Here is a 69022-nt window from a genome sequence, read left to right on the forward strand (position 1 = left end):
CTACAAGGGTGAAAAGGCCAAAACATAACTTGGGCACAAAAAGAAGGTTGAAATAATAGTCCAGACTAAAATAAAGGGATTCCTAAGGGCTCTGCAGGGCCAACAGAGGTGCACGTGGCACAGTAAAGCTCTGAAGAAGAATCCAGAGCACATTAAACATCTCTTATAGATACTAGAGAACAACTAAAAAAAAACCCCAAAAAGTCCAACCAAGGCCACCCAAAGAGTTCAGAGGAGAAAAGGGGGCTCAGGCAGCTGAATGAAAAAAAAGAAAAAAGGCATTAGGGCATAAGAAAAAGCTCAGGAACAGTTTTGAGAACACTGCAGAAATCCTAAAGAAGCTAGAGTGCCAAAAGACAGCTCTAGGGAGGATGGAAGGCCAAAAGACTCCACAGTGCACTAGAGAGCTCCTAACAGACCTGCATGGCTAAAAAATGACTCTGGGGCACAAGGAAGATAGCTGGAGGGCTACTGAGGAGACTAGACAGTTCCTAAGGTGGCTAGAGAGTCAGAGAGAATCTCTGGAGCACAGTAAGCTTCCCAGGAAGCGTCCAGAGCAGACCAGAGCTCGTAAGGGGACTAGATGGCCAAAAATTAAGAACTTGCTAACGAGAGAGACTTCTAGAGGTATTCTAAGGGCACAGAAGAGGTTTTATGAGATATATAGGGCCAAAGGCCTCAGGAGGCCATTTGAACAACTGGAGGGGTTTTAAGCAACTTTGAGGGCCAGAAGACAGCTCTGGGGCACGAAAAGGGCCTTTAAAGGGAAGAGTTTTTGAAGGGTTTCCAGGGGAGTAGCATGGTGCTAAGGGGGAGCCTACGCAGTCAACGCAGGTCTGCGGGCGGGAAACAAAAGGCCGAAAGAGGAGGCCGAAGCTGAGCGGTAGGCTGCTCAAAGAGCTGGAGTGCTAAGAGGGCTCTAGGGCGGCAGGAGCGCTCGAGAGGGATTCTGAGGGGACTGCGGGATCCGGGGAGGGGGAGGGCCAGACAACAGCTCTGGCAAACAATGAAGGGAAGCAACTAGTCTAAAGTGTACGACGACGGTTCAAAAGGGGCCTACATAGCCAAACAAATGACTCTAGGGAATAAAGAAGAAACCTGGATGGGCTATCAGAAAATTACATGCTTTCTAATGGGATTCCAGAGGGCCAGAAGACACATCAAGACCACAAGGAAGGCTGAGACATCCAGAGGAAACTAGGAGTGCTAAGCAATCTACATGGCAAAAAGAATTACTCTAGGGAGCAAGGAAGATAGCTGGAGGAGTTCTGAGGAGACTAGAGGGTTCCAAAGTGTTGGGGTGGGGCGGGGGAGAACTCTGGGGCACACAGAAAGCTGAAAGGGTAATCCAGAGTACACTAGAAGGATGCTAAGGGGTCTAGAGGGCCAACAGAGGTCTGCAGGTGTAAAATAAAAGGCCAAAAGAGGTCGCTAAACCGGAGGAGAGTGCTACTAAAGGGGCTGCGCTGGCAACCAGAGGGCTCCAAGGGGATTCTGAGGGGACTGCAAGGTGCTAATGGGTGTAAAGGACCAGAAGAGAACTCTAGGGTAGAAGAAAAGTTGAAAGAATAGTCCAGAGTGCACTATAGAGATCCTAAGCCATCCAGAGGGCCAAAACAGAGACTTTCAGGAACAAGGAGGGAATCTGAAGGGGTTTTGAGAAGACTAGGTGGTCCTGAAAGGGTCCAGAAAGGCAGAAGACTGCTCTTGAGCCCCATTCTGTCCAAAAGAGGTGTCCAGAGAGCACGAGAGGGGTCCTTGGGGCTCTACAGGGCCAAGAGAAGACTCTGGGGCACCACAGAGGCCAAAAGAGTGGTCCGGAGCAGAGCAGCGTCACACAGGGTTCTGGAGGACCAAAGGAGTGCTCTGGGTTGGAATAAAGGCCTTCAGAGAGGCTCTGAGGGGACTCAAGGTGTGCTAGAGAGGCTGGAGGAGGAAAAGACAGCTGTGGGGTACAAGGAAGGCTGCAAGAATAGTCCGGAGAGCACGAGAGGGATGCTAAGGGGTCTAGAAGGCCACAGAGGTCAGCAGATGGAAAGTAGAAGGCTTAACCGGGGCAGTAGGCTGCTAAAGGCTGCTGGAGCACCAACTGAGGGCTGCAGGGCAAGGAGGAGGGCACCTGGGGGATCCTAAAGGGACAAGAGGGGGGCTAATGGGTCTACAGGGTGCCAAAACAAACCTCTGGAGCAGAAGAAAAGCTAAAAGAGTATTCTGGAGTGTGCTACAGGATGCAAAGATGACTCTGGAGAAGAAGGAGGCTTTCTGAGACTAGAGAGTTCCTAAACTGCCTGGGCGGGGAGGCCAGAAGACAGCTCTGGGGCACGCCAAAGGCTGAAAGGATAGTCCAGGTGGACGAGAGCAGAGCTAAGGGGTCTAGAGGGCCAGCAGAGCTCAGGAGATGGAAAATAAAAGGCCGAAGGAGCAGGCAAAAGCAGAGCGGCGGGCCGCTAAAGGGACTGGACTGGCAACCAGAAAGCTCTAGGGCAGGAAGAAGATCTCTTGGGGGGTTCTGAAGCGACTGCAGGGGTGCTAATGGGTGTAGAGGGCCAGAAGAGAGGTCAGCGCCGGAAGAAAGGAGTGTCACACAGAGGTCTAGAGGATCAAAGGAGTGCTCTGGGGCAGAATAAAGGCCTGCAGAGGGACTCTGAAGGGAGTAGAGGGGTGCTAAAGCTGCTGGAGGGACAAAAGATAGCTGTGAGGCACAAGGAGGGCTGCGAGAGTAATGCAAAGTGCGCGAGAGGGGTGCTAAGGGGTCTGGAAGGCCAGCAGAGCTCAGCAGATGGAAAATAAAAGGCCAAAGGAGCAGGGCAAAGCAGAGAAGCGGGCTGCTAAAGCGGGGTGGAGCCCTTAATCATGTTATCTGGTATGCAAGGAACCGATAGACACACAGGATTGAAATATTTGTTTATTATATTTCTGTGCAGAGATAGGTGCTAAGTGGTAGATCCACAAAGCTAGCGCACCTTCTCCTTTCCTCATTCTTTATTTATATATACACTTTTCAGGGAGTACTTTACACATGTTTTTCTATTAGTTACAGTTTTATCATATCATGTGTTAACTCCATGCTTGCACTTTAACATTCCTATTAATTAGCACAAGAAGCTCAGAAGGTGGTAACATGATTACTATGTCATTATCATGTCATTCTGATCTCATTGATTTAGGGGAGTAATTTAATATGTTAATAAGTATTAATGAACTTATAGATTACTGGGTTATTCTACTGTCTTTGTTTTGCCAACTCTTCACATTGTTCAAAGTGTTGTTTCCTTGATGTTATTCAGCTGGAACTGTTTGTCCTTCACATTACTGTGGTACAATAGCCTCTCTCCCTTGTCCTTCAGTCTTGCAGGGTTTCCACAGCAGCGTTCCAGGAACAAGACTACAACTCCTAGCATGCGCTGCAGACAAAAATGGCCTCCCAAAAGCCCGGTACCGAAAGACTACACCTCCTACCATGCGCAGCATATGAAAACGCCCTTCCGGAAACCTGGTGCCGGAAGACTACAGATCCTGGCACGCGCGGCAGGCTAAAATGGCTCCCCGGAAACTCTCTGCCGGAAGACTACATCTACCGGCATGCAGAGCAAAACAATATGGCCGACAGGAAGCTTAGCTCTCCCGGCATCCGCTGCACACTGAAATGGCCGACCGGAAGTCAGATTCAGGTGGACTAGTGCTCCCGGCATACCGCGCGCGCAAAAAAAAAAAAAAAAAAAAAAAAAAAAAACTCCCGGAAGCCCGGTGCCGGAAGACTACTGCTCCCGGCATGCCGCGCAAAACAACATGTCCGCCCGGAAGCCCGGTGCCGGAAGACTACTGCTCCCGGCATGCCGCGCAAGACAACATGTCCGCCCGGAAGCCCGGTGCCGGAAGACTACTGCTCCCGGCATGCCGCGCAAGACAACATGTCCGCCCGGAAGCCCGGTGCCGGAAGACTACTGCTCCCGGCATGCCGCGCAAAACAACATGTCCGCCCGGAAGCCCGGTGCCGGAAGACTACTGCTCCCGGCATGCCGCGCAAGACAACATGTCCGCCCGGAAGCCCGGTGCCGGAAGACTACTGCTCCCGGCATGCCGCGCAAGACAACATGTCCGCCCGGAAGCCCGGTGCCGGAAGACTACTGCTCCCGGCATGCCGCGCAAGACAACATGTCCGCCCGGAAGCCCGGTGCCGGAAGACTACTGCTCCCGGCATGCCGCGCAAGACAACATGTCCGCCCGGAAGCCCGGTGCCGGAAGACTACTGCTCCCGGCATGCCGCGCAAGACAACATGTCCGCCCGGAAGCCCGGTGCCGGAAGACTACTGCTCCCGGCATGCCGCGCAAAACAACATGTCCGCCCGGAAGCCCGGTGCCGGAAGACTACTGCTCCCGGCATGCCGCGCAAGACAACATGTCCGCCCGGAAGCCCGGTGCCGGAAGACTACTGCTCCCGGCATGCCGCGCAAGACAACATGTCCGCCCGGAAGCCCGGTGCCGGAAGACTACTGCTCCCGGCATGCCGCGCAAGACAACATGTCCGCCCGGAAGCCCGGTGCCGGAAGACTACTGCTCCCGGCATGCCGCGCAAGACAACATGTCCGCCCGGAAGCCCGGTGCCGGAAGACTACTGCTCCCGGCATGCCGCGCAAGACAACATGTCCGCCCGGAAGCCCGGTGCCGGAAGACTACTGCTCCCGGCATGCCGCGCAAGACAACATGTCCGCCCGGAAGCCCGGTGCCGGAAGACTACTGCTCCCGGCATGCCGCGCAAAACAACATGTCCGCCCGGAAGCCCGGTGCCGGAAGACTACTGCTCCCGGCATGCCGCGCAAAACAACATGTCCGCCCGGAAGCCCGGTGCCGGAAGACTACTGCTCCCGGCATGCCGCGCAAGACAACATGTCCGCCCGGAAGCCCGGTGCCGGAAGACTACTGCTCCCGGCATGCCGCGCAAGACAACATGTCCGCCCGGAAGCCCGGTGCCGGAAGACTACTGCTCCCGGCATGCCGCGCAAAACAACATGTCCGCCCGGAAGCCCGGTGCCGGAAGACTACTGCTCCCGGCATGCCGCGCAAAACAACATGTCCGCCCGGAAGCCCGGTGCCGGAAGACTACTGCTCCCGGCATGCCGCGCAAAACATGATGTCCGCCCGGAAGCCCGGTGCCGGAAGACTACGGCTCCTGTTTCCGGTATGCTGGAGGGGGGGGGGGGGGGGGGGGGCTGCAGCGCTCGGTGGTGTCTGCACCTACGGCACTTCTGTTCTGGCCTGCCCCCTCTCTGCTTCCCCCCTCGCTCTCGAGGGCCGGAAACCACCACACAGCCCAGACTGCAGCCTTGCAATCTCCAGCACGGGCCCGGGGCTCCCCAACACCCTCTCGAGTAGCCCCGAGTCAGCTCCCACACTGCCCAGGCCCATGTGATCCTCCCCAGTGCTTCCCCTGGGACCCCTTCTACCCGTCCAGGACACAGTCCCAATCTGACCCTGGACCCCCCCTCACTAATCTGATGTGCACTAAACCCCACCACAGCCCTGATGCAATATATTAATCTTTCCACCTCCAGCCCCAGCGCACCGCCTTCCTCCCCACCCTCTATGACCCTGATGCACTGCTCTTCCCCACCCTGTCCTTGCCTCCCACTGTCCCAATACATGGGCCCCCCCACCCCCAGTACACTTTGCCCCAGCACGGTCCGCCTCAGTTCTGCTCCATCCGCTAAGACCGGCAGCACGTGCATGACCCGTCGGCCAGCCCCCCGTCAGCCCTGCTCACCTCCTCTGCAGTGCAGCCAACATTCTAGTCCCAACAGGCAGTGTGTGGCAGCAGCTCCATTGTCCTGGACCAACACTGACATGAACTTCCAAATGCAGACCCAGCTGACAGCATGTACCCACTTCCTACCCTTGCAATCAGCCAAACAGGCCCCACCTGGGACTTGTCCCAGCCACAGTGCCCAGAGCTGCAGGCCATCAGGGACAGCTGGGACTGCCAGGGCAGCAGAGGGCAGAGGCCCCCCCGGCTTCTGAGAGCAGCTTCCTGAAAGCTCAACAGGGAACCCTGGAGTGCACAGGGAGCAAAAGGGGACATTCAGGGCACAACGAAACAAATTGAGAGCTGCAGGTGCAACAAACGGGGTGTGTGTGTGTGCGCGCACACACACACACATTTTATGTATGTATGTATATTACAATGCAAAGACAGAGCAAACAGGGTGATTCTGGGAGCACCAAAAGGCAAAAGGAGGGCCCTGGGGCACACCCAGAAAGCTCTGCGACCAAACAGAGAGCTTTGTCGCGCGCTGCAGAGCGAGCGCAGGGCTCCGAGGCGCACGGCGGCCGTGGGGGCGAGCCAAAATGTGAACTGAAGGCTCCTGAGGGCATCAGAGGGCAAACGCAGGGCTCCGGGGCAAACCAACACACAGACAAAGGGCCTCGGGGCACACCGAAGGGGCCGTAAGGCACGTCGCGGGGCTCAGCGCGGCTGACTTAGCCTCGACAGGAGGCTCTTAGCCTGGGGAAGACTGAGGGGGGATCTTATCAAAATCTATCAGTATCTGAAGGCAGGGTGGCAAGGGGATGGGGCTAAACTCTTTCCAGTTGTCCCACGCGAAAGGACTAGAGGCGATGGGCACAAGCCGAACCACAGGAAGTTGCGCCCAAATGCGAGGAAGGATTTCTTTCCCGTGAGAGTGACAGAGCACTGGAACGGGTTGCCCAGAGAGGTGGCGGAGTCTCCTTCTCCGGAGATATTCAAAACCCGCCTGGGTGCGATCCTGTCTAACGTGCTCTAGGTGACCCTGCTTGAGCAGGGAGGTTGGACTAGGCGATCCCCAGAGGTCCCTTCCAACCTTACCCGTTCCGTGATTCTGTGATGGCACTGGCGCCTGCAGGCTCTCCGCAGCCCCGCGGACGCCCGCAGCTCTCCCAGCTCCGGGCACGCGGGCCCCGGCCCCAGACAGGCCAGGGAGCAGGCCGGTGCCCTCGCAGGGCCCTGGAGGGGGGGCCCCGGCTGCCCCCACGACGACGGGAACCACCCCCAAGAGTCCTGAGGGTCCAGGCCACGCAAGGGCAACTCCCCACAGCCCCGGGAACAGCACCGCGTCCCCTGGGAACCGCAGGCGCTCCAAAGCGCAAGAGGCTCGGGCACCGGCTCCCGGCCCCGGGCGCCCAACGTGTAACCTTCTCCCCTGGGCGTCATCTTCAGGCAGGGGGGCGTCCGGAACCACAGACACGACCGCAAAGAATGAAGCGGCTGTTTATTGTTTTACTGGGCAGGAACGCCACCTGGGAGCGAGCCTGCCACGGAGCTCGGTGCCGGCACGCTTCCCCTTACCCTGTGACACCTGAAGAGTCATCGCCACGCCAGCGTCCGTCTCTCCGACCGTCCGCCCGTCCGTCGGGGAAGGGTCAGCTCCCGCCGCAGCCCCCGAGGCGGCAGGCGTCTGCGTAGCCGACGGCCTGCCCCTTCTGCTTTTTCCTTCGGGGATAGGATTCAGCTCTGAGAATCGGAGAGGACAACGCCTGAGCTCGCCTGCCTGCGCTTCCGCTCTACCCCAGACCAGAGCCCCGCGGAACGCTCGCACGGCTCTCTGCTCGCCTGCCGCACGTCGCCAGTGTCCGCGTGGTGGGCCTGCACCGTATCAAACCCAGGCCTCAGCTCGGCACGCAGAGCGGAGCGCTAGCACAGGGGAAGATGGCAAACGCCGAAGGAGGGCTTGCAGCCCGCTGCTCGGGCTTCAGGGCTTACAGTTTATTATTTACGGATTTTTCCCTCATCAGGAAGCCCTAAGCCCTGAACCTGAAGTGACGAACTGCACATCTTGGCACCCAAATGGTTTCTGAGGCTGTAAAGTCTCGGGATGAGGTTGCATTTTCAATCCTGCACCCTGATCGCTAAATGAGGGACCTGTGAACTGTGCCTGATAAAGACTGAGCCCCACAAAATAAAGTGAGAAACCACAACCGCGACGTGAGAAACCCTCAGCAACAAACTACATAAACCTCGAGTGAAAAAGTCCAAACCCTTAGCTTTAAGCAAGGAACGCCACAGCACCCACGAGCGTGAGAACAGTAAGAAGCGGCCAAAGAGTTTTGCCCACAGCTTAGGAACTTTCCCCTTCATTTAGAAGGGCAGCAGAACAGGAAGACGTGCACCACAATCCTGTTACAGTTGCTGTTTAGAGGCTTGGGCTTAGCCGCCGCTAAAGCGTAAGCACGTGCACAAATCGTGCCGCTGGATCGCGCCAGGCTGCGCGACCACTGAACGCACCTGAAACGCCGCAAGCGCTAATTCGTCTCCCCCACGGACCGTTGATAGTTTTGCTCCTCTCGGCTCCGCGGGCAACCATCCACGGCCAGTGACGCCCGTAACCGCCAAGGGCAAAACCACTGCCACGTCCCAGCCCTGCTCACACGCAACGCAGCCCCGGGACTTAGCTGCGTCCACGCCGCAAGCCCGGGCTCGCCTTCCGCTCGTCTTCGGCGGCCAGACGCAGATCTCCGCGGAGAGCTCCCGGCGACGACAACGCTCTTTCGACGGCCAGACTACGCTCAGCACCTGCAAAGAGGCCGGAACAGCTACCGAGAGGCCAGGCAGCCGCACGGCCCTCCTAGAGCTACTCCCTAGTCCACAGTTACGACCGACTGTAACCGACCGATAACCCCTGTAAGGAAAGAAGGCTCAGAGGAGACGAACGCAGGCAAGATGCCCCTGAAGCTCAGGAACGGTATAAGTGCATACGTGGCTCAGCCCAACACAGAGTATAAGGCCTGAACAACCAACAAAGGAAATTTTGGAGAGAGCGACGGGCTGGAGCTGGCTTCAACCCACGTATTCCTTCCCGGCGACGTCGTGACGGTGAGTGTATTGTAGAGTCCGGTAAGAAGATTTACACTTGTACTGTGATTTCAGTATATTACTGTATCACTCCCCTAAATCAAAAAATCTCACGTAACGTCACATACCTTTAAATTAAGCCACTGTAATAACATTGCGCCCTCCGTATGTGTGGAATATCTAGAAGAACCCTGTCAGAGAGTACTAGGCTCCGACAATGACCCTCAACGCGAATCAAACCACCTGGGAGATTCTCATTTTAGAGCCTTTTCCCTCCCAAACCTTTAACGATGGTTTCCTAACCTGGGCAGATGCAGTGCCCCCCCCTCCACCCCCCCCAGCATTGTAACAGTTTTCATCCTGGGATCCCAAGTTGCTCTTATGACGTGAAGCAGCAAAGCAAGGCAAAAGGCAGGTGGGGTCCCGGCTTACTCATCTCGCCACAAAAATTCTTATTTTAGGCCTCACCGCTTCTTCCAGGTAAACAGAGCAAAATACAGCTCCAAGCAGGCAGCTGAGGCTTCACGCAGACCCGGTGACCCTGCCAGCAACAGCAGGGCCACGGTGACCGGGCTACCCGTCGCTATTCCCCGCTCCCTTTGCCCGCCTGTGAATTGCGGCTTACTACTCACAGGTAAGGACGCGGCCGACCTTCCTACGGCCGAAGGCTCCTCGTCGGGACCGGGAGGAGAACCTTTCCGCTGGCATCTGGATCCTACCGGCCGCTCCTGACACGCGATAACTTGCAGAGGTCCGAGGGCGGTAGCCCGTAATTCTTCACGGCAGCGTGCAGTCGTTCCCCGACGTTACGAACGCCTAGGATTAACGCAGTTTATAAACGCTACCGCTGTAAGGCGTAAAGACGTGCTGAAACGTCTGCGAGCAAAGAAAACATCTGTGTGTCTGACAGGACGATGCAGATGCATCAGCGCCTAGAGCTCAAGAGGGGGCTAGCGACCCCTCTTGGGTGACATTCTTCTAGCAGGCTGTCTAGCTGAACTCCTCCATCTTGCCTAAGAGTCTGCCTTGGGACGTTATAACTTTGTCTGCCAGCACTTGTCGATGGAGGCATAGTAAAATCCGTCACCCTACAAAAGTACAGAGGAAAGCAAAACAAAAAAAACGCCTCCCCCCAAAACCACACACAAAAAAAAAAAAAAAAGAAAATCTCTGCAGAAAATCGTGAGAATCCAAAGCGGTTTATAAGCACAAAAGCAGCTCTAACACACACACACGCATGCACGCAGGCAGGCAAGGTAAACGGGGAATACGCAGGCCACAAACACCACTTCCCCCACCCGTTTTGGAAGGTGTGAGGACGCTCGGGTGTGCTGTGAAAGGGAAGTTAGAGTAAGTGGCCGCTAGAGATTAACCTGCCGGAAACCTTCTGCGTCCTGGTTTTTGGCGCAAGCGTGCTCTGCCCCTCAGTCAATTCAGGCACGCGCAGGAAGACTCGCCGCTCGCAACGCTCGCACAGTAAGCCCCCCCTCCCCGGCTCGTTAACGTGAGCGCCCGCCGAGCCGCTTGCAGAGATGATCCCCTGCCGTCCAGTCGCGTGCCGGGCGTTACTTCTACAGAGGGACCTGAGCGCGTTGGATTGCCTCTGTCCTATCAAAGGTAGGAGTCTCAAAGACCGTTACAGCCCAGACCGCTGCTAAATGGCCTTTCTCACACCCAGAGAGTTTGTGTTCCGGCCTCAAAGGGGATGCCAGGATCTCGCTGCTGGCACCTGCTTTCCCTCACCGCTGTTTTCTAACGGTGCTGCTCCCACAGAGTCAGCAGATGTGGAAAGCATTGCTGAGAAAGGCTTGCCTTGTCGCGGGAATTTGAGGGCAGGAGATGTTACTCAATCCCACGAGGCTTTAACGTTTCCTCTATCCACTGCCTTCCTCTTTCCCCAAATACCACCGCCAGGTAACTAACCGGGGGGTTGCACTAATTGATCCCTCTGAAAACCATCTCTTAATTTTACGGTTCGTGCGCTTTCTCCCTCTCTCTCTTTCTCCCTCTCCTTCTTCGGAAACTTTGGCCACTTCAGTATCATTCCCCTAAGATAATAATTTGCAGTCTCATAGCTTTTAAACTAGGATCTTTCACAAACGTGTTAAGTCACACGCGCAGAAACACGCGTACGTAGCGTGCTCGCTGTAAGGCGGACAGACCTTCGTTATACGTCTGTGATCCGTTATTTCGATCGCTACTAACAGTGAGCCTTCCTAGTCAGGAAGGACGGGCTTTCGTTCGCGGGAGACGGAGACGGCTCTCGGCTGGTTCCACGTGGTTTTCGCACCTCAGCTTGCTTACGTTTTTCTGGTCTCTTCAACTTCAGCCCTGGCAATTCGTCCGAAAGAGTAAGTATTGTATCCTTCCCTGTCTATCTGCACACCTAGGATAACAAGACAAAACACAAACAGCCAAAGCAAAACTAAGGTGGATGCAGTTAACGGTATCCACAGGGCAGGAAAGGGTTGCTTAGCCTTCAGTACTGCCTCTGGGAGGCCGAAATAACAGACAGTCGTTACCAACAGTCGCCTTACTTGCCCGTGGCAGAACACCTCCTTCTGCAGCAGGTGCTGGGGATATCAGGGGTCTACTGCATTTTTGCTTCCTCGTTTCATTCACTTCGTCCCTCAGGTATTAATCACAAAAAGACCGCTTGTCCGGCTTTCCTCTCCGTCAGCATTTACTATTGTTGGTTCTAGCTCTGTAACAAAGAGAGAAGCTGGCATTTTACTCTCAATGAAAGGCAACGAAAGCATTTACGCATGTTCTTTTTTTCTCTTTCCCGTGTTCTTCCCCCTTTTTATACTGTTTTTTTCTTCTCCTCTCCCCTCCTTTCTTAAAGGAAAGGTCTCAATACAGCACTTTACATCATACGTTACAGGGTAAACTGTTTGGAAACATTCCGTACAGCAATTAGGGCTAGGTTATTAGACGGGCAGGCGCATCACCTAATGCTTACCTACGCCATCTTCCATGAAGCCTTGTTTTTATCCTGCTTCAGTACTATCGTTACTGTCCCGTACCCTTTCTCAAACCTTCGCACGCACCCGCTTAACCGACAATTCCCTCGGTCTTTAACTACACGGAAGAAGGACGGCACTTGATGTGCCTGTCTCTGTTTCCGACCGATCACCTTTTTGATTCAGCTCCCAGATTCCTCTTACACTCAGATGCTTGCCTCATAGGTGATGACCAAATAGCTGGTTCGCTACCTGTAGCCACTTCTTTTCAAGATGTCCCCTTTTACAGCTCAGCTCTCTTGGCTGCCAGCACCTTCTTTGGGCACCCTCTGTCCACATTCATAACAATGGCGCGTGCTGCCTTTCTCATTCTCTCAACCCTAACCCTGACCCTAAACCCTGACCCTAAATGGCTCCCCTAGCCCTAGCCCTGACCCTAAACCCTAACCTAACCCTAAACCCTAACCCTAACCCCTAAATGGCCCTAACCCTAACCCCTAAATGGCCCAACCCCTAACCCCTAACCCTAACCCCTAACCCCCAACCCCCACCCCCTAACCCCCACCTCTAATCCCCTAACCCAACCCTAACTCCTAACTCTAACCCTAACCTCTATCCACATTCGTAACAACGGCGTGAGCTGGCTTTCTCATTCTCTCAATCCTAACCCTAACCCTAGCCGATTTTTGCACGACGCGGCTCGGAGGCAGACCCCACCTCTGCTGCACAGCAGAAACTTCGCCCAGGGTAGCCCTCTTGGCACCAAACGCGTTCTCTGCACAGCCCCTAGCCACCCCAATGCCAGCAGTGCCTCCAGCTTCTCTCCTTCTCTTCGTCCTAACCCTACCCTGAAGAGCTTTCGCAGGCCAGCCTGCGAAATAGAACCCCATCTGGGGCACGCCCAGGAAACTCCTTGCAGTTTAGCTCTCTCGGCTGCCAACACCTTCTTTGGGCACCCTCTATCCACATTCGTAACAACGGCACGAGCTGGCTTTCTTGTTCTCTCAATCCTAACCCTAACCCTAGCCAATTTTTGCACGACAGGGCTCGGACGCAGCCCACGTGACCCTCCCCAGGGCTTCCCCTGGGATTCCTCCTCCCCCTCCACGACATAGCCCCCATCTGACCCCAGACCCCCTGCACTAATCTGGCCGCGCACCAAACCCCACTGCAGCCCCAGCGCAACTCCTTCGTCTTCCCTCCCCAGCATGCTGCCTTCCTCCCCACCCTCCGTGGCCCTGAGGCACTGCTCTTACCCACCATGTGCTCGCTCCCCACTGCCCCGATACATGGCTACGCCAGGCCCCAGCGCATTTTTCCCCAGCATGGTCCTCCTTGGTTGCGCTTCACTGCCCATGACACTCCCACCCGCTGAGACCTCCATCACGTGCAAGACCCACAGCCCAGGACTCACCCCCATCCCCAGCCCTGCTCACCTCCTCTGTGGTGTGGCCAACGTTCCAGTTCCAGCAGGCAGTGTGTGGCAGCACCTCCATTGTCCTGGACCGACCCCGACACGAGCTTCTTCCAAATACAGACCCTAGTCCCAGCATGTGCCCGCTTCCTGCCCTTGCCATCAACCCAACAGGCCCTGCCTGGGACTTGTCCCAGCCACAGGGCTCACAGCTGCAGCCCATCAGGGACAGCTGGGACTGCCAGGGCAGCAGAGGCACCCCCACTCTTGAGAGCAGCTCAAGGCAGAGCCCTGGAGCACACAGAGAATAAAAGGGAGCATTCAAGGGAGAAGGGAACAAATCAAGAGCTGCGGGTGCAACAAAAGTTTTTTTTTAAAAAAAAAAAAAAAAAAAAAAGCAAGGATAGAGCAAACAGAATGATTCTGGGGGCACCAAAAGGCAAAGGGAGGGCCCTGGGACACACCAAGAAGCACCCAAAAAACTCTGGGACAGAGGAGAAAGCTAAAGAGAATTTTGTCACATGCTGCAAAGCAAATGCAGGGCTCTGGGGCACACCAAAAGGCACACGAGGGGCTTGGGGGCAACCCAAAACGATAACTGAGGCATCCTGGGGGCATCAAAGGGAAATGCAAGGCTCTAGGACAAACTAAAATACAAATGAAAGGTGCCAGTGCACACCAAAGATGCCGTAAGACATGTCACAGGGGCCAACGGAGCTAACAGGACTATGCTTGCAGGCTCCCCCCATCCCCACAGAAACACTATCTCCCAGCACAATGCACGCAAGCCCCAGACCCACAAGGGACATCGTGGAATGCTGAAAGCAAATCATTGAGCAGTCTGGGGACCTCACACAGCCCTGGAGGGGCCCTGGCTGCCTCCAGGATGATGGGAAATACCCCCAAGAGTCACAAGGGTCAAGACTATTCAAGGGAAATTCCCCACAGCTGTGTGAACTGCACTGGGTTCCCTGGAAAGCACAGGGACCCCAAAGTCCAAGAGACTTGGGGACCAGCTCCCAGCCAAGACACAGTGTGTAACCTCCTCCCCTGGGCACCACGTTCAGGCCCTTCTTCCTGAGTGCAAAGGGACTGCAGGAACCACAGACATGAGTGCAAAGAATAAAACAACCGTTTAATTACTGCACAGAAACACCAGGAACTGTCTGCCACAGGGCTCAGTGCCAGTACACTCCCCTTTACCCTGTGACACCTGAAGAGTTGTCAACATGCCAGCATTGGTCAATCCAGTGGAGAAAAGTTGGATCCTGCTACTGCCCTTGATGTGGCAGATCTCCGGGGAGCTGTCAGCTACCTTTCCTTCGGGGACAGGAATCTGATATTTGAGAGTAAGACCTCTGATCTCACTTGTCTGCACTTCTGCTCTGCCCCAGACCAGAGCCCTGTGCAAAACCTTCGTGGCTCTCAGCTCACTTGTCGCCTTGGCAGTCTAGGTGTAACAGTCCTGCACTCATCGGAGTACAGGGGAAAGGGGGATTCACAGCCCACCATTTATGATTCGTAGCTTACAGTTTACTGTTTAAGGATTTAGACCTTTCTATTTATCAGAAAGCCATAAGCTCTGAATCTGAAGTGATAAACTGCAAATCTTGGAACCTCACGATTCATTGGAGCTTTAAAACTTACGGATGAGATTGGATTTTAAATCCTACAGCCAATCAGCAAATAAGCAAACTGTAAACCCTCACTGATAAATACCGAGACACAGAAAATAAACTAACAAACAGTAATTCCCGATTGAGAAACCCTCAACAACAAATTCTAATCAATAAACCGTAACGGGAAAACCTCTGAACATTTTTAAGCAGGAAACACAAACACCATGCGCTGCATTGGGCATGCGTGTGCGGCCCCTTGCGAGCAGGGAAGGGCGGCAGTCAACGCGCCGCCTTAGTGCGCATGCGTTAGCTAGCGGGCTACGGTATCGCGGTACAGGCAACCGAGGGCAGCCGTGAGTCAGCCGGCTGCAGAAGCAGTTTGTGCGCCCGCAGACACAGCTGTGAGCTGGAAGAGCTACGGTGCGCGCGTACGAGCTGGCCACGCCGCAGCAACAGGCGGAGCCGGCTGATACCCGCATGCTGCGGCTGGTGTACGGCATCGTCTCTGGATTCCTGGATGCCGCAGCAGCTTGGCGGTACCAGACTGTTATCGCTCTTCCTCTTCTCGCCTGCCCCGTTCGGATGCCCGCGGCGAGACTCTGTTTGTAGCCACAGAGCAGGCCCGAAGCTAGCCACCCCCTCGGACGGCGCGGGCAGGTATACCCCCGCCCTATCCCGGTGCGCCTCTCCTGCCTGGCGCCGCTTCCCGTCGTTCCTCTGCCCAGTGCCGGACCATGTCCGCCTGACCCCGCCCGGCGCTCGCGCCTTCTCCTTCGCTGCCAGTTCTGCTCTACGATTGCCCTTGGCGGCACTCAGCCTCCTGTCGCCGTGGGCGGAGTGCAGTCACCACGGCAACGCCCGGAAGGGGCGTTCCGCGGCTGCCCCCAGGTCGGAAATGACGTTGAGTCTTGCACGGAGGCGGCTGGGCCGAGTTGGAGCCATGTCGGCGGGCGGCGTAGGGCAGCGCGACTCCGCGGCCGCTGGCGGGTGAGGCCTGGCGACAGGGCCCTGGCGTGGCGGGTCCTCGGGCGCTGCTTGGAGGAGAGGCACGGTCGGGCGGCGCCGAATCGTGGTGGGGCAGCAAGTGAAGCGACGGCGGGAACTGAGGCCTTTCTGTTTCCCAGGCGCCGCAGCAAGTGGGATCAGCCTGGTCCGTCTCCAGCTTTCCTTCTTCCTAGCGCGGCGCCGCTCCCCGGACGCCCCTTCCCGAGCGGTGGAGATGGCGGCTCCGGCGTGGCGGGCTCCGAGAGCTCCGCAGCCCCCTCGGGCGCTTTGGATGCGGCCGCGGCTGTGGCCGCGAAAATCAACGCGATGTTAATGGCTAAAGGCAAACTGAAGCCGGCGCCCAGCGCGGCCGACAAGGTGGGTGGCCGGGGACGTTGGGCCTGCGAGGGGATCAGTATTATCTCTGTTTCCTGAAGACCTGCGAGTATTATTTTTCCTAGTATCTCTCGCTGAGACGGGAGAAGACTGATCTTTGCCTTGTAAATTAGGCTTTAGCAAAAACAATTAGAAAATTTTCTTGTGTGCTTTCTGAATAACGTAAAATACTGGCTGAACTGCAAGTTATGTTCAGTCTAATTGCTCTTCCGGAAGGTTTAATCAAACTGACCTTTAGTAAGATAATAAACTTCTTGAAATATTTTCTAAATCTTGCTGCTGATCTAAAAACACTGTATAAAACTATCAGTTGAAAATACTGAAAACAAACTATTGTTATATTTAAACCAATCGTGAATAGGAGCACATATTTAATTTATAAACAAGTTTTAACTTAAGGCCACGTGTTCTGCACATTAATGGCCCACGCTAGAACCAAGATTAGAAGACTTTCTGAAGTTTCCCTTCCCACTTGGTTCAAATATGAAGTTAAAAGAAAAGTACATTTTTATCACATATTATATGTTATTTTTCATGTGTGTGATAGTGATGGAGCTGATGCTTTCTTTGACTTGGCTTGCATATTCTAAGGGATTGCCTTGTGAAGTGGTATCCAAATAAGTATTCATTTTGTCATTGAATTTGTTCACAATTAAGAAAGAATGGTAAATGCTCTGCTGTGTCTTCATCATAAATTGTTCTCCATAGGTTGCGTATCCAAAATGGCCCTTATAGTCTTTCTAATATGTATAGTTTAGTAGCGAGTATTTCTTTTGATCTTTGTAGTCAGCAACCTTAGCTGTTTTTACAAATTCTTTGCTGCACAATGGTGTTACCTTCTCAGTACTTGCGTAATCTTGATGTCCACATGAGGATGTGAAGTTTCCAGCATTGGTATGGCATGAGATCTCTTGAAGGACAAGTGACAGTGACTTGGTTTGAGGTGGTCTACCTATTCATACTAGATGCAAGTAAAATCTCTTCCCTGTTCCACAATTTTACATAGTGAAATATTGGAAGGCACTACAGTGTCTCATATTTCCAGCTATGCTTTGTCAATAAGCTCTGGTAGCATTTTGTATGAAATTGTATTGCTTAGAAACTTAACCAATTCAAGAAAGTAGTGGTGTGGGGTGTGTTTGGTGTCTTTTTTTTTTTTTTAAAAAAAAAAAAAAAAAAGGTTGCTTTGGAACTTAGGAAATTTCCAGGGGTGTCATTTGCAGAGTAGCTGATTCTGTTTTAAAATGATAGCATGGCTTCAGACGGGCAGTGTATGGAAATTAAGGGGTCTGCAGTGCTATGAATGTGTTACTGTGGTTTTTTTTGTTATTTTTCTTAAGTGCAGAAGGAATGAAGAAATAGAATGCATGTAAAACTCATGAGAATTACAGTCATTTATAGGTGTGCTCTGGTTCTCATACTAGAACTGTGCTTCACGTGATATTTATGAGAGTAGATAATACTTCTAGCATGTTACTGGGAAGTTTGGTTCATATAGAACTCTCTTATGTTTGTCTCAAAAAGCATTTGGGAGTTTTTAGGTGGGCATATGATGTAGCCATCTGTACGTGGAAAAAGGTATAAGGTCATTGTTCTAACTACACCTTTTCTGTCACATTTTCTATAGTTTGTGACTCCACGATTTTTCTTGCATATTACTTGGAGGCTTTCACAGAGTATTATGGCATTGTGAAAAGGGAAATCGTAGTATGGAAGAGCTTATAGTTTGTATCCCATGTATGTGCAAGGGAAATTAATAGAACGCATAATTCATATTTCTCTCAGTCTCCCAGATTTCTGTTAGAGGTGGTAGTTCACATAAGAAGCCTTGGTGTCCAATTGAGCAGTTCTGCTCAGTTCTACCTAGTTGTTTCTCCATTTATAAAATGGAAATTGTCATTACATTAAAATGTCTTGAGAATAGAGCTATTAGTATTTTCATCTGGGTTTGAGGTTGTGAAGCCGTAAGTTGTTAAGCAGTAGATGTAACTAATGTTTTCTGTTAATATTTATGAAATTTGTAGGTTCAACAGCTGAAAAGAGCGAAAAGGGGTATTCACCTCTTACACTACTAGGGCCAACTTGTTACATGGTTTATGTCAGTTTTTCTACCAGTAGTCTTTTGCAATGGTCTTCTTTGAAGCTGCAGGCTCTGGGAAAAGGTCCGGCTACAAGTAAAAGTAAAGATGACCTTGTGGTGGCAGAGGTAGAAATCAATGATGTACCCATCACGTGCAGAAACCTGCTGACAAGAGGACAGACTCAAGATGAGGTATGCTCAAGATCTGTGTGTGACTTGTGAAGGTTGTCAGCACTGTGTGGGCAGGCACCTGTTTGTAATGTTAAAAGAGTTAGTGGTAAACTGTATTGAGTGGCTGTTTCTTCTTTTTACAGCAGTACTCATTGTATTTCTTAAGACACTGGTATTACTCTTTCAGGTTTAGTATCTTACTGATTTATCCCATGAAATGTCATGAGAAACTAAACTAGGGTAACAGCTATCCTTTAGTGGGCACCTTTCATTTTCTTACCATGTCAGTAATGACTTCTAGTCTTTTCGCATAACACCTTAGCTTAAACTGTTTATATATATATATATATTTTTTTTTGCCTAGCTTTTTATTACTGGTAAACCTTTCACTGGGTTTTGAAAATTATTTATAGATAAGTCGACTTAGTGGAGCAGCTGTCTCAACTCGAGGGAGATTCATGACTGCAGAAGAGAAAGCAAAAGTGGGACCTGGGTTTGTATTTTTTTTTTTTTTTTATAGGATGGTTAGTTGGTGGGAAGTTTTTTCTTTTTCTTCCAAGTATTGTCCCTTTTGCCTGACAGGGTTAACTGACTATTCTATAAAGTGTTTCTAATGTTTACTGTTATGATCATATTTACTCTTCATAATTTACGTAAATATTTTCTGAATATTTTGGGGATTTATTCTTAAGTGCAGAACTTTGTTTATTGAGTGCTGTGATACTATATTTAATATATTATTGTATGTTCTCTGTGGATTTAATGGAATATTTGGGGTTTCCCTCCTAGAGATCGTCCTCTGTATCTTCACGTCCAGGGTCAGACACGGGAGCTTGTTGACCGTAAGTGTACAAGGTGTTCTGCTTTTAGCTGTGATCGTCTGTGATACATAAAATAGAAAGTTTTGTGGTACTGGGGGGGTTTGTTATGACTAGTATGCATTTGGACTGTAAATAATCTAGGTGCGGAGACCCCGTTTAAACATTATTGCTAAGGCTTCTGCTTAAAACTGTCTAAAATGCTGTGTATTACATCTTGTAGTCAGTCCACAGTTTTAATCTGATGACTTATAAGGAATGCCTACTTGGGGGTGGAGGGACACAGTTACTGGGCAGATACAACTCCTATCTGTAAGTTTATTCTCCAGTGATGTGCTGAGATCCTATTGCAATAGGTTTGTTGACAGAGAGATTTTCTCCCTTTAACATTCAAAAATCAGTCTCTTTTTGTGTGTGTGTAATATCTAAATTTTTCTTAAGAGCATGGAGACCTCCTATGCCCACTGGAAGAAAGCACAACTATAAACTTTGTTTTGTTTTTTTGTTTTTGTTTCTTCTGTTCAATTTGTTCTATGTGTTGGTTCACTAGTTCAGCCTCAGTTATCTCTTGAAGCTACTGCCTGCCCACTTGTGTCTACTGTGATTTCTACTGCCAGCACAGTTTTTTGGGTGTTGACTCACTCATTTATGTAGGTGTAAATTCCGTACTGTGTTAAAATAAACTTTTTTTTAAATTTTTTTCATTTGCTAAAATAGGTGGGCTAGACTGCCCACCCACACACATTAGGCTAAATTTTATCAGGGCAAGGAAGGGAGGAAGAACCCTGAGGCTTGTTGCCATTCTATGCCTTCCATAGAATATGGAAATGTGACTGAATCGCTTTACAGTTTGGTTAATCTGGGTAGCAGTGGCCATTGGCTGGATACAGCATGGTTTGTTTTCACTTGGAGAAAAAAGTATATATTGTTTCTTTCTTCAGCCTTTCCGTTTGATCCATGAACTTGCTTTGATCGTTGTAGCTAGTGTTGCTTTCAAAGTTAACTTGTCTTGATGTGTGGAATAGTGTTGGAGTGGGTGGAGGGGGAGATGTTTGGAGCTTTCTAATCTGATTGTCTGGAAAACTGCTGTGTTTTTCCGCAATTGGGCACCTGGAAATCTCATGTATGTGTACATGGTAAAGTGTGTCTGGTTTATTTGACAGGAAAAGCAGCATTTTTTTTGGCTAGTCTAATCGGTGAATTTTTTAATGAAGAGTGCTGATATTTTTAACAATTATTAGTATTTCTTTGCTGAAATATAAATGGATTTCATGTACCATCAACTAGGAGCTGTTAACAGAATTAAAGAGATAATTACTAATGGCGTAGTGAAAGCTGCCACAGGTTCTAGTCCAACGTTCAACGGAGCTACAGTTACTGTCTATCACCAGCCAGCCCCTGTTGCTCAGCTGACTCCAGCAGTTGGCCAAAAACCTCCATTTCAGTCAGGGGTGAGTAATTCATTTATGTGACTTTCACTGTATATCACTGATTATATGTACACTTCACAATAGATAAATCTTATAGTGTGCTGTTTATTAAAAAAAAATCTACATGCGTCTTAGTAAAAACTGGAGGACTAATCAGATGGAGTCTGAAGAATAAGACTCAGTTGATACTAGCCTCCTAAAAGAAAAGGATTGGAGAGAGCAGTCCTACTTACAGAAAAGCAGAGGGCTGACTGCATCGTCCGACATTAGTTGTTCTGACTGCGGTAGAAATAAGTTAGCCTCTGGTGAAAGGAACTAATTTTCACTCCTAAATTTTAGGAGTGAAATAATCTTTTACTGTACCTTTTACAGATGCATTATGTTCAGGACAAATTATTTGTTGGTCTGGAACATGCTGTACCTACGTTTAATGTGAAAGAAAAGGTGGAAGGGCCTGGTTGCTCCTACCTGCAGCACATTCAGATTGAGACGGGTGCCAAAGTCTTTCTTCGTGGGAAAGGCTCAGGTTGCATAGAACCAGCATCGGGCAGAGAAGCTTTTGAACCCATGTACATCTATATCAGGTATGAGAGGTTAGGAAAAAAAAAAATTCCCAGTGAGCAGTCATGAGTGTTTGATCAGTGCAAGACATTCTTAATTCTGGGTAGCTAAATACAAATTAAACAGTGCCATTTGTATTTTAGTAGAGATCTCTAAAGAGATAAAGATAGGGAAGAAGGGATCATGCACACCATTTAATCGTAACACACAGCTTTTTGGGGGGAATGCAGTAAAGTTGCATTCTCCTTGGACATGTAGTGATGTTGAGCGTTAAGAGAAAAATACCATACGCATTGACCAATCAAGTCATTGTTCTGTGCGTGTTTCTTGCAGTATTTAAACTGTTCTGAATTTTCATTTAGAAGATGCGTGTTCTTCGTTTGCTTTTACAGTCGTGCTAAAAGCTGCGGAGTCACTAAAGTACTGTTGAGGTGATTGATCACCCATTAAAACAATAAGATCTGAGATTAGGTTGCTGTTGAAATAAAAAGCTCTAAAATTTTGTGAAAACATGTTACGCTTATGATTCTTTTCTTTGTTTTCTTATATGTTTTCAGTCATCCAAAGCCGGAAGGTCTGGCAGCTGCTAAAAAGCTGTGTGAGAATCTCTTACAAACTGTGAGTAGTTCTACCATATTGGACTTGTACAAATAGAAGATTTCAGAACCTGTCATAGCTTTAGTGTGCCCCAGAGTAATGGGTTTTTTATACTCTTAGCAAAACTTTCCATGTGCTATGACTTGCCAATATGTTTTTCCTTTTAAATGTGGCTATCTGATTTTTTATATGTAGAATAGACGCTTCTCAGAATGAAGGTGTGGTAGTGGAATTTTGAAAAAAAAAAAAAAAAAAAAAAAGCAAATGCTTCATGAGCAGAGCAAGGAAAAAGAAAAGGTGTGACTATATAAAAACATAAAGTAATCCTGCTTTTTTCTGATGGCTGTAGATTCTCTTGTGCTTCTTTACTTGCTTTTAGCTTCAAATATTATCCAGTGCCACAAACTCTTATTTTTTCTGAAGAGGCTGTTTTACTTGACACAATTTTTATAAAATATCTCACACAGGTGAAGAAATAATTTCTCAACTGTTCTTGTGTGAATGGGCTACCACAAAATAGAATAAAATCCTGTGAGGTATAGTCTGTTTGCACTGGTACAGGCTACAGCATCTGTTTGGAAAATACCTCAAAGCTTTCAGATGCTTTGTGTTTTTTGTATTTTGTCCCTACTTGGGTAATTCCTTTACTATTTTGCTCTCTCCTGTTATAAACATCCTCTGCACATAGTTAAGCATCCTGCTGTATTATATTTTACACAAATTTGTCACAGAGAACAAGATTGGTGGCCGTACTCTGAGGTTTTTCCCATATTCTTATTTAGTTTATTACTGTGTCTTTGGGTGTAATGTATTCCACAGTTAAAGTCCCCTTTTATGGTAAGTTTTATGGTGATACATGGTAAGATGCTCTTTGCTTGCAAAGTATTAATATAGTAAATAGATATTTATTTTCTATTTTTTGAACATCCTCTGTAGGTTCACGCTGAATACTCCCGATTTGTGAATCAGATGACCACTGCAGTACCTTTAGCAGGTAAATGGTAGCAATAATGAAGTCTTTAGAGTGGCATTCTGTCTGTGGCACTGTACTTAAAGTTAGATTTTGTAGAGTTCTTTACATGTACAAGTCTTTGTTACTTTAATTGAAAAGGAACCCAGTATCTTTTACTTTTGGTAATAAATTAAATATTTTTGTGAATCTACCTGAATTGAAGATAACCCCCTCCCTTTCTCCCCCTCATCTACTAGGCTTTGCACAACCTGCTGCTATAAACAGTGTACCTTCTCAGCCATCATATTATCCTTCAAATGGATATCAGTCTGGTTATCCTGTTGTTCCCCCTCCTCAACAACCAGTTCAGCCACCATATGGTGTACCAGGCATAGTACCACCTGCAGTACCATTGGCACCTGGAGTCTTAACAACATTGCCTACAGGAGTTCCACCTGTGCCAACACAATATCCAATATCTCAAGTACAGCCTCCAGCCAGCACTGGCCAGGTAGTGCCACAAATGAATTCCTTGGCTCTCTAGTTGTCAACTTACTAAGCTCTTTCTTTGCTAACAACAAAATAATTAAAGCGGTTACAGGTCAATAATTTTTTTGGAGCGTGCATAAACAATCTCTGGTTACTGCTTTGCTCATGCTCCTGTTACTTAAGGAACTAAATTGTTGCTATGGCTACTTCTTACTGCAATGTTTTTTGATAGCTGCATATTAACATAAAGCATACTTGGGGTGAAATCACTTGTATGAAAAGTGTCATTGCTGAATGTGGTAGTTATATAGATACAATGAGCCTGAGTTACAAATAGTGAGTCATTAAAGGTGGGCGCGTTCTATAAACCAAATGTGTATTCTGATCCTATGTAGGAATATGTACATTGAATTTATACTTTATATGCTATTTTCTTCTTTTTTTTTTTCTTTTCCTGCATGCCAGAGTCCACTGAGTGGCCCTTTCCTTCCTGCTGCCCCAGTAAAAACAACCTTGCCTACTGGAACTCAGCCACAAGTCCAGCCCCACTCCCAAGGTCAAAAGAGACGCTTCACTGAGGAGCTACCAGATGAAAGGGAGTCAGGACTGCTGGGATATCAGGTGGAATAAAATCAGCAATTTTACTGCCAACACCAAAATCAAACTTTGCTAGAGAGGCCATCACTTTATTTTAAACAGACATGCAAGACTTCTGGCAGATAGCAGTAACTGTTAAGAAACCTGGAGATACCACACTTCTATTTCTTTGAGCGGATGCACTATTTTTAGACTGTGCCTTATTTGATTCATCAGCAGCTTGCTCTCTTTAACTGCATTTTTTTCATGAAGATTAGCAGTCCCTTCAGGCCAAAGAGATGACAGTAGGGTGTCGATGGTTAGTTTAAGGGGAGGCTATTTTGTTTTTTTCTTTGTGGGTCTTTTTAGTGAGCTTGTTGGGGAGGGGGAGTGAATGTGGTGATTACCTCTTGATTTTCCTGCTGCCTGGCTGGGCTTTTCAGATAGCCAAAGTAAACTCCACAACTTTCTTATATATATATATATATGTATATGTATATGTATATATATATGTGTGTGTGTATGTGTATATATATATATATATATATACACATATATAAAGTGGTTTTGAGTTTTTTTTTTTTTTCCCTAAAGACTTGTATATGAGTAAAAGAGTTTCTGCAGATGCTCTTCTGATCACTTTCCCCCTTCTGGCAGGCTCCCCTTTCCCACCTCCCACCTCCATTCTCTCTACCTCATCATTCTAGATTGTATATGTGGAATTTTACTGAACTGGCTTTAAGCCCATAGGCAGAAACCCTTAATAAAAGACTTGCCTAGAGAAAATAAGCAACTGCCTATGTATAAGATGTAATATTAGTGTCTCAGCAGAGTTTATTGTGTCATAAGGTCTACATACTGTACAGAGTTAGCTGATTGAGGAGGTAGTAAGTCAATCTGTGAACTAAGCAGCTATGTGTCCTGAACTACTGGGAAGATGGACTAGATGGTGAGGTCTCTTCCATCTTAGTTGGAAGCATGCCTGAGCACTGCATTAGCCTCTTCAGTATTTGTATGATAAAACGTCTTGTTTTAAGATTGACGATCAGTAGCTTCTTCCATATCTTTAATGGCCAGTTTATGTTTTTTTCGTGGCTGTACATACAGTCAGAAAGAGGAACTACTTATCCTGTTCTGTAGTTGACAGTATACTCTGAAAAGTTGGGTTTCCTGTCATTATCGTTAAGGAGCTATAGCTTATCTTGTAGTTGTAGATTTGCTAATGCCGTGTGTTTTTCTGCTCATAGCATGGACCCATTCATATGACTAATTTAGGTACAGGCTTCTCCAGTCAGAGTGAAATCGATGGAGCAGGATCGAAGCCAGCAAGTTCCTCAGGAAAGGAGAGAGAGAGGGACAGGTGAGTGATGAAAGGATTATGATCAGACCTTTGATTCTGAAGAAGAGCTCATCTTAAAAGATAAGAGGTAGGGTGAAATATGAAACTTGTATTATTACTCATTTGAGAAGCTTTCAAAGCTCAACTGTGGTTTTACAGCACCTAAGGTATGAGAGGACTGACAATAACAAGGAGATTCAGCTACAGAACCAGTGGTAGATTTTTTCAAATTCATCTTAAGATTTTTTTTTTTCTTAAGGATCGTCATTTAACTTTATTACTCTGTCACTTTTAACTCAAACTGTACCTTATCCCACATTTCACATTTTTGTCTGGGTACGTTAAGTTTGAGATTTTGAGATGCGGTGTATAAAATGGAACAGCACATTCTATTTGCTCTTTATTCATTTTTAATCTCTCATCTGTATTTTTTTTCTACCAAGTACAATGAGAGCGATTAAAAGTTAAACCACTCCACTCAGGGACTGAGTTGTGATTTTTGTTAGCACTGTAAAGCAACGAAGACTGACTGCAAATAAAACTACCTTGGACTGTGTGCTTGTTTTTAAATCAATGCAAGTACTTATTATTTTTAACAGGCAGTTGATGCCTCCACCAGCTTTTCCTGTCACTGCGATGAAATCGGAATCTGAAGAAAGAAATGGTGCGGGGTCTTTACCAGGCAACCATGGTGAGTGCAATGAATAAAATAAACTTACATGGAAAAGTGGACTTGAAGTTTGCTCTGATCTTTACATACATTTAAACAAATTGGTAATCTTTCTTTACAGTGTTTTTTTTTAAGTGAAAAGGAGGTCATATTCCACTGCTCTAAAAATCATATGTCTTCATTGTGCCATTGTGACTATACATACATGGCACTTCTCTTTAAAACTTTAAGTATTTTTCTGAATAATGTGGAGGTGATTAAGTGAAAGAACAAAGGCTGGGATTCTTGTCCTATCAGTCATATGAGGCACAGAACCTCATGGGATTGTTTTGTAATACAGGTGTCATGTGGCTTTACGTTGTGAAGGCTGTCTCTAGAGGCACTAAGGAATATCTGTGGGAGTTATGGCTCAGGTGTGCGTTTATGGACCTGAGTTATGTCTACCTTGTCTGCGAACAACAGAAGTGTTACTAGATTTCATCCTTCCGTGCATCAATTTATAACTTGGAAAAACACGTGATCGCTAAACTTCCTAGTGGTTGAATAGTGCTTTGATATTAGGTCTGCAGATAGATCACATTAGTCTGTTTAACCTTAGTTTTTCTGCAGTATTGCTCCCAGAGATTGCTCCTCTTTAGATTTCTTTTGAACAAAGTTTCTACTTTTCTTACATATTTATCTCTTTAACGGTGAAATTGCCACCACTTAGACCCATTTGCTAACTTTGCCTTTTCTGTGTGTTTCTTTCTTCTTTCTCTGTTCTCTTACATGGTTCTGATGGATCACATGTGCTGTTGCTGGTGCTGTTTCGTGTGGCCTTCGACCTTGGGTGACCATTGGCCTTGTGACCTCAAAATGGTGTCCAACTAACAATTTACAATTAACTTTTTTTAATTAACTTGTTTGGGGGAATTTTATCTCTTTTTTTTTTCTTATTTTCTTTTCTTTTTTTTTTTCCTTCTTGGGGTTTGGGAGGGTTGTTTGTTTTTCCCCTTCTAGATCATCAAGCTAAGAAGATGAAAACTGCAGAAAAGGGGTTTGGATTGGTGGCATATGCTGGAGACTCATCAGATGAAGAGGAGGAACACGGTGGCCACAAAAATGCAAGTACTTTTTCACAGGGATGGAGTTTGGGATACCAGTACCCTTCCTCACAACAGCGAGCTAAACAACAGATGCCATTTTGGATGGCACCGTAAATGCTACAGAACAATTTTCGTATGTCTTTTTTTTTCCCCTCTAGCAATAATGCATGTATATTACACAATGAACTTCGCAAGTATGCATTGTTTTTACATTTGCAGAAGCTAAAGCTTCAATATTCCCTCTTGAAAGGGCTCCATTATTTTTAAAATCCTTATTTCTGCAGTGGATTTGTCAACTACAAGAAGTACTTGAAATACTATTTTGGCATGGGAAGTCCCTTATAAAATGGGGGAAGCACTGTAAAGAGAAATTAGGGACGCTTGTCTCTCCTTGTGCTTCCCATCTTTCCAGGACAACTTAAATGCAAAGAGCCAGCAATGCTGACTTCGTTATACATCTGGTGTTTGTACTTTATCTAGTGTTCCTGCTGTCAGCTTGTTTGCAGTCCCATTGGACTAATGGTGACCAAGGATTCAATGTTTGGACTTTCAACAAAGAAAGGAACATTCAGTAGTTCTGAAAAACTTCGGGATCATGCTTCTTAAAACTCCCAATTTGTTTTTATTTTGTCACCTGTAATTCAGCATTTTTTTTTCTTTAAAACATGTTTTTACTAACTCCATAACTCTTGGTCCTAGCTAAATGTCTGGGGGGGGGGGTGTGCTTTTTTTTTGATTGGTTTGTCCTTCCAGTTATCCTGAGGTGGACTTGGTACTTTATCCATGGTACTTAATCTTTTCAAATTATCCCTGTGTATTTCATTCAGCAGTTCAAATGGAAGTACTTCTCATGAGGATCTCCCAAGATTCTCTCGGTCTCTTATATTCTTTTGCTTATTTGAGTCTACCAGTTTTGTTTCATGGTGGTTTATGAAAGAAATACAGCAGCCTGGTGTATACATCGCCAGAGACCTGAATGCGAGCATTGTTATTGCATTGGAGCACAGACGTGGAACCTCTGAATTAAGTTGCTGGATTGCTTATGGATATGCACTGTATCGTGGCCTTTTGGCCTTTCCTCCCAGGGCGGGCAGGCTCTTGCAGACCTTTTTTTGTGGGGGTGGGGGGTCAGGGTGTAATGAAGTGTGAATCTGCTGAGTGTGGGACTGTGAAGAGGCACTGGTCAATGTTTAAGACAAGTAGTAGTTTGAAAAATGGGAACGTGTGTCCTTTCTGCACACTAGAAGACCTTGCTGGCTCCCTTGTATAAACATACTCTCTTTCCTACATCTTGTAAATAATTAGAACCATACTTTCATTATAAATAAATGTATAAATATTCTGCTTCTTGCTTCTTCTTGCACCTTGAGGTCTAACTGTAATGCGGGACGATCTTTATAGACTGCTGTTTGGCTTACGGTTTCTAAGAGGTTAGTTGCCCACGGAGCCCAAGGAAGCCTTCAGTAGGGTACCAAAGGCTTTGGCTCGAGTTCGGTGCTCGGTGCGCGGCACCGCCTGCCGAGTGGGCGGGGCGGGGGGCGGGGCGCCGGGGCCCTCCCTCGCCGTGAAGCAGGAGCCGCCGCCATTTTGGTTTCGTTATCTCGCCTGGAGCGGGGCCGAAGCAGCGGCGGGTCGTCGGCTCCCGCCCGCGCGGGCGGCCAGGAGGATGCGGCACGGAGGGAGTTTGACGTCTCTGCTGTGGTGAGGGTGGCGAGTGGCGCCTGCCGGCGGCGGGACGGAACTGAGCCGAGCGAGGCGCGGCTGCCGCTCACGGTCTTTTCTCCTCCTGAGCGGTGGCTGGTTCCCTCGGCGCTGAGGAGATGGACGCTGGAGCCCGTCCCGGCGGCGGCGCTCCAGGGCAGTCCCGCGAGTACAAGCTGGTGATGTTGGGCGCCGGCGGCGTCGGCAAGAGCGGTGCGTGCGGCGCCCCCCAGGCAGGGCGGCGCGGGGGACTAGACGGGACGGGGCAGCCCCACGGGGCGATCCGCTGCCTGAGGGGGGCCGCGGGGCGCGGCTGGCGCAGCTACTCTAAGCTGCGGCGGCTGTTACACACGGCTCGGCGGAACGGCCCTGAGGCCCCTGTCTGTCGCTCCCGGTGCTGCCGTCGCTTCCTCCTCAGCCGCGCTGAGCAGCCGGCGGGACTCCACAGGTAGCCGACGGCAGGAGCGCTGAAGAGAAACGTTCGTTAGAGAAGGAGCTCTGGTTTGTGCTCTGTTCCGGTCCCCCAGGGGTGTCTCGGGAGCGTGGTGTGTCATCATCTTCCGCGTTTCCAGCGTTGTTTCTGAAGTTTGTACTGCTTTGTTGAGGACGAGGGCATGCTTCTCAGCATTTCTGAGTGTTATTTTGCCTATTAAGTTTCTTTCTAGTCTTGTGCTTAGTATATTTTCCTTCTGCCAGCTTTATGTTTTAGCTGTTAGTCAAATAACATGCTTAAATATGTTGTGAACTGAACGTTGAGGTGATGGATGCTTGCCAAGACTGTAACTTTTTTGTCTCCAATTTTTGTTTCCAGCCATGACCATGCAGTTTATCAGTCACCGATTTCCAGAGGATCACGATCCCACAATTGGTGAGAAAAGTCTCTCTTTTCTCTTTCCTGTTGCCACCTTCTCACAGCAGATTAAACTGTTGTGGAATCTATTGCTTGAAAGTGATTAATTTAAAGAAAGCCATAAATTTCGTTGTAAAGCGAGGAGTCAAAATTCCTTAGACTACTAATTTAAGGAGTTAATAGTTCTGAAACTGTGTGAGGACTGAGAGGCGTATTCTGACTTCTGAATCTTTAGTATTTTCACTATCTGTATATTGTTATTTTTTTTTATTCAGAGTATTACCTGTGTTTGCCTGCATGTTGGCAAAATACTACTGATACGTAATTGTTGGTAGCTTATTCAAAAAATCAAGTCTCCATAATGAAGATCAGTTCTCTGCTATAGCTTCTATTTGTCAGGCTAAAGTGTGCTCTGGTTTTGATAAACTTCCAGCTGACTTGGAAGGGATGAAAATGCTCAACTGCTTGCTGTATTGCTGCATATCTTCTGTGACCTGTTTCTTCAGCATCTCCAGAAGAAATCTAACCAACAGTCACTCTTTCAAAGGAAAAGCAGGAAGAATACCTAACTTCTTGCGGAAAAGCACACTGTCTCAGTGTGAGAGTGTTGGTGTAGAAGGACAGAAAATTGTCTTACTTTTAAGAAATTGGCAGTTGGCGGTGACCATTATAATTCTGTCCTTGAATCAGGGCGTATTTTCTGACTTTGAGAAAAAACGTAATGCTCCTACCTTGTGTTTTCCACAAAGGTGTGCAAGATTGAATTTATAGGATATTTTCACTAGCCTGTCAGAAATGCCTCATGCAGTGATTTTAGCAAGCAGTTGGGTGGGATACTAAATCATACTTGAACAATTATATTTTAATCTGTTGTAAATGAAGAACAGGCTAATGTAGTGTAGTAACATTACCAGATTAAAAATTTTTTTTGTAACGATCTTTTTGTACATTTGTGACTAGGAAGTACTGTGTTTGTATTACAACTTTGTTCTTTCCTATGTGTCATGAATTTACAGAGGACGCTTATAAAATACGAATACGCATTGATGATGAACCAGCAAATCTGGATATTTTGGACACCGCAGGACAGGTATGTGATTATTAAGAAGTGAATTGGGAGGGTTTTAGAAATTTGTAGTGGTCATACATAGAGACAGAAATCTTGTAACAATATGCTACTATTTTCTTCCAGATTAGTTTTATGAGCTCTCTCATTTCTTGCATGTATGTGTTGTTTATAGCACCTGCATCATACTGTCTATCTAGGCAGCCCAGATGGCATCCTTTCTTCATGTCCTGCTTTCTTCGCGTATCTTGTCTTTCATGCTTTACCAACAATCTATATTGCCTGAAGAATGACCTGATTACATGATTTCTGTAGTACAGGAAACTGAGAATTAATCTCAAATGTTTATAATATCTTCTCCCATATGTAACAGGAGAAGAAGATGGATAACCAACTTGTTTACAAAGTTTCTATCCAGCTGTTTTGTGAATACATTTTTTCTTCTGTTGTGAGCAAATTAGAAGTCATTGTATTTGTGCAATTAAAACGTAATTGTCTATTTTTAGGCAGAGTTTACAGCCATGAGAGACCAGTACATGAGGGCTGGCGAGGGTTTTATCATCTGTTACTCGATCACAGACCGACGCAGTTTCCATGAAGTGCGTGAGTTCAAACAGCTTATTTATCGTGTTCGGCGCACTGATGACACTCCTGTGGTCCTAGTGGGAAATAAATCTGATCTGACACAGCTGCGGCAGGTAAATGGCACAAAAATTACAGTAATAAAAGAGGTTGTATTCCCTTTCTTAAATTTTGCGTGTTTACTACATAGTAAGTTTAACTTAATAAAAGCACTTGTTGAATCTGTAATGAACAAATACACATAGTAATTGCAAAAGTAAGGCCTTCAACTTGATGCTTTAGGTTTCCATTGCTATTAGGTTGGGGGCTGGGGGGGGGGGTTCATAATTCCTGAAAGGCACTGTGTCTAACAAAGATTTAGTATCCTATAAGCCGTTTGCAAATAGCAGTACAAATGAAATAGGTCTAAGTGTGCTAAGAATAAAGGTATAATAATGAGGAACTCAAATAAGAAGGGACAGAAAGGAAAATGAGATTAAGCTAGATAGTGTTTGTATACCTGGAATTAGATGAATTTTCAGTGTGGGTAGCAGCAGGAAAATTACAGTGGTTATGGTAAACACTCTTGGTAACAGGTGTAGTATATAGAATGGGTAGTCAGTGATACTTTTTTAGGATTTAAATAAAATTCTTTCTTTGGAAAGAGTGCTCAGTTTTAGGAAGAAGTAATTGACAAAAGTTTTGGGTGCTGACCAGCAGAAGGAAACCCTTAATTGACCTGACTGACAACTGCTTGTGTTATGGCTGAGTGCTGCACAAATTAAGCAACCTCTAAATAAAGCTCCAGTGAAGTAATACTCTTTGAAGGGATGTTTTTGTTTCATAAATGACCAGACCGGCTCTGTTCAGAGAATCTCTTACAGATGATTGCATTTCTAGTGAAGTGGTGAGTGAAAGAAAAAGAAAAATGGATTTGTAGAGAAAGATTTAGAGATCAGTGGAAGCAAGCTGTTCTGGAACTGGGAGGCTGCATGCACATTTGTGGAGTAAGCAGGACAAGAAAAGGTAAAGAAATTAACTTCAGGGGTTTTGGCTTTGTTGACAAATACAAACTTCTTTTTTAAGGTCTCCAAAGAAGAAGGCGCTGCTTTAGCACGAGAATTCAACTGCCCTTTTTTTGAAACTTCAGCTGCATACCGTTACTATATTGATGATGTATTTCATGCTCTTGTGCGAGAAATCCGTAGGAAAGAAAAAGAAGCAGTAATGGCAATGGAAAAAAAATCCAAACCTAAAAGCAGCGTGTGGAAAAGACTAAAGTCACCATTTAGAAGGAAGAAGGATTCAGTCACTTGAATTCTTCTGCAAAATGAAACAAAATCTGTGAACAGCCATTTGTAACCAAAGCGGTTTAGGGACAACATTTTGGCAGGATGTTTTAAATCTGATGGGACTTTTATCAGAGAGGGTATAATATCTACCAATTACTTCTGTTTAAAATTATATTCCCCTAATTTGGATTTTTTTACTCATGACATAGCAGTGATTTTGCTTTTATTTGTATTTTTGACTGGATCCAACAAATGTTACTCGCATGTTGTTGGTTACAAATGCTGATAGATTTGTGTCCCTGCACTTTTGAATGTTTGTCTTTGGTCACTGCGTACTGGAAGTTGAATTGTTTTAAAAAACTGTTGAACTCCTTGCCAGCATAACTTAATTCATGTTTTTTTCCTAGTTGTTTGCACAACAAAATTTTGCTGCTTTTTGGAACAGTAACCTACATCACGAGAGATGCTTGCTGAGGTCATGGTGAAAAGTAGTCTACAAAATGCACGTCATGACTAAAAGTCTAGGTTATGTGTAGATGTCAGTGTAGAATTCTTGTGTTCTCATTGAATAGAATTTTTCCAACAAATAGTAAGTAATGTGGAATACACAAGTTTAGTGCACAAGTAATGTGGAATATACAAGTTCATCTAAAATTATCAACATTAATGCAATGTTGTAATTGGGCTTCTAAACAAGTCAGAAAAACAAGTTATGGTTCCTATGGCAGCTATAGTTTGGCAACAGTGCATAAATACATAGTGTTTTCCTACTGTATGTAGCATTTATTGTGTTACCATAACACCTGTGATAATTTGACACTGTAGATGCACTAGAAACTACAGCTTTGAATTTTCTGACTTGCTTGTTAAAATCATAGTTGTAATGTTGTAGTGGCTTATTTGTTTACATTAAATTTTACATTATTTTCTTAAAGGAGCCAGTATCGTTGTTAGGTAGAAATCTCTAATATAGTAATTTCAAATTACTTTGATAACTGCTTTGTAAAGAAGATGACTGAAACTGAGCATTGCAGATATTTTGCCCCAGAGTTAATACTAATTCTGGTAAGATTCTTCCAGCGCGGTCGTAAGAGTAGAACTAATGATACAGCAGAGAAAAACAAGTGGCTGGCCACAGTGACTGTCCTGATAGATGTTCACGTCTCTGACCTTACTTATGTATACAGTTCAGTCAGCGCATGTGGAGATTTTTTTTTATGCTCAGTAAACAATCGTTTGGTTAAGAAAGCATTTTAAAGACAGATTCTCCATGTATAGCCGATCTTTTCTGCTTTGAGATGATACATCAGCTCTAGAATTTAAATCCAGAGCTGATGTCCAAATGCAAAAAGATCACCTAACAGGAAGGTGTTCTTTTTGATTTTGTTTTTTAGGAGTACAATGAATCACAGTTAGGCAACTCACATGGTTAAAACAACCAGAATTAAGTGCCTGGAATCTTTCAGTTTAAGAGCAAAAGAGCTTAACTGACTCTAAACGTAGTATAGCTTATGTTATTCTTTGATCATCCATGTTGGTGATTATGCTGATCTCGTTGATCAGAAATAAAATCTGTAATGTCAGTCTTACCGTGCTGCGTATGATAGTACAATCGAAGTTCAAAATGAAGCTACTTAAGTTCATGTGTGAAATGATGGAGTAGAATAAGCAAGGATAGCAGATGTATAAACCGTTAGGCTTTCTTGCTAAACTCTATAGTATTTAGGAGGCCACTGGAAATCCTAAGCCTGGTGCTTCTAAGAATATTTTCTGTGTGATAACAAGAAAATTGGAGGGGGGGGGAATATTCTTTATGTTATGTTTGTACCTGTACTGAACATTTATATTGCTTTCTGTTTCTCACTTCCAAAGCTCCAGTGTTACGCTGCATTAGCAAAAATTTTACAAACTCCAATTGAAAAAGAGATTAAGTATAATTTGGAATGTATAGAATATAAGACCTCTTTTGAAAGTAACTGTGTGAGCAGGTGTGTACATCTGCTCCATAGTTACCAGTTTAGAACTTAAAGCCCTACTAGTCATTCATTGTTGGATTAAATGCTGTCTATAACTCTTTGATGAAAATCTTAGGAAAACTTTCTGGCAGAAATTTTGAGCTGAAAGAGGGGACAGCAACTAATATGCTGCTTTAAAAGCAGTGGCTTGTTACTCTAAATCAGCTTTCTGGAAATGTTAAATAGAGGCCTGATTATGATGGCAAGTTTTCCTCATGCTTTTCCTTGAGACATTATTTTAACATATTATATTAGTCAATTCCCGCATTTGAAATTTTCAGATAATAAGAAAAGATAACCTGCCAGCAGAACCGAAAGCTGTATGGGACTAATATTTATTTTCACCTTTAAATAACTGGTATCTCTGCCTTACATTATTTCTTCAATGCAGTTAAGTGTTTACTGATGCCCTTTGTGAGTCTGTTGCTTACAGAATTTTTAAATCAGAACAGCAGCAAGCACTTTTTTTACAGTGTTATTCAAGAAGAGTTTTATTTTTGTCATATATAAATTTGTATGCAGAATTATTTGTATGCAGAATTATTGTTTTATTTGACGCAATATAGAAATTTTAATACAACTACTTGCATTTGATGTTTTAATTCTTGGTGCCTAGCATGATGGATAGAGCGCCAAAGAAGGACACTTAATGGTGTGTTTGCAGTTTATTCTGGAAAATGCTTGTCTTGCTGGCTGGATGCTCCGAAAATGAGCTGATAATTTATATTAAATTTAAGCAGTGCAGAGCTTAAAAAAAATGATGCAAATATGGTGCTAAATCATTTAAATATGACCAAGATGTTTTGTAACTGTATGACTTTACATTCATATACTTTGCGTAAAGTATTGACTTCATAGTTTCTGATACGAGAGGGAAAATAGCAGTTGAATGAGTTAAGTGTTCTTTCTCCAGATACTTTGATACTGGGGCACTGGAAAGAGTAATCCTGTTGTGTTTGCCACTGTCTCAGTTTTTCTGTGAATTGATTGTTTATATTTTATTATTTTATACTAATAGGAGGAACAGTTGTGGGACCTCTGTTGGGATTTGTGATTTTCTTTCTTCTTCCCTTCACCACCTCCCCCCACTGCAAGGTATTTACACTGTAGATGGATTTGTACCATAACTCTTGATTTACAACAAGTGGAAGGCTCCTGTAGTCACACTTGTTGATTTATAGGGGATCTCTCCTTGCAGGATTCTTTGAATGATGATCTGGTAGTAGAGGTGCAGAGTGTTCTGGGTTATCCTTCTGCAAACAGCATAAGTGTCTTCTAGCACATTTGAAAGACATTTCGAGGCAACTTCCTCAGCTACAATCTGTTGTAACTACATCTTCCAGGAGTCATCTCATTGTTCATGGCAGTAATTTAGGTATGCATTTTTTTTTAAACCTGCAGAGAAATACTTAGATTGTAGTGGTTGTGGCAGTAATGTCCCAAATCTGGTTTAAAACTGTAGCTATTCTGCTGGAGTAATTTTTTTTTCTATTACGTGTAGATGAGTTGGCAGGTAAGAATCTTTCCTCATTTCAGAGTCAATAAGGTTGGAAGGGACCTCTACAGACCATCTAGTCCAATTTCCCAAAGATTCCCTGGTGCTGGTTCTAGTGGGGCTTGAACCCAGGACCTTCAGCATGTAAAGCAGATATGATAACCACTACACTATCTCTCTACCTTGTGATAGCATATATGAATATATTGTACAACACTGACTCGACTACATGCTCTTAGGACTTGCCAGTAACTTGTTCTGGTGTGAGAAGTGTCACCTTGTTCATACCCCTTTTGGTTTGTATCATTTTCCAGAGCTGAGAACATTCTTTATTATTCCCTGTTAGCTATGCTTCTTCAAGAATGATGAGTGAGAGACAAAGTGTTGAAATACAATTCACCAGCTATCTTAACGTTATTGATGCACCTGCTTAGTCCTTCAGTACAGTCTGTGTAAAATTTTGGGCCATGACTTCCTCCTCCTAGTGCTGTGCTGTCATTTATCTTGCTGTTGCTCCTGTTGTTTACCCTGGATTGAGCCAGTTCATCTCAAGTGCTTTGTCCAGTTGCTCAATCAGCAACATTCATCAGTATATGAATCAAATAGAGCTATTTAGCAGACTATAATCTCTTAAGGTGGCCAAAGTCGGCACATTAAAATATATTCAGTGATGGGTAGTAGTTCATGAATTGTTAATTTCCTGTCACGTTCTCATAACTACAGGAAATACCATTTAGTCGAAAATACAAGGCTACCTTTGGATATTTTTTTTAGCTATGTGGCTTTCAAATGTAGGCCTAAACAAATTACTTTGCGAGAGTTCATACCGAAAAATCAGAAGCATAAAGGTATTATGGTGGGATCTACAGATGAATTAGGGGAAAAATTCTAATTATCTTGTTAGAAGCAGATGACTATGAAGTTTTTAGGGTTGTGCCCCTGGATATTTAGAAGCAGGTTAAGAACTGTTTCCAGTGGTGACCCCCTTTTTAAAGGATGTAAATCTGTGTAACGAAAGAATGACTAGCACTGCAATCCCATAACTCTTTCTCCAGTGTGTTTGTCAGTGGCCACTTGTCTGTCATTTTAATAGCTACAGGAGTATTTTTGTATGAAAGCTTACTATAATTGACACTTTAAATAAAGACAACCTTACAGAATAAAGATTCAATGCCATTGCATGCTGGTTGTCTCATAGTGTCCAAAAGTTCAAATAGGTGTTAAAGGTATCTTGCGTGGGAACAGAGAGAGGTTTTCAATGTTTCATCTCCCTGAGGTCAGGCTCCAAGGTTTTTAAGGTGGTTGTTATCAAGATTTGCTCACAAAAATCTTATCCATCACCATTAAAAAAGAAGTCTGAGTTCAGAAGAGTCTATCACTATGCCATAGACTGTATGTGTGTGTGTGTGTGTGTGTGTGTACGTGTACACCTTTGAATTTTTTAAGCAGACTTTTTGAATTTTAGAGCAAATTTTACAGGTTACTGCTCCCTTCAGGTATATAGAAAAACCTTTTATGTATACTGTATTCCTGATACATATTTAGTTTGCTGTCTTTAATTACAGGAATGTGAAACTATAACAACTTCCTACTGTTAATATAGGTCATTTTTTTTTGCTGACATAACAGTAAGCTGTTTACCAAAATGCAAAATTGGTAAATTTTAAGATACATGGAGGTTAGTTACATGTAACTGTAAGAACCGGGTGGAGGGGATGGAGATGCCAGAGTTTCTGCTGCAAAAATGCAGTGATACTTTCAATTTCAAAACTGGAAGAATGAAACAAAATACTACATACAAAATGGATCATTAAGTCATTTATTTGGGTTGTGGAAACCAGGCAGACATGCTTGGGTTCCTCCTCCTTCCCACTCCCTGCCTTCTCTAGTCTCTTTAACACCTGTACAAAGCTAGTTGCAAGTCAGCTTAAATATTTGAGGTAAGTGCTCCTGATCTGTTTTCTTCAGTGCAAGTCAGCTATGCCACAGCAAGTGAGTGAAACTGGAACGTTTCACTCAGCGTTGCCTGAGATCATTTATTCCAATGAGACTACGCAGTAAATTCACAGAAGATGCACAAAAAGCACGTGATTTTTGTGCACAGCTAAACCACTAGATGGCCTCTAGTGGAAGAAATAATCAACATTAATTTGGATGAAAAGCTTATATCCAACAAATACATCTTTGCTAGGAGTCAGACAACTTTTAAGTCCTAGGCATAACTTGAATGCCATATGAAGAAGGAAACCATAAAATATCCCCCCCCCCAAAATATATATATATATATATATATATATATATATATATATATATATATATATATATATTTAAAAAACAGTAGAGTTGAGAAACTTTGCCATAGGATGACAGAATTTATGAAACGGCAAAAAATTTAGATCTTCTTACATGGCCTAAAGATAAGCATATGCATAAGCATGATCTCACTAACATGCATGAGCTCAGTAAAGCCTTGCTGCCCTAAGATCCTAAAGAACCCTTGGGTGAATTTACTTTAATGTTTTTACCTTGCTTTTTTTTTGTTTTTCTGTCTTACAAAGAAGAAGGTGCAACCCTTGAACTTAGGATAAGAACAAGTAGAATAGTTCTCCTCTGGAGTTTTCTTTCTTGTGATCAGGATATTGGAGTTGCTTGAAAATACTAATATTCTGCAGAGAATATTGGTAATAACAATAAAAATATCTATGGATTAGGGGTGGCCAAGATCCTGAGTCAATCTGATGGCATCCAGTATTGTTAGATGCTACTCTATACAGGCTTTCTGATAGATGTTTCTGCCTTAGCTGTGCAGCTCTTGCATGAGAGCATCTTTTCTGTTTACTTCTTTTACATTTTTTCCCATGATTCTTTTCATCAGACCTGTTACAGCTGTGTTACTGTAAGAAGAAAACATATATTTTTTTTAACAGTCAAGAAAGTAAGTTGCTGGTTCCAGACCTTGCACTTGCATGTTTTTAAATACTTCCTTTGCATTTGTTTGAATGTGGTATGTTTGAAAGCATCAGCGCAGTCTTTGTACTGTACTGCAGTGGTAACACACAAATTCTTCTCCTGTCTACACTTCCAGTGTTCCTTTCAGAGACCTGAATGTATATTTTAAGGTATAACATACGTATTTTTTTAAAAAACTAAGAAAATCTTAACACAAAGAATGCTGTCTTGTAATTTATTCTTCTGATGGTTTAAATATTGTGAGATGCTTAGGCTAAATCATGCTTTGCTAGACTCCTACTGTAAGCCTTAGCTTTCATCAGCAGGAAAGAATCAGACAAGCTTTTACACTTCAGTTTTCTGAATGCAACCTAAAATCTGAATTTTTATGTATTGATATTAATACTCTGCTAGAGACCAAAAATTAAGATGGTGAACTCCCTGCAATGAGTTGCACTTGTTGTTTTAAAAAGTCAAGGTTATGTTGATTGGATGTTCCCCAAATAATCTTGTCTGTGGTTCTCATTATTTTCTGGGTGAATCTCTCCAGACCTTCCTCTGTCCTCACTGAAATTAATATGTCTTGAGTACTTTGCAGTGCAGAACATACCTTACATTTCTAAGACCACACATGTATGCATAGCACTTGCTTATCTCCCGACGTCTTCCATTTCAGAAGTGTGAGGAAGAGCAATGGTGGAGGAATATGTCCCACAGTTGTTGAGGCTCCACTTTTTTAGTTTTTCCTACAGCTGACTGCTTTTCATTAGTGATAATGAGTTGTCTATGGGTGACTATGGAGTCTACTGAGATGACTTTGTCTCAGGGCTAGATGGTTAATGTACTGATGTACGTGATACAATATTTCTCTGTTGATGTAGAGTCTAAAACAATATATGAGCCCTTCTGTACTGGAAAGAAAGGAGGAACTACTGTGCAATACACTAGAAGTAAAGGGGTTTTGGTTTTTGTATGGTAGTTCTTTCAATATTGCTAGTTGCTATGATTTTTGAACTTTTTTTTCCATTGTAATACAGTACAATCTGCTGTTGTTACTGGTAAAATGCATGGTCAATTATTAATTTACATTAATAAGCACAGCAATATAAGTATCTGGAATCTATCCAGTGTATTAAACCATTCCACAAACTGTAGCCGTGGTATCCCGAGAATGTGTGTTTTAACGGTAACACTCGTATTTGAGTGTGAATAAACTCAGAGGAGAGAGATTAAGGAAGTGATTGAGATACGACTAAGGAGAGTTTTTGCCTGGAATGCTCCTACTTGCATACAATAAGGAAATCGCTCGGTTTTAAGAATGAAGAAACTATAACAAAGGAAACACATTCTAAATTTGCTGAAAACTAAGCCAAATCGGACTTCAGGAATGCCTACCTTCCTGCTGCCCTCTCCTCCCTCCCCCCCTTTTTTTCCTGGCCTTTCCCTTTCTGGCCTTCCTTTACATTCTCCTACTTATTTATTGCTATTTTTTTCCTTTCCTAATGTGTTTGGTCTTGCAGAGAAAGTACCTTCTCAAGAATCACATACCTACTGCAGGACAGAAGAAAAAATAGTAGTTCAAACAAAGCACTTGGGGAAAACATCTAAACATTTGTTCTATTATAGACTGACTGTGTGCAGGCACTGTACTTTCATGGTATTGTAAGTTCTAAGAGACTAGTTAAAATAGTTTTTAGTTAGAGATTTTTTTAAATATGGCAGCAATAACAGTGTTACCATTGGGACCTTTTTATTTGTCTCAAAACAGCAGAGTGGTTTTTTTGAATGATTTCTGAGATCCACAGGTGTCAAATAAGAGACTTCTAAAATGTGGGATCCTTCACAGGTACAATTCTGCCAGCAGATTCTCCCCTTTAAGGCAGTCTTAATGCATTCAGGGTTCAGAAAGGAGATGGAACTGTTGCTAATCTGCTTTTTCAAGGAAAATACCAAAAGAGCCCTGACCCAGTAAGTCTGTGATTAAGAAGTAAATCACATTACCATGGTAACAAGAGTCTCTCTGGTATGTTGAACTAGATGGACTAGAAGCTGTCAGAGGTGGAAGGGCCTAAATGTGCCACTGAAGATGATGTCAAAAATCCTGTCGATTTAAATGGAATCGGTATCCAGACCCAAAGAAGGTGGGAAGAGAGAGCTGAATTTTCGTGCTTTTCTTAAAACCGTTTCTCTATTCATGGGTTGTCAAACCCATTTGATTTGCTTTTCTTCTTTTCAATACGCACTTTTTTGTGTGTTTCTTCTTTAGCTGAATGGTACAGGAAGCTGAAATACAGCTTAAGGGCACGCAATATTAGATACGCTAATACTATTAGCATAGAGAAAGATGAAGAGAGATTTTTTTTTTCACATCTTACATATGGTGAGTAGAAAATAATCAGTGACTATGGACTTTGGCTGAGTCCTTTTAGCCAACCGCTGTGCATTCTGCAGTTACTGCAATGATAAATAACTGACAGTAGTTAAATGCTACAATCAGCTGCAGTGCAGAGAGCAACATAACTAATGGTAAACATAGTTGTTAAACACATAAAGAGCCTTGTTCTCTGAGTCAGTGAACGCTGAATTTAAATGCATATATAAGTAACAAGGATTAGTGCATCCTACTGCGATTTTAGTGGCGTCTGATATTTTTTGTGTGTAAAGTGCCTCATCTGACTGCCAGTGGTAAACAGTGTGATGGAATTGAATTTTTAAAAAGCACTCACCAGGGCAGGAATCATGTCAAGCTGAAAAAGCATTCTGAGCATTTGTCTGACTTCCCCCCCCCCCCCTTGGTATTACCAAACTCTACTTACTCCTAAACCACCTGAGAATGTCATCAGTGAATTTGGTGATGTGATTGACATCTGTTGCAGAGCTTGATTTTTTTTTCCATCTTCATCCCAGAGTAAAGCTGAACACAGACTTTTTTTTTTTTAATATGTAAATACTATGATGTATTTTTATTAGAAAAGACATGCAAAGGTACTCTAAATAAATGCACTTTACTTTTGGAATGGAAGACAGGAAAGTTTGTGATGTCCATAGCTCTTAAGTTGGCTGCCTTTCCTTTGTAAATGACCTATTCCCTCCTGCGGGAAAATTGTGTATGAAGAACCGTGGCACTGATCGCATTCTTTTATTGGGAACTCTCAATGATATTTTTTTTTATAGCTTGGGCTGAAACTGTCAAGTTCCTTTAGGGTGAGACCTGAAGTTCACATGCAGTGGTATTTCGGCACCTAAAATACCTTTGAATCTTAGTCTTTTGTCATACGGGAATCTATCAAAGAGAGTGACGTGCAGCATTGAAGTGCTTGCTGGAGTCTGTGTTGCTGGGGAAACACAGTACATTGTTCTGTACTATTTGGCATTTTCTGAAGACCGATGGCTTTTTGCCTAGCAATATTGTTCTCTGTAGGACTGCCTGGGAATTACAGAATGACATGCTACAGAATCCAGATCACTGTACTTTAGGAGACTGTTGTATCTTGTATAGAGTGAGATGGTCAAAAATGTTCTTGACGATACTATGTAAAAACTCATTCTTCAGTAGGAATCCAGGAACGTCTCTACGTTACAAATACAATAGAGTGAGTGAGTGAATCCCTTCAGTTAGAGAAATCCTGCAATTGCAAATTCTTCACATGGCTTCTTTTCCTTCCAGCCTAATGTCATCTTTGTTTCACTTACATTCAACTGTAGCCAGCCAGTAAATATCCACTCATGCCAATTTATATTCGCGTACTAGGCTCTGTAGGTTATAGAGAGTTTTTAAATGTGATAAAAGTTAAGTAGTAATATTATACTTTAATTGCCTGGATTTTGTTACACCCCTTTATTTCTTTGAGATGTGTGTGGCTTTTTTGTGAATTAAGTCATAGCAGAAATCAACATTTTTTAGAAACAAATCCTTAAAAGCATTCAGTATAGTTACATATTCTGTATTGCCTAAAGCCAAGCAGGGTGCGGCAGCAGCTATTTAAAGTGATTTAATTTTTATTTGCACGCTCAGTGTGCGTTAACAAATTCAACATACAAGATAGCATTACATAGTGTAGATTAGCATACAGCATTATGCAGTTTCACACATTTTGAGTTAGTTTTTTTGCCTTTTTTTCTTTTTTCACACAACGTTGTAACTGTCCAAGTTAATTTTACAATAGAAGACACAAGGTAAAGAATAACCACATCTGGGAGATTGTACAGTGAGTCTGCTGTCATTTACTGTCTATTTTACATTAAAAAAAATGCACGTCTTCAATTTCCCATTATTCCAGAAGAGTGGTGGAGCTACTCGTGTCTGCCCAATAGCCTAAGTCTATTTACCCTGAGCATGTTTCCTTGACAAGAAGTTCATCTTTCCTTTTAAACTAAAGGAATCTTAAGGAGACCATCTAGGCTTAAGCATACTTTTCACACTGAAGGAAAAAGGGAACTTTTTTGTTAATATGTTCTATTCAAATGTTCGGAGTGGTGTTGGAAAACATAGTTCTGAGGAAAAATAGTGACAATTTCTAAACTTCAACAAGATTGCTTAGTGCAAAAATCAGGATTGAAATAGATGTACTCCAATTTCCAAGTAAAAATTTGTTCTCTGGTTTGTGGTTGAGAGCCACTAACAGAGTGTGAGCTAGAATGGCTTTAAGACAAAGATAAAATCTACCATAACCTCAGGCAGCAGTCCTCATAGTTTGGATCAGTAAAGCACAAGTGGAAGTCCATGCTTCAGTTTGCACTGGAAGGCTGAAAAATAGGGCTTCAACTTCAATGCAACTTCTGTTGCTGAAAAGACACTCTGCCTTGAAGTTCCAATGAATAACTAGCTAGAAGTGAGAAAATTCAACTTTCCAAAAATAATTTCTTAGGAAGAGATGCAAAATGTTACTAGGTGCTGTTTGCATAAAGAGCCCTCCCAGCAGCAGCTGCTTTACATTGTGTTGGAAAGAAAACTGAGTAGGACTTGCTCAATTATTCAACTTTCATTAGTAAGAAGGTGGAAAGGATCATTTTTTCCAACAGAGCTCTAAAATTCAGTAGTCATGTCCTGTAATGGTCTTAAATGGTCTTAAAAATTTTTAATTATAATACATTATTTACATTCTACAGGACACAGGACTGCCCGCCTGTCTGCAAGCAACTCAGTGTATACTTAAAACTTGCAGTATTCTGTGTGCCTCTTTGCAAACTCAGTTTTGCTTTATATTTCCATTGTAGTGTTCAAAAATAATTTGAATTTCTACAGCTTGCAATAACAATTTATGTTCAGCTTGCCAAAAATGTTTACAATTAATTATTTGTTGCCATGTATCATCCTTATAGTTTTTCTGGTTTAAATGTAATAAGAAGCCAAATGAAATTACTTGCCAAGATACTACTGTCTTGTACAAAAATGTACTTAGGCCAGTGTTTTAACAGCGAGATCTAATGCAACTACTTCCCAACTTCACCTGTGTTTGCAGAACTTCACTCTATGAACTTCTGTTCAAAACTAGTGACTGTTCAGGGTTAATAGCCTGAAGTACTACAGGTCACATTTATCAAGTAATGTTTTTACATTTCAGTGGTGATAGTAAGCACATTCTAATTCTCAAAAGTTATATCCACTATTTAAGAGTTAGCTCAAGCTGCTTTGAATTTCTAAAAATTAACCTCTTAAAGAGTTTGACGCATTTTGCTGGAACAAACTTTGGCCTGTATTTACTCTTTATGAGAGCTGGCTCTTGCACAACTACAGGATCATATATAATATAAATTGACTCAAGAATGAATGAAGAAAGGCATGTTTAACCTATTCACTTAAAACCTCTCTCCCCAAGATACATTTGTATGTCAGCTATGTTACGCCATCATAATTTACCAGTCATGTAGAATTTCAAATTTAACGTTTAAAAGAACTAGGAAGAGTTTCCTTAACAATGAGTGACATACAGTCATTTTTTTTCTTGGGTGCTTTGTGCACAGACAGGGTTAAATACAATGCAACAGAGACTGGAGTTTCCTCAGTTTTGATAGTAAGATATGCCTGTACTAATTTTCACGTGGGAAAAACAAAGTGATCAGTTTGTTGGTGTTTTATTTTAAATGCAAATCTTTTATATTGTGACTTTATAGCTCCATAACAAGTATATCACAAATAGAAATATTTTAGTACGAGATTACAAAATTATTTTTTTCTTTGATGGGAAGAGCCATTTTCCCCTCTAATTTCCTTTTGTACTAGTGCAGAATTCTAGACCATCTTTGTATGGAAACACAGTTGGTACTCCCAAACCAGCAAAGAACAGAACTGCAAGAATCAATGGGCAGGCAAACTATTGCAAGAGACTAGAGGTTAAACAGCAGAATTCAGAAACTTTGGAAGAAGCCTAATAAAGAGAGGCCAATTTTGGTGAATACCAGCAAAGACAGTTCGGCACAAACACAACTTCCATAGTGACAGATAATTGTATTAAAATCTGCAACTTGATACTGGTAGTTATATTAGTTTGAGTTTGTATTAGGCATGCAATAGCGTGATTACACTGTTATATATATTTGTGGTACTTTTTAATTTAATGCTCTTTAGAATTTTAGTGCCCTGCAAAAATCACATCACTAGAGAACCAATCAGCTGCTTGTTACGAAAGTTTAGTTCTACAGCTAAAACAAGGTTTAAGTCTGTTCTATGAGTCAGTTTTTGCTGCCGCAGCCTCTGCTAGTATTCGCTCAGGCTGTGCCATTTGGCAACTGGCTTTCTAGGATTCTCGCACACCTCCCGCCAGTGTTCCACACCACCTGCAGTGATGCTGTGTGCTCCCAAAATCAGACGTCCCACCACTTCATTTTTTGTGGTGCGGTCAAAATCAATAACTAGAAATTCAATGCTGATGTCAGGAAGGAGATCAACGGGAATATCATAAATGAAGGATTCATTGAAGACGGGATTCAAAGTGCACTTCTTCACGTGAGTCTTCTTCTTTGCTATACGCTTTCTCCCATAATAAACATTCACCTTAACGTAGGGATCTGCCAGTGGAGAGAGAGAAATAAACCAATAACACAGCCCAGTAATGCTCCTGGAAGTACTGGATAAGATTTGGCTTGCTGAACTTCAGCCACTTAAGAGTTGATTGTGTAAGTCTAAACTACTCACTTCGGCTATCCCAGTGGGGGCTCACTGCAAAGTGACCAGCTGGTGGTTTCAAATAACTATATAGCACTTCAAGGTCTTCACCAGTTTCAACATTGTACAGGGATTGGGGAAAACAATAGTCACATGTAAACTGCGGTAATTAATCCTAGAAGCACCAAATGTGTAGCTTTTTAGTGAGATTAGTGCCTGACTCACCAAAACATTCCCATTTTCACTGTCATCCATAACAAGAAATATTTTTAGTCTATTTCAGAAACTAGTCCCACAAAGTGACAAAACAGTCTTAACTGAAGAAGAAACCAATTACAGTAGAAGGTACTGAAAAGGAAGAAAATTAAAAAAAAAATCATTTGTCCATCAGCCTCACTTCAGTTTTTTCTCTCAGTCAGCACACTCTTTCTGTGGATGCTTGTTGAGGATTAAAATTAAGATACTTGGACCACAGTGCTTCTTTTCATAAAGCAGAGTTCTGAAGCTGGGTTTCTCTTGCCTAGATGACCCTGGCTAATTTTCACTTCTCTATGCATCTGAAATAATGATCTTATACATAATATAAAGATCACGTAAAGAAGTGATTTCAGCCTTGGAATATTCTGCAAGTAGAAGAACAGTTGCTAAAAAATACTTGTCCTGTAACTGGAGACCACATATGGAAAGCAAAAAAAAATTTGGGGGGGGGGTTGGGGGGCGGAGAAAACCAGTGCAAACTTTAAGACGCACAATAGAGAATTAAGGGTAGTCTGCATTCTTTCTGCGGTGCACAAGATAAAACTGTAAAAATGTCTCAATTTGCTGTCAGTCAGGCTATGTTGAATCAAAGTGATTCCAGACATTTTCCCATAATTCTGCAGAAAACTCTTTAATTGCTAGGGCATTCACTGTAGCTGCACAATAGGAAAGCCGGAACAGTTGTTCTTACTCTTCAACCAGTGGAGCTTCTCGGTAGGAAAAAAAAAAAAAAAAAAAAAAAAACGAAGAAGAAGAAGAAGAAGAAGAAAGGAACGTTTCTAATGTCCTATGAATTTAGACCTGTTTCTTTTGAGTCTATTTTTTTTCTCCCTCCCTATTCTAAGGCTAGGATTTGAGGTATGTGCAGTAAGCAGTGGAAGTGTAGTTCCTAGTAAAACAAATGGTGGCATGGGCAATGATGACTGGTAACAGCATAGAGGCACTGAGCTTCCACAAAGATTTCCCCTAAAGAAGCATGGAAATGCATGGAATTTGGAAAACACTATCTTCATGAAACAAACTAGATGATGCCACAAAGATACAATTACATAGTAGGAATGAGCTGGTCTTGCTTATGTCACTCATTATCTGTTGATTTGTAGTCTGTTTTTTCATCACCCTTAGAAAGAGTTTGAGGCAAACGGAAAGTACGCAACAAAAATGTTCAGATAAGAGGTGAAAAGATCTGAAAGTGAACTTATAGTGACTGGTATTTCTCTTTCAAATACCGTTATGTATTAGAATGCACATCATTTTTCCCCTGGAACACACTTCCTATCCAACAATTAATAGATAGCACAGTCTGTTTATAAAGCGGATTATTTCTTTCCCTGTCTTCTTCACCCAATTTGCATTTTAGCTATGCTTAGATATTCTTTGGTATTGCAACCGGCATTGTAACATTTTGCTAACCACCTCTAAATTGTATAATGTGTCTGGTGCTTCGGTCAAGCTGTAAATTGCCCTGCGTTCATTCACGTGTGACTGTGTGAGGCAGCATGCAACAGCATTTAGAACTGGAGAAAATAGCTTCTACCTGAGAGGCCAGTGATATCCATCTTTGGCAAATGTCTGGCTTTCAGCACCACAACAGTCATTCTCTGCGCCACAGGCTGATAAGACAATGAGACTTGCAGCTCTCCTCTGCTAATGCACTTCTATGAAAAAGAAGCAGAAACAATTAATTAGGACAACTGGTCTTACAAGTATGAGCAAATGTCAGACGTCATCAGAGTTTTCCTTTGCTTTATGCCTAGGAAGCTAGAGAATTAGGTGGAGGCCATTTCAAATACAAGAAAACAGGGTAAGTGCCTTGCGCACATGGAGTAATAGGAGAAGAACAGAGTGGCATTAAGCAAATCATCCTGTCCTCTACACCATATGCCTGTTGAGCACAGTGAGCACTGCTACAGTCTTTTCCCTTGAATTCTGTGTTTCCTTAGGGGCAACTGTGGAAAGCATGTTCTCACAGAAGAATGGCTCTGGCTGTCTTTGGCACCAGACTTCAAAAGACATCTGTGGTTTTTAGGGGCCTAAGTTTTGTTGACTTTGGTGAAGCTTAGACTGCTGAGCACCTCAAATTCTTTTGACATGCTTCAAAAATTTCATCATTAATCTAGCCAGTAACAGTTAGAAGATAAAATGGATCTACTCCATTAACTTGCTCTACGTCTTTTCAAAAAGTAGCATTATTAAGATCACAAATAGTTTTGGTTTCCAGCCAGCATTCATTGACTTTGATTGAGATAGCGCTAATTAAGATTTCATTCGTCTACTATCAAGGAAAACAATATTAGCAATGGGTGTGAAATTGTGGAATGTCAGCAAAATAGGATTGATAGCGGAACTACAGTGATGATTCAGATATCTGTACAATACAGTTCTGACTGTTAGCACCTTGCCCCCGACTCTGTCCCCAGTAGAATCTGGTACCTTTAACCCCGCAATACGAATGGAAGAATATGTTAGTGGTCCCAAAACAAGGAGTTTTCCTCACATCAAACAGGCAAATCACAACAATAACCATGACCTGCAGTAAAGAGCCAGCTGTATGCTCTAGTGATCACCCAAGTGATGACTCAGTTCTTCTAAGTACTATTATTCAGATTAGTTGGTAATAATTATCAGTGTAAACCTAAACATGGGAAATGTTCATTATATTTGTGATTCTTTTTCTGTTTGAATAGTTCCAATGTATTTAATTTGAAGACAATGTATTCACAAGTTCTTGGCCCTGGAGGAAATGTTTAGAACTTTGACTCCTTCAGTACACCAGAGTACAATGGACTAAGACCCTAAGACCATACATATAAGTGACAAAGATGAGATCTCTCCAATTCCTCTTTCTGTTTAAATGTAAGTTATTCGATGGATCTAACTATGAAATTGGCCCTGCTTTGAGCAAAGGCTTATGAACCAGATGACCTCCAGAGGTCTCTTCAAATTTAAATTATTCTATGTTCTGTGGCTCTGTACTACCTGATTACTTTTGATAAGAGACTTACCTGCGCACGAAGAATATGCTATGAAACCAAGGTTTGAAAACAACAAACTGCTTTTGCTGCTTTTTCTGACTCAGTGATGAGTACATCTTTTTTGCCATTTTAAGAAGGGAGTAATATTTAATAGCCTTCTATTCTTGCCAGCTACTTAATGGAATAAACTACACCACACTGTCTAGCATGTAATTACAGGCCACTGGGACACAAGCGGTTTAGTGTGGCTGTTTGATCTGGTCCTTCTCAAAGACTTTGTTATGTGCATGAAGAAGGAAAGTAGGATGCTAAGCTTTATATATAAGATGTTTATCTTTTTATCTTTTGAGGGGAAAGCCATGTTTCTAACCTTGGTGATGTTCTGGGGTTCTTTTTGTCTGACATAATTTCATACAGTTACTTCAAAGTAATTTGCATTAAATTCTGGAATGTCTGTTAGGATCTACACATTTACTGACTTGAATCTGCATTTTAAGAGCAATTCCATGCTCCAGATTTTGAAACTTCCTATTACATTGAAAACTATCTTCAGTAGAAGCTGTGTTGACGTTGTGAAATCATGCAGATTTTCAAGACTACAGCTGTAAATGCTATTTTTGATTACTCATAAATATTGCATAATTTGCATCCTTGATTAAAACTATTTTTATTTAGTGTGACCTCTTCCCCCTGTTTGTAATCAATTACTTTAAAAGTTAGTTAAAAAGAATACCATTAGAAGAACTTTAACCAGTCACCTGATTTTTCGTAATATAAAAACATTCTGAGAGTCTAGGGAAAGCAAAGTGCACCAGAACTCTGGTTTTGTTGGGATTCTTTCTGTTTGTTTTAGAGTTTTTTTTTTTTTTTTTCAATGAAAGAAGCACGGTCTCTCTAGTGGTTTCTTTCTAAAGGAAAGGACAGGCTTCTTCAGCAATAATTTAATATGAGGAAAGTAAACCAAAGATTTGTCAGCAATTACACAGTCTATGGGCTTTGAATGAATACCAGGATGGGATGCTGTGGGCTGGTACCATTTATTTTGCTGCAAAATGCCATTTATATTAGCTTACTCTCTCATTAACTGTTCACCGAATCCAGTATATATTATAGCAACTCATTCCTGTCATAAGACATTAACGCTGTCCCAGAGGACATTTTGTGAGGAAAAGGAACAAGCGTGAACAGGAGGAGGACAATAATAGCCTGTCCAATCTGAACAAGGAGAAGGTAAAGTGATTATGTGATAACACTGTAATAGTAGGGAATTGAATGTCAGAAGCAATGACAAAATCTAGCAGTGGCAGAAAACGCTGCATTGTAGTTTACATTAGTTAGCCTTTAAATAATTTTAGAATTAATTTTAAAATAAGTTAAATGCTGCATACAGTAGAAAAAAGCTTTTCAAATAGAGCGCAGCCACACTAGGGCATATCAAAATATTTTATACAGCCCAGCAACAATTTGCAACAGGTTAGAGCAGTAAGTGAGGCCAAATGCCATTTCCTAATGAACCTGGAGGACAGGTAGCAAAAATAAAACAATCAAGAAATTTAAAACTGGAAGTACCATCTTAGCCTCATACTTGAGCAAAGTGTATTTTCTGAGGATAGAAGTCACCTTCTCCAATATAAGCTTTTTTTTTTTTTTAATATAGACATCTCATCTTTCTAATTACAGCACCAGATATCAACAACAGAATTAATTTCACCTAAATTTAGATGTCCACATTTGTCATAACCACCTTAGACACACTTTATCCTCAGTGGAAAGAGAGTGAGTCATTTAGGGTGGGATTCACCTAGGTTGTTTTACCTTTGTCTACTCCAGGACAAAAAGAATCGTATGTCAGACTCCACTGACTATTTCAACTTCTCTCCATTGACTTACAGTAACAAATTCAGAGGTAGATACTTACAAATGTAGGTGTCCAAAATAGTCTGATTCCCTCTCTTAAGTGACATTTGTGTTTGCAAAGCAGAATGTGTATTACTGTGAATCTGTATAAAACTGATTCAGAGCACCCTTATCTCCAGCTCTCCTCTACAAATATATGATGTGAAAGAATGCTGGACACTGATGAATGTCCCTTTATTGCATCAGCTCTTTTACTGGGAGATGAGGATTTTGCCTTTTTTCTTGGCCTCATCAGTTGTAAAATCCATTATTTGTATGTCTCCACAATGACTGTATGTGTCAAATCTCTGTAACTACAATGCAGAGAACTGCCTAAGAGTACAACCATATATTACTATTAATATGTATTTGGGGAAAAAGTAAGTGATAGGACTAAGGGATTACTGTATTCCTGCTTATTAGACACTGAGGCTCCTGGATCAAAATAACTGGGATCAAATATAATGCATGTACTCTTATGTTACACTGTGTGAGGTTACTTACTTGTATGTTCCTCTTAAGGATCTCTCTGGTCAGCTGAACCTTCCCAGTGCTCGGATCTACCCCTGCAAGGGGCACCATGACTTCTCCAATAACATCATCTCTAGAAAAACGATCAAAGCTCAACACCAGGAAGTGAAGCACCAAATCCTGGAGCTGGCTGTAGGGGATCCCATAGAAGGTGAAGGTTTCATCAAAGACTGGGTCTAGAGTCTTGCGAAGTACTCGAGTCTTCACTCGATGCCTTTTATCTGGAAGAATTGTCATCTTGATGTAAGGGTCAGAGCTCTGAGTGTGTTCATCCATAACTGGCAGCCCATGGACCTCCTGAATGGTAACTACCAGTGCTTTTTTAGGGAAGTTGTAGTCCACTGAGAAAGTCAGTTCACCCAACATGACATCATCCCCTGGAGAAGATGGGGAGGAGGTTTTACTCTCTCCTGGAGTGAGGCTTTGATCTGGACTTAGTTCATCTCCGTAATCTACTTTTATTGGGAGGTGATCAACATGGGGGGCTGCATTGGGCCCATCAGGGGCCTTATCTGAGCCTATTAAACCAGATTCAGCAGCATCCACTGAAAGGTTTCCCCTTCCAGTCTCCTTAGGAGTGCCACTCTTGTCTTTCCGGATTCGGTTAATTTTCTTCTTGTTACTCAAGGTCTCTGGATAGATACTGATGCCTTTCAACATGTGAATAAATTTGTAGGGTGGAGTTTTGTGCTTTTTTTCTGCTTGCTGATGACAGCATGTCCACACAAAAACTGTTACCGAGACAGACACCACAAGGACAGTAGCACCAATGAGGCCTGCCACAACTGGAGAGACATCTGAAAGAAGACAAAGCAGTCATGAAAGAGCTAGTACCTTTGCAATTGCTGTATCCTTGCAGGACCTAGTACATCTGCAGAGAGAACCTATACAGTATTATAATGTTCTTAATTCAATCATCTTGATATCAAAGTTTCCCAGGAATAAAAAATTCATTCCTTTAATTTATATTTTACTATATGGGAGACATTTTATGCTCCCAGCACATGCTTGGTCTATGGTTCACCTGCTAAGAATTTCAAATTTATTTTGTGTTGTTACTGATTTTGATAATCTGGCAGCTGCTGACAGAAGTTTTTCCAAGTCAGCAGCTATGAAGACTCCCTTTTCATGTGAAAAAAAAATATATTCAAAAACAATGGACATAAAATCCTGTATTTCAATTCAGGAATTAGCTGATATTTACTGGAGCTTATGTTAACTGTGTTCTTCAGCAATGACATACCATAATAATAAGGTATTGTGTTCATTTTTAGTAACCATACTTATTATTTTCTATTTATAACAGGTGACTTCAGAGCAGTAGTATTAAACACAGAATGAAATCAGTAGTTTTGAGCTTCCACAGTATATTATATTGACATACTCAAGCAAGTCCAGTTGAGGGCCACCAAAATAGTTCAGGACTTGAACAAGATGCATGAGGCTAAGAAGAAGGTTGAAAGAGCTGGGTTTGTTCCCTCTTAAAAGGGAAGGCAAAGGAAGAGATCTTTTGGCTGTCTTCAATTTCCTAACGGGAGGTTATAGAGAGACAGAGATAGGCTTTTCTCAGAGCTGCTTAGCAAAAGGATAAAGGGCAGCAGACAGCAATTGCAGCAAAGGAAATTCCAATTAGATATTGGGGAGAAAAAAATCACAATGAGGGTGACCAAATGAGGTTGTGGAATCTCCATTCTTGGAAATACTCAACACTTGACTGAGCAACCTGATCTATCTTTTCTTATGGATGCACAACATTAAGTTAAACCTGTGTAGTGACATAAAGTGATGATAAAAAATGACAGTCACTGTCAACATCTTATCTTCACTAGTGCTCCTACTGGTGAAATTGCACTAGTGCTAGCAGTACCAAAAGGTTTTCAGTGAAATAGATTATTGTAGAGAAGATTTCTCATTTTGCACGCAACACATTATTTCATTGCTAAGCAAAATGACAAAAAATGCAGATGATTCTGAAATGTTCACATACTAATCACAAGTAGTTTAATAAACTGGGGGAGAAAGAAGAGGCCATCTAAGCCTAACCTCTCTCCTTCGGTAGCGTTACTTAGCACAGAATGCATTTTGTGCAACGTGGCAGGGAATCATTGTGCATCTTTACTGTAGTCCTCATATAACTGCTCTCTTATTGAAATACATCTCTTCTTTCCCTATATGCAGTATTTTAAATTGTTTATTAAAAGAGCAAACAAGCAGGTGTTTCTGAGGCTGCTTATCTTTATATACAGTCTAAACTTCTTCAGTTTAACTTAGGAATTACTTGTTACTAAAAGTAATGTTACAGTATTATTGGTGGTATTATTATTATACTGTTATTATTATTATGGTATTACTGCTTTAACAATCATTGAAACACTTTGGGAAGAAAACAAAAATCCCTCTAGCTCCACATCTCTTTCTTTATAAGTTGTACAAATGGCTTCCATAGTAAAATGAAAAAACAAAAAAACAGATAATTTGAATAGAGTACTGCAGTTCAGCCCTATACACATATTACAAGCTTCAGAGCATATGCAAAAAAGGGCAAATGCTGATACTCCTATCCTTTCTCGTTCTGACCTCAGTTTCCTTGGTTATTTTTTTTTATTGTCTTCATAGCCTACCTCTTGTACTTTTATCTTCCGCAGATCTGATAGACAATTTTTAGAAGAAGCAACCAGCAGTCACACTGGAAAATAACGAATAATGGCTTGTGTGATTTTTTTCTTCCATTCAAATATCTAATCACTTTTGATTTTTTAAAACTTGGCTTTCAATAATGCCTTATGGCTGAAATTATATGACATGACAAAATAACTTTTATTATTTTGAGGCTGCCCCAGCTGGTTTCATCTGATATTAGAAGAAGCAGTGAAAAATCATCCCCTATTCTCTTTATCTATGCTGGACATAATACTCCTCTTTTCCTGGCTAAAGACTCCTACTTTATATAGTCATTCCATATATTTAGTAATCCTGGTTCCATAATTCCTTACAGTTGTAAACTAAAGTGACATAAAGCTGTCTAAAAGCAGCTTTTGTTAAGCTTTTGCAACTTTGTGCATAGAGAAGTGCTTAGAATTAAGCAAATATTTGAGCGTCATCATGTATAAATATCTGAATAATGCACAGCTCAAGAATAACTTAATGAAACCAGAGTAGTTGATACTTTCTGTTCTGAAGCATCCTTTGATATCAATTTCCTTAGATAGAGAACAGTAGCAAGTGCTAGATTGTTTAAAGTGATACCACAGCCTGTTTTGTCACTGCCCTCTAAAAGCACAAAACCAAGCTTTTTTATTCAAACTTCTAAGAAGAGGTCCTTATGTGATGCTGAGATGTAATGGAAACAAAAATTCCAGTTTTTGGACATGGAATTAGTATTTCAATTAATGAAGAATCATCGAGAATTGTTGAAAATATGGCTCTTGGATTCCATGAAAGGCATAGAATGTAATATGTAACAAGGTATACTGTGCATTAAATAAAAGATACGGTATGGTGAATTATAATTAAGTGCTTGAGAATATAAGGGATATGTGGTAAATGTGGTTTAACTATGGCCTTATGGCCTCAAGGGAAGGTCAATCAATAGCTAGAGAACAGAAAGAGCTAGCAATATGAATCTTCAGGATTTGAGAAACCACATTTGACATGTACACCAAATGCTGTATTATCACATCTTGTGACTCAAGATATTATAAAATGCTTCTTAAAAATTAGCAAGCAGAATCTGAAGAAAATCATTCTGCTGGTGACCCAGACAGCAAAGAGGCTGCACTACATACGTGCTGGAGCCAGACTGTGACCCCACAGGCACGGTCTGGGGCCATTGTGCATTCGATGATTTGCCAGGCTCATGTAGTTTCCTGTTTGCCACCGAGGAGCTCCCGGCAGTCCAGGAATCTGCTCTCCGCTCAGTCGGGCACCTGAGCACGGCACGGACCGCTGGCGGCGGTGCCGCAGCGGGAACCCGGCGACGCGGAGGGCTGCGGAGCCGTCCAGCCCCGCCGCCCCGCGCGCGCCTGGCGCGAGCCGCGGCCGCCCCCGCGGGCCCCGAGCAGCGGTGCCGCCGCGGCGCCGGCCCCCGGGGAGGCGTGAACAAAGGCTGGGGCGCGGCGCGGCCCGCCACAGACATAACGTCATGCGGCGCGGAGCCGCGCACCTGCCACCGCGGGGCCCAGGGGCCGCGCAGCGGGCGCTCTCCGTGCGCGGCGGCCGCCCCGGGCGGGGAGAGCCGCAGCCCCCGGCTCCCCGCGGAGGGCGGCGGGGGCTCCACCCAGCGCCCCCACCGCGGCGGGGCGGCTGAGGCCCGCGCCCGGGTTTGAGCTGGTTCCGCACCGCCTCGGCGGCTTGGGCGAGTCCTTGGAGCGGGGCCAAGTGCCAGTGGAGAGCGATGGGTATTGCCTGCTCCCGCGGGAAGTCTAACACCGAGGCCTGGTGCGGAGAAGCGGGGAGGGGAGCGGAGCTCGCCCGCCGGGACGGCGCGGCACGGCTCGTCTCCGCAGCGGGATGGCAGCGATGGCGCGGAGCGCGGCCAGGCCGCGGGGGAGACGAGACGCCGGGCAGGGCCTTGTTTCCAGGCTGCCCGCGGCGCGGAGGGGAGGGGAAGGGAAGAAGGGGCGCGAGGGATCCGTGTGGCCCGGCCCCACTCACCGAAGCTGGGGCGTACACTGGCGATTTCAGCCATGGTAGAGCCAGGCCGGCGCGGCGGGGATGCGGAATCCGGTGCAGATGTGCCCCGGCAGCAGCCCCCGCCCTGAGGATGCTCCACACCCGGGATGCAGGAGCTGCCGACTGGTCCCGAGGCGGCGCAGGCCCCGCCCGGCGGCAGGCCCCGCCCCGCGCTCCGCCTTGCCACCACCCCGCGGTGACTCGGCAATGTCGGCGGCCAGGGCCATGCCGCGGGTCTGGATTTGGGCGGCGCGGCGGTTCCGGCATGCCCGAGGGGTAGTGGTTAGGGTGTCTGTGCGGACTCGCGGTGCCGCCAGTCCCTGCTGTGAGGGGAGCGCGAGCGAACCCTCCGCGGCCCGCGTCGGGTCGCGAGCGCCCAGCACCGCCGGGTTCCGCCCTCACCGCCTGTGTCGGCGCCCGCCCGGCTGGCTATGGAGCGCGGGTGGCAGGGGCGGGCGCAGCCTCCCAAGGGGGACGAGGCTTGAGGTCGGGGGGGGGGAGGGGCTGAACGCAGTGGGGGGCTTTGCGGCTGGCTACGCGTTAAGATGGCGGTGGCGCAACTCCCACGTTCCCGGTGCCGTGATGGCGGCGCTCGCGGCGCTCTCCCTGCAAACATGGCGGCCGCACGGCTTGCGCCCCAGCCAATATGGCGGCACGGCGCGTGCGCGGCGCGCGGGGCCCGAGGATGCTTCCGTTTCCTGCGGAGGGAGCGGGCCGGCGCGGAGGGGCCCGGCCGGCCGGCGGGGGCCCGCGGCTCGTCCGCGGCGTTTCGTCTGTGACCAGCTGCTTTCGTTGTCTTCTAGGCCGGAGCTGGGGGATCGCTGGCGGGATGTCGCTCTCGCTGAAGATGCTGCCCTGCAAGAAGAGGAAAGCGGCAGTCGCGGGCCCGCAGAGCCCGCGGGAGCCAAGCTGCACTGGGGAGGAGCCGGCTGCGGCCGCGGAGCCGCCCGCGCTGGTGGAGCACTTCGAGGCAGGCAGGGCGGAGCCGCCGCCCGCGCCGCGGCGGCCCGGCAGGTCGGGGTCCGAGAAAGCCGCACCGCGGCTCGAAGGCGGCTCAGTTGTGGCGCCGGCCGATGGCGGCTGCTCCGCGATCAGCTCGACGGCAGGTCGGGCCACGGCGCTGCCCGCTGCTGCCAGGGCGCGGCGGGACCCCGCGGAGACCTTCCTCAAGGGCGGAAAGAGGCTCGCGGCGCGGGTAGCACTGGGCCCCGCTCCCGACAGCGCTGGAGGTCGCCAGGCCGCCCGAGAGGCTCTACCTGCGCCCCAGTCTGCTGACGATGGTAAACGCCTAGAATTGCATCAAACACTCTTGCTTTTCGCCAGCTTTATGAGAAACCTTGCTAAATGTGTTTCTGAAGCACCTAAATGGTGCTGGCTTCTGCGGAGCGCACACAGGCACTGGTTTTGGCTCAACGGTGTGATTTCTGTTCACCGGTACGGGTGAGCTGAGGAGGAGTTTCACAAACTGGTTTCTATGAAGCCTCTTTATTGTTTTTTGATCTGAAGTGTTGAAATTAGCAAGCAGTCCATTTTTAGAGGTTTCCTAGGTTTTAGAGGTTTTTAGGTGCTTTGCTGTCTAAACATCGTAGAAGACTTAAGGAGGACTTAAGTCCTTCTACTCTTACTTGTCTTAATACTATCAAATGCTAAATGCTTTAGAAGTAGTTTCTTTATAATTTCCCATTTTTGTAATACTTGGCTTGACCTAAACAGTCATTTTTTTTCAACCCTTACATAGAACTTCCTAGTTTTGTCCTTTTTGCAGTTTCTTCTGTGGACCACGCGTAGCTTTGTCTTATGCAAGATATCTCGCTATGTAAAGGGAGGAGCATAGAACAGTGGTCAGTTTTTGGTCAGGCCTGCATAACCTCTAGGACTGTGCAGAATAGCAGTAGGAAGGGTGTGTGGCTACCCTTTTCAGCAGCAGTGTGCTCTTAAATTAGCCTAAGGTAGCCTTGAAACTACATCCTAAAGTTGTGGTCGAGTATGCTGTTCTGGTTGCAAATAAAGTATCCGAGAAATGGAATGCCTGCCCCTAGCTGTTCATTTTTGTGGTTGCAATTCTGTTTGTACAACAGGGAATGAGACTACACTTTAAACAAATCATTGGTCTTTTTTATGATTGGATCGCTTTACAGATTCACTTTTGAGCCTACCTATGCAAAATTGATGAATCAAATAATGGAGGGAGCAAGACTGAAATAGCTGAGGGCCAAGGTCTCTTAACCTGTGTTTGTTCCCGTCAGAATAGTAGCAGGGGACCCTTTTTGAAATGTTTCTCTTGTCTGAATTGCTTTGCTAGGCTAGGTTAGGGAGCAGCTACTTGTGCAGTTGATTTAACAGATTTGAATTGGCCACAACAGCTTTTTGTAATGTAGCTGCATTTGGTGAGCTCTTAACCTTGCTTGACTGTGCCTGTATGGCACGTCTGACTGAAACCTAATACATAATGCCTAATACCTCGTTACAGAGCAAGCTACTAAACAGCATACAGAGGAAGAAGTAGGTTTGCAGAGAGATCCATATCTGACTGACAGCCATTCTGCAGTGCAGGAGTTTCCACTGAGATGTTCTTTGCAGCTGGCAGTTAGAAATCCTGCCATGATGAAGCCACTGAAGAACACCAGAGCTGGTGAGTGGCCCCTGCAGACTGATGAGGAAAATGAGGATGTTGGGCTGTTTATTCCATTGGGTAAGCTTTGTGTGAGGAACAGATCTGAGAGTTTAATACGGTAGATATGGAACTTGAAAGTGTCTACACCGTGAGAAAGGGCTGTTTAAGTGCAACAGCTTCTGAAGTTTTCATCCTGTATTTTGTAACACTGTGGCTAAATAAACTCCTGGCATCCAAATAAAACTTGCTGGAGCTGATCTCTGCAGTTTTCAGTCGCTAAAAACATCATTGTCCTTTAGAGGAAGTTATGATTCATTCTTTGCCCCAAGTCAGCAAAACACTGCTGCTTGGGACACGGTTTTAAGTTCTAGAAACCGTAATCTGTTTTTACTCAGGGTGCCTGAATTTTTGCAATTGTTTCTAAGCTTGACTTCAGACTTAAAACAGCTCCTGGAAAAGTGATGAAAGAACTGCTGAGACTGTCGAATACATAACCTCTATTTACTTGACTAATGTGACTCATTCAGATTGTGCAGAAGTTGAATCCTCCACTTAAAAGACTACAGTCTAACCATTGTGGCCATTTGCATTTGGAAGATTTTTTTTTTATCAACTGTCAGAAAGCTGCTGCCACTTCCTTATCTACAGAATTCCAGCTCCTTTTTAGTCACATACAGTGTGAATGTGCTATATATGAAGTATCTGAATGTTTAGACTTAATTTTTATCGTTAATTTTCAGAGGAGCAAGATGGAGAGGATATTGAGAGGAGGAAGAGGAAGAGGAAAGCAACCAAGCGGAAAAGAGAAGGAAAAAGTCAAGAAGAGGAGGGATCTTTGTCTTGTGACATCAAGCTAGATGATACCCTTGATCGCACCTTAGAAGATGGTGCCAAACAACATAATCTGACAGTTGTCAATGTGCGAAACATTCTGCATGTGAGTGTAGTGGGATTATGGCTTAGTATAAGAAATGGAAAATCAGCCAGCTGTTTGTTTAAGTGTGATCTGGACTTGGGTGTAATGTGTATGGTAGCACTTGATTTCGTGAACAGAGAAGACTTAGTACTGTCATCCACATCCTACGTACCTCCTATAAAAAAGAGAGTCGTGTGGTACATGTATAAGTTATCTAGATCTGGGTTTGTTGTTAATAAGTATTGATCCCTGCTTTCCATTTGTTTACGATAGCAGACCTATCTGTTTTACTGTACCATAATAGCACTAGCAAGGGTAGTTGAACTAAAATGCATGCTTCTGAATACAGATGAAAAGACATAGACTGGGAATTCATTTCCTGTTTTGAGTGAACTGTTTTGTGGTAAAGTCCTGATGAAATTCTGGTGATGATGTTGATAGAATCATAGAATCGCAGAATCAGTAAGGTTGGAAGGGACCTCTGGAGATCATCTGGTCCAACCCCCCTGTTCAGGCCGTGTCACCTAGAGCGTGTTAGACAGGTTTGCATCCAGGCGGGCTTTGAATATCTCCAGAGAAGGAGACTCCACAACCTTTCTGGGCAACCTGTTCCAGTGCTCTGTCACTCGCACAGTGAAGAAATTCCTCCTCACATTCAGGCAGAACTTCCTGTGGTTCAGTTTTTGCCCATTGTCTCTTGTCCTATCACATGGGACAACTGAAAAGAGTTTGTCTCTGTCCCCTTGATGCCTTCCCTTCAGGTACTTGTACACATTGATAAGATTCCCCCTCAGTCTTCTCTTCCCCAGGCTAAACAGGCCCAGCTCTTGCAGCCTTTCCTCATAGGGCAGGTGCTCCAGCCCTCTGATCATCCTCGTAACCCTGCGCTGGACTCTCTCCGGTAGCTCCACGTCTCTCTTGAACTGGGGAGCCCAAGTGCATAGACATGTACTTCTCATGAGTAATGAGCCCCACCTAAATCCATCACGCAGCTTCCAATTAGAAAGGAACTTTGAGAAGAAAATCCATGCTGTCACAGCTTCTAATTCTGTGCAGAAGTGCTTAAATGTAGATTTTGGTTTATGACATGGTTGAGTGTGGAGAGCAATAGTGTTTATTTTCCCACGGCATTTCAGTACCGTTCTAATCCAGACAATCTCGGGTATTTTCCCTTTTTACCATCCATGTAGCAAATAACCTGGAGACTGCCATGACCCTTCCTTTGGGCATATTCACCCGTTGTTTTTGTGTAAGTGCCATAAGTTAATGCGTTCATCTATCATGTGGCACCATTGAAGGGCTGTGAATATCTCAGAGTTGTTTACCTTTCCTGGAACGTCGTGGTGGTGGCATTCAGAAAGCGTATTTGCTGGTACGAGGTCTCTTTCCTCCCATATTTCTTGTGTTTCTTTTCAGGTACACCTGATGTTCTCTGAAGTAGCACAATGTTTCAAAGGGTAGATTATTGCATACTTTTTCTTTGGGATTAGACCTTTACTATTTTTAGAAACCAATGAGTGACATAAAGATTTCATTTTTTCTGTTGCAGCTGCATAGCAGCGTTTCTCATGTGGCTGAGACCAGCATGTTTTACTGATTATGTGATAAGACGAAGGGGAAACTGATGTGGGCTTTTCTTTAGACCATTTTGTGTTTCCTGCTGCAGGAAAGCTCTTGAGCATTTGTGTAGAATGCAATGCAAATGTTCTTGTCATTGCTATGCTCACTTTACGTTTTCTTGTCCCGCCGTTGAGTAATATTTTTATTATAGTGTAATTACAACATATTCTGTAAATGGATTCTGTTGTAAATGGATTCTCTTTCCATTGTGTTCCCAGTTGGTTTATTTCAGTCTTAACAAACAGAATGTAAAGGAGACTTTTTAAAAATAAGAATTATGTTTCTGCAGGAAGTGATCACAAATGAGCATGTAGTTGCCATGATGAAAGCAGCTATCAGCGAGACGGAGGATATACCTTTGTTTGTAAGTAAAAGCAGTATATGTTGTTGTCTATCCAAATGCATGGTACTCCGCCTATCCATGATGTTGTAGGGAGAGAACAGATAGCATCATGATTTACATTTCGTTAACAGATTTGGCACCAGGATGAAGTGAGTAGTATCTATGTGTGAGTATTAATTATTAGTAAACAGAACTATCAGGGGTTATTTCCCATCACATCTAAAGGACAATGAGCTTAAAAATAAGAGGAGGCTTCTAGTAAAGAGTTATTGGGAAAAAGTTTGCAGTTAAAGAAAACAGTTAAACAAGTTGCACTTTTGTCTTTTAAACTCTCAGGAACCCAAAATGACTCGCTCCAAACTGAAAGAAGTTGTGGAGAAAGGAGTGGTATGTCATCTGCTTTTACTGTTGCAACACTTCCCCCACCCCACGATGCAATGCAGCTGTTCTCTGATTATTGGGACTCCTAAGTGTAAAACAAGCTTTTATGTAACTTATGCTTAAAAAGAAAAGATAAATTCTGTGCATGTATTTTTTTTCGTACAACTATGTAGAAAAGAATTCCTTTTAGCAGGATAGAACCAGATCAGAGAGAGAAAATGTAGTATGTTGACAGTATCTGCTATACCAAAGTTACTGCCTGTAGAGATCACCAGAGCAGTTTAGAACGCATTTGTTTGAAGTTTGTTGTTACTTGGCTATTTTGGAGAGCAAAATCTCAAGCTCAAGTACTCATTCATTTCAATACTGTGTACGAAACAGCCAATCTGTGTTTGCTATTTTCAGGTGATTCCAACGTGGAATATTTCTCCAATCAAGAAGGCAAATGAGGTAAAGGTAAGTGAATGACTGCTGGGAAATTGAAGAAGATGCTGGAGGTGCCCCCGCTGAGCAGGGAGTTTTTTGAATGGGTGGAGCAGACTTGTGTCTGACCTCCTACCTCTCTAGCGCAGATGGTGTACTTCTCATGAGGAGCACTGTACACAGGGTGTGCAAAGCAGGACAAGGCAGTTAATATAGCTGTTGATGGACAGGGAGCCCAGAAGAGCTCCTTATAGGGAAAAGAGGAAGTATAGAAGGTGATGACATGCCATGAGAAGTGATCTCTCCTAGGTGGTCAGCTACCCGTTTTGTTACATCCCAGGTCTCACGCTGCAAGGCCCTCCTCCCTGGGCTGGTTTTACATATTGTAGGTCTGCCTGGAAATGCAGCCTAGAACTCAGCTCATTAGCCAGAGCACTGCCTACTCAAAGGTTTACAGTCTAGGCTTAGACAGGATTCAGCAAGTGGGTGTAGTAGAGGCCAATGGTAGTTCAAGTTCTAGAAACACGTCTTAGAGATGGCAGCTGCTCATGCAATGCCTCCATCATATAAATGCTAAATCATTTGTGTCTGTTCATGCACCTTTTCAAATCACTTACTTTGTTCTATTAATCTTAATAAAATAATTTCTTCGGTTTTGTCAGCCTTTTTCTGTACTATACTTCCTCTCTGAAATGCAATGTATTTCCTCAGTTGTTACAAATATTTGATCTGATTGTGTACCGTTATAGCATAACCCTTTATTTTACTTGTAAAAGCTTGTCATCTCTTTTCTGGTCTGCTGCAGCCCCCTCAGTTTGTGGACATTCCTCTTGAGGAAGATGATTCATCTGATGAAGAATACCAGCCTGAGGATGAGGATGAGGATGAGACTGCAGAAGAGGTAAGCATAACTTGTACAGAGATCTAGTCTCGTCATCAGGGAGTTGCCTGCGTTTTTACCTGAGGCAGTAGAATGCTCTGTTTTAACACATTAAGACCTTTAAATCATCCCAGACCACCTAGTAATTTTTCTTCAATGTTATATTATTCATTTGGCTGAAAACATGTCTTTGGAATATTAGTCAAAACAGGATTTGATTGTGGTGTAATTGTTTGATTGTTTTCTGTTTCTCTCTGGCACTACAGAGCTTACTGGAAAGTGATGTAGAGAGCACTGCCTCTTCTCCTCGGGGAGCAAAGCGATCTAGGACAAGGCGATCATCTGATGAAGAGGGAGGGGTGCTCTGTGAGGTAAACTTCATCTTCTAAGAAAGTTTTTACTTTCTTAGAAGACAGCCTTCATTCATTATTCCTAAATTACTAATGAGGAAGAAAAAATATATATTAATACTTAATGGAAGGGTGACATTACAGGTGTTACATGGATTTGGGGACCCATTGCAGTGATTTTTGTATAAGCAATTAAGTGCAACTCTTACAGAAAGAGCTTAGTCCTAAATAAACAGCAGTACTTGGGGGAAAAAAACAAACCAAAACAATGGCAATAGAGACAACCTGCTCTTCTTCAGATGATGATTATTTTTCTGATTATCTTTGAGAGCAGTTCAGGGAACAGTGTCTCCTGTGCTTGGCCCAGGAAGACAGTGCTTTAGATGAAAGCATAAGGATATTAGCGGTGTCTGTATGCACTGTCAGATCACTGGAAGGCATGTGGACAATGTGTTAAGAGCAGAAAGTGACTGAATGTCAGTAGACAGGAATGAGAAAGTAACTTTGAGAATTGAACATTGGCATTGGAGCAGTCTAAGGGAACCAGACAAAGCAGCGGTAATGTACTGATATTACTACATTTCACTCACCATGGGTTTGGTTTTGGGAGAATCAAGAATGTGCCACAAATACTAGTGTTCAGGTTTATCAGCTCTAGTAATGCTGAGACTGATAATCAAATTTTCCAAATGTATCCTTCCCTGCAAGTCTTTGGATAGTAAATTCATTGTATACTTTCTGAAAAGCAAGTGTAATGTGAGGAATCCATTTCCTTCTGCAAAGCATTATTCTTATTTATATTGTGCCAGAGTCAGGTCAAACAGAAAAAAAAAATGACTTATCTTGTCCTTGGAAATTTATATTCTAAATAAAACCTTTTAACACAAAGGTCTTTTTAATTAGACGGAGAAGGTTACTACACCTGTTGTTAGACATATTAGTGCTGAAGTAGTTCCCATGGGACCTCCACCACCTCCTAAACCAAAGCAAAGCAAAGACAGCACATTCATGGAGAAACTGCATGCAGTGGATGAAGAACTGGCTTCAAGCCCAGTATGCATGGATTCCTACCAGGTAACATATCTGGGGATGCTGCAGTAGTGATTTTTTTTTCATTTAATTTTATTTTATTTTTAGCTCAAGTAAAAATATTTTAGAAGGAAGGTAGCTTTCTGATATTCTCTGCTTGACATGCTACTACGTTCTGCTCTCATTTTTATAAATACAAATAATGAGTTGAATCTGTGTAGTGTATAGAAGGAAAAACTCAAAACTCAGTCAAGTAGCTGTCAGTAAAGAATTATTAGTGATGTGTACTTTTAATTTCTTGAATGCTAACTATACTTTTGTGTTATGCTCATACTTTTCTCAGTTCTGTTGTTGTAACCATTAAATGTAATCCTATGATATTTGTATAATTAGTATATTTTTCCTTTTTAAAGATATCCTGTCAACTTAGTTGTGTTTTGCAAGCAAATACACTATTAATACTTGAGGCAGCTTGGTTGTAAATGGAACTACTATTCCATATTAATAATGAGAAAACTATTACTGATCCTTGTTACTATGCAAGGGTAAGGAGTTGTGAAGAAACAGTCCTGCACTGCTGCTCAGGAAAAGATTATTATAGTTAAAGAAGTCAAGCAGAGTAGAATGTTAAAGAGTCAAATATTGCAAGCGAAGAGAGCTTTCTAGGTCAACGTACAGTTTTGCGTGAGGTAAATTATGAAGAATATTTCTATAATCAGTATAAAAATGCGGTAGCTAGAGTAATGAAAGCTTGGCTTTGACGGAGTACCAAAATAAATGACTTCTGTGGCAAGAATCTAGTGTCTTTGGTATTGGATTTTTGGCCAGGCTGAAAACCCTGCTGTCAGAGAAACTGGAAAAATAGTGGAGAAATTGTAATTCCATTGTGCTTTTTATTCATGTTTCAGTCTCTGGAAGACAGTCTCATTGCCTTCCGAACACGATCAAAGAGACCGCTGAAAGATGTTCCTCTTGGTCAGCTGGAGGCTGAGCTCCAAGCCCCAGATATTACACCAGATATGTATGACCCTAATACGGCAGATGATGAGGAATGGAAAAGGTGGCTTGGAGGACTCATGAATGATGATGTGGAGAATGAAGGTACGTGACAGATTTGTTGTCGTTTTTGTTGTTGTTCATTGGATTTGGTGATTGCATTGAAAGCCTGGAGCTTTTTCTTTCCATTTATACGTAATATACATGATACATGATGGCTGCAGCTGTTACCTTGTTTAGTAGTGCGGATGTGTTTGTCCACCGTCAGCTTTCCTTGCCTTTCATGAGGGCATGAAAGCTTTTCTAAATGGGAATGGCTACAAGCAAGGATACCAATAGTTTGACTTGAAAAGAAGATGGTCTTGATATTGCTTTCATAAAAATGAATAGATTGCTAATTTCAAATGGTACTCCTAGTCCTCTTTCTGTCAGGCAATAAACTAAATGCTTTTCCTCTTGGTTACGGAAATCTTCCTGGTCTTGGTGGTGCAGAGGAATGAGATTACAAAACGTATTTCTTATTAGATGAAGCAGATGATGATGATGATCCTGAATACAACTTCCTGGAAGATCTGGATGAACCAGATACAGAAGACTTCAGAAATGATCGTGCTGTGAGAATTACTAGTAAGTCCTTCAGGAACCCCAGTGGCTTTCTTGTTAAGATTAGTAACTCATTTTTCAAAGTGAGTGTTCTGCTGCAAAGATTTTGCATTGAAGGTAATAAAATAAATAAATAAATAAATAAATAAAACAATCCTCCACCTACCTACGGACTTGAACTGCTCTTTTCTGTAGAGCTATCTTTCTATGAATACATGAAAGGATCAAGTCAGAATTACTGTCCTATCAGATGCAACTTTACTCCATAGCAAACAATGAAGAATCAAACTTAAGACAGTAGGACAGTAAAACTTAAGACAGTCTTTCAAAAAGTTTCAGCCACATCAGAAATTGAGTGCCTGTCTCCTGACTTGAGTATAATTAAATTTTCTGTGACTCGTTACAATCTGAGTTAGCAGATTTATGAATGTATCACTTATCATTCTGTTAATAAAGCATAATAATTTTAGGTCTTATTATAGGTTGGCATAATTTTAAGTTTAATTGTAAAATTTTTTTTCCTTTCCTATATATTTGAAGCAAAAAGTTCTCTCCAAGTCTGTTAACTGAAATTTTCTGGGGCCCAGCCGTAAGGAGGAATATCCTTCCTTTCTGGCCCTCTTTGTTTGCAAGAAGGGATTACACTTAGCAAGAGAGATTGCTTCAACAGCTTGGCATTATGAGAGGATTGCTAAGTGTTTTTTGGAAAAAAAAGAAGCTTCATGTGTCTTTTTAATTTTACTTGCAGAAAAGGAAGTGAATGAACTGATGGAGGAGCTGTTTGAGACAGTAAGTGATAAATTGGGCTTAGCACTGAGGAATAGACCTGACTCAAATTTGACATGAAATTTCTGAAGCTGTAAAGGGAGACCTCTGTAAGATCTGCAGTGCTGAATATGTGATAAGGTGCTGTACTATAAAAGTGTAATTTTTTTGAGTCACTTTTTTTTCGGAAGGAACTAATACAAGCTCTTCTGTAATCCCCTAGCAAAGATTAAAGTATTTGCCAAGAGCGTCAGTAGTGCCTCATGGTGAGCTCTGAACTGAAGACAGTTGGTGTTAAATGTGTCTTGTGAGATTTCTGTTCCTGACTGCTGCTGCACATTTCTTACCAGTTTCAGGATGAGATGGGTTTCTCAAACATGGAGGATGAAGGTCCAGAAGATGAAGATAATGTCACAGAGTCACGGCCAAATTTTAATACACCACAGGCACTTAGGTAGGATCATTTGGTTATGGTATTAGAAAAAGTAAATAATAATGCCATAATGATAAACTTATTTGCCTATCGCTGTAGTCTGCCATCCTCTTAAGAAGGTGCTGCCTTTTCAGAATAGATTGCTTGTTTTGGTTGATCTCAGCCATTTCATTTATTAGAGTGAACACCTGCCTTTACCTCCTTTCTTGTCCCTCTACATCTTTCACCCTTGCTTGACTTCACTGATATCATCTTCCTCAGCTGAATCGCTGACAATAATGAAAATGTAGCTCTTCACAAAGAGGCGGCAAGAACACCTACAATAAAACATTCGTGTCAGGTGTTTGGTCTCAGATGAAATGACTGAGGTCTTCCAAAACAATGATCTGTTCTGTAAAGGCAGCATCTCCCATTGACGGTCCTGCTTCTGCCTCTTGAATCTCTACATTATATATACCATTCCTCAGTATTTAACTTGCATGTATTTCTGAAGTCCTTGCACATATCCCCTCTTTATTACACTAACTGTCAGAGAGAAATTGCTTCACTGTTTAAGTCACTTGCTTCATCTGTTAAACTAACAACAGTTAAGATAGTCCTGATTATTGATGATAAAACTTCAAAACAATGGATAGAGAAGAAGTGGATAGTGGGATGTTGCTGTGTATATTTTTGCTAATAAGCTCTGGAGGAACTGATTTGATCAAGTGTGTGCCTACCTTTTATTTTTTTTAAGTAAACAATTTGGACATAATGATAACCTTTTGTAAGGAAAAGCACTGCGTAAGATTGCTGAGGCCTAGGTCTGAAACAACTATTAAGCCTAGAAATTAGCTTTTGATGACTGTTGGAATGGATTGTTCTTGAAATAATGCTTTGAAGAGGAAAGGCTCTTGGTTGATCATGTGTTTCTTTTTAGATAATAATACTTTTCTATTTAATGAATGACAGAAACTGGCTGAAAGCAAGCTGTGATGTGAATGGTGTCTCCTTGTTTTTGGGGCAGATCAGCTCAAGATCAAGCTGTATCTGTTTGGGAAAGGAGCTAAAATGACGGCTGGATTTTTTTCTGCCACTCTCTCTGGATGAGTAGTACTAGAGAAGAGTGTAGCAGTTCCTTAACCAGCTACAGACTAAAAGCAGGAAAATCTTACCTTCTTGCTTGCTGTTTATATGTGTTTGTCTTTGATAATGGCTAGTTGTATTCATCTTTATTTGATGGGTAGTTTCTCTCAAATGTTTCTTCCCAGTTTTATTTGTATATGGATTTGTTGAAGTTTGAGGATGTTGTTTTGTGGCAAAATGTTTGCCAGTGTTTTTTTGTTTTTATGATACC

General features: G+C 43.5%; 4 protein-coding genes, 1 long non-coding RNA gene and 1 other non-coding gene across 19 annotated transcripts in view; 4 read left to right on the forward strand and 2 right to left on the reverse strand.

Moving 5' to 3' along the window:
- Nucleotides 1–7227: 7227 nt before the first annotated feature.
- LOC134152587 (uncharacterized) lies at nt 7228–15623 on the reverse strand. 2 transcript variants are annotated; one of them, XR_009961039.1, is made up of 6 exons: nt 13224–15623; nt 11362–11528; nt 10987–11210; nt 9457–9640; nt 8258–8545; nt 7228–7486 (listed from the first exon to the last, which is right to left on the reverse strand). It is a non-coding gene; the product is annotated as an uncharacterized LOC134152587 (long non-coding RNA). The 2 variants fall into 2 exon arrangements; XR_009961040.1 differs by lacking the exon at nt 13224–15623 and adding an exon at nt 11787–11982.
- Nucleotides 15624–15715: 92 nt separating this feature from the next.
- KHDC4 (KH domain containing 4, pre-mRNA splicing factor) lies at nt 15716–28312 on the forward strand. 3 transcript variants are annotated; one of them, XM_062598046.1, is made up of 14 exons: nt 15716–15807; nt 15945–16182; nt 18344–18472; nt 18865–18944; nt 19241–19293; nt 20557–20720; nt 21072–21283; nt 21818–21878; nt 22794–22851; nt 23067–23320; nt 23764–23919; nt 25122–25234; nt 25813–25904; nt 26883–28312. In XM_062598046.1, the coding sequence occupies exons 1-14, from the start codon at nt 15716–15718 to the stop codon at nt 27080–27082; spliced, it is 1902 nt and encodes a 633-aa protein (XP_062454030.1). In that variant the 3' UTR covers nt 27083–28312. The 3 variants fall into 3 exon arrangements, with proteins under 3 accessions (XP_062454030.1, XP_062454031.1, XP_062454032.1); XM_062598047.1 differs by having other exon boundaries at nt 15741–15807; nt 18350–18472; XM_062598048.1 differs by lacking the exon at nt 26883–28312 and having other exon boundaries at nt 15741–15807; nt 25150–25234; nt 25813–25898.
- On the forward strand, nt 20840–20968 carry LOC134152619 (small Cajal body-specific RNA 4). Its single transcript, XR_009961046.1, has one exon. It is a non-coding gene; the product is annotated as a small Cajal body-specific RNA 4 (non-coding RNA).
- Nucleotides 28313–28541: 229 nt separating the features above from the next.
- Nucleotides 28542–35033, forward strand: RIT1 (Ras like without CAAX 1). 4 transcript variants are annotated; one of them, XM_062598055.1, is made up of 5 exons: nt 28542–28882; nt 29481–29537; nt 30536–30609; nt 31092–31283; nt 32233–35033. In XM_062598055.1, exons 1-5 carry the CDS (start codon nt 28789–28791, stop codon nt 32461–32463), a joined length of 648 nt encoding a protein of 215 aa, XP_062454039.1. In that variant the 5' UTR covers nt 28542–28788; the 3' UTR covers nt 32464–35033. The 4 variants fall into 4 exon arrangements, with proteins under 4 accessions (XP_062454039.1, XP_062454040.1, XP_062454042.1 ...); XM_062598056.1 differs by lacking the exon at nt 28542–28882 and adding an exon at nt 28895–29214; XM_062598058.1 differs by lacking the exon at nt 28542–28882 and adding an exon at nt 28895–29198.
- A 6846-nt stretch (nt 35034–41879) lies between these two features.
- On the reverse strand, nt 41880–56725 carry SYT11 (synaptotagmin 11). Of its 2 annotated transcripts, XM_062598051.1 has the most exons (5): nt 56316–56725; nt 51636–52459; nt 47798–47918; nt 45675–45905; nt 41880–42469 (listed from the first exon to the last, which is right to left on the reverse strand). In XM_062598051.1, the coding sequence occupies exons 1-5, from the start codon at nt 56347–56349 to the stop codon at nt 42447–42449; spliced, it is 1233 nt and encodes a 410-aa protein (XP_062454035.1). In that variant the 5' UTR covers nt 56350–56725; the 3' UTR covers nt 41880–42446. The 2 variants fall into 2 exon arrangements, with proteins under 2 accessions (XP_062454035.1, XP_062454034.1); XM_062598050.1 differs by lacking the exon at nt 41880–42469 and having other exon boundaries at nt 42879–45905.
- Nucleotides 56529–69022, forward strand: part of LOC134152563 (GON-4-like protein) — a 30231-nt gene continuing 17737 nt past the window's right edge. For 3 of the 7 annotated variants that reach the window (XM_062598038.1, XM_062598041.1, XM_062598042.1), the window contains exons 1-14: nt 56529–56609; nt 57137–57613; nt 58804–59025; nt 59688–59884; nt 61773–61847; nt 62163–62213; nt 62613–62663; nt 63436–63531; nt 63777–63881; nt 64764–64934; nt 65798–65990; nt 66411–66512; nt 67237–67277; nt 67604–67707. In XM_062598038.1, coding sequence (XP_062454022.1) covers nt 57163–57613; nt 58804–59025; nt 59688–59884; nt 61773–61847; nt 62163–62213; nt 62613–62663; nt 63436–63531; nt 63777–63881; nt 64764–64934; nt 65798–65990; nt 66411–66512; nt 67237–67277; nt 67604–67707 — 1859 coding nt within the window. In that variant the 5' untranslated portion in view covers nt 56529–56609; nt 57137–57162. Of the gene's footprint in view, nt 56610–57136; nt 57614–58803; nt 59026–59687; nt 59885–61772; nt 61848–62162; nt 62214–62612; nt 62664–63435; nt 63532–63776; nt 63882–64749; nt 64935–65797; nt 65991–66410; nt 66513–67236; nt 67278–67603; nt 67708–69022 lie in introns of those variants that run through there. The other 4 variants (XM_062598040.1, XM_062598039.1, XM_062598043.1 and 1 more) reach the window with 4 other exon arrangements.

Source organism: Rhea pennata, chromosome 31 (genome assembly GCF_028389875.1).
Source record: "Rhea pennata isolate bPtePen1 chromosome 31, bPtePen1.pri, whole genome shotgun sequence".
Classification (NCBI taxonomy): domain Eukaryota; kingdom Metazoa; phylum Chordata; class Aves; order Rheiformes; family Rheidae; genus Rhea; species Rhea pennata.

Coding starts and splice junctions, on each gene's coding strand:
- SYT11 (XM_062598050.1), bottom strand. CDS start 56,349: ATGGCTGAAATCGCCAGTGTACGCCCCAGCTTCG. Junction 52,460..56,315: donor CAGTGTACGCCCCAGCTTCG/GTGAGTGGGGCC, acceptor GTCTTCTTTCAG/ATGTCTCTCCAGTTGTGGCA. Junction 47,919..51,635: donor TCCTTAAGAGGAACATACAA/GTAAGTAACCTC, acceptor TCTTTTTCATAG/AAGTGCATTAGCAGAGGAGA.
- KHDC4 (XM_062598046.1), top strand. CDS start 15,716: ATGACGTTGAGTCTTGCACGGAGGCGGCTGGGCCGAGTTGGAGCCATG. Junction 18,945..19,240: donor AAAGCAAAAGTGGGACCTGG/GTTTGTATTTTT, acceptor TTTCCCTCCTAG/AGATCGTCCTCTGTATCTTC. Junction 25,905..26,882: donor GTCTTTACCAGGCAACCATG/GTGAGTGCAATG, acceptor TTCCCCTTCTAG/ATCATCAAGCTAAGAAGATG.
- RIT1 (XM_062598055.1), top strand. CDS start 28,789: ATGGACGCTGGAGCCCGTCCCGGCGGCGGCGCTCCAGGGCAGTCCCGC. Junction 28,883..29,480: donor CGGCGGCGTCGGCAAGAGCG/GTGCGTGCGGCG, acceptor TTTTGTTTCCAG/CCATGACCATGCAGTTTATC. Junction 29,538..30,535: donor GGATCACGATCCCACAATTG/GTGAGAAAAGTC, acceptor ATGAATTTACAG/AGGACGCTTATAAAATACGA.